The sequence below is a fragment of the Bufo gargarizans genome, chromosome 6, assembly GCF_014858855.1.
Source record: "Bufo gargarizans isolate SCDJY-AF-19 chromosome 6, ASM1485885v1, whole genome shotgun sequence".
In the NCBI taxonomy this organism is placed as follows: Eukaryota; Metazoa; Chordata; class Amphibia; order Anura; family Bufonidae; genus Bufo; species Bufo gargarizans.
Genome location: NC_058085.1, coordinates 17,313,551 through 17,385,639, shown reverse-complemented (window position 1 = coordinate 17,385,639; position 72,089 = coordinate 17,313,551). Strand labels below are relative to the sequence as shown.

The 72,089-nt window shown below is 45.5% G+C and overlaps 1 long non-coding RNA gene across 1 annotated transcript; it reads left to right on the top strand.

The window, feature by feature from the left end:
* Positions 1–24,807: 24,807 nt before the first annotated feature.
* Positions 24,808–46,375, top strand: LOC122940540. The gene is made up of 3 exons (XR_006390365.1): positions 24,808–24,838; positions 26,598–26,692; positions 46,337–46,375. It is a non-coding gene; the product is annotated as an uncharacterized LOC122940540 (long non-coding RNA).
* The last annotated feature ends 25,714 nt before the right edge of the window (positions 46,376–72,089 follow it).

The window sequence follows — 72,089 nt, the reverse complement described above, 5'->3', positions numbered from 1 at the left end:
GGCTCATATAGAAATGACTATTTCCCGGACTCCATAAGAACCTTCTCCATATGTTATATACTGAGAAGGTGTCATGTAGGAGAGGTCCCTCTGAGTGATGGTATTTAGCCAGCTCACACAGAAATTACTATTTCCCAGACTCCAGAAGAACCTTCTCAATCTATTATATACTGAGAAGGTGTCATGTATGAGAGGTCCCTCTGAGTGATGGGATTTAGATGGCTCATATAGAAATGACTATTTGCCAGACTCCAAAAGAACCCTCTCCATCTATTATATACTGAGAAGGTGTCATGTAGGAGAGGTCCCTCTGAGTGATGGGATTTAGCTGGCTCATATAGAAATGACTATTTCCCGGACTCCATAAGAACCTTCTCCATATGTTATATACTGAGATGGTGTCATGTAGGAGAGGTCCCTCTGAGTGATGGGATTTAGCCGGCTCATATAGAAATGACTATTTCCCGGACTCCATAAGAACCTTCTCCATATGTTATATACTGAGAAGGTGTCATGTAGGAGAGGTCCCTCTGAGTGATGGTATTTAGCCGGCTCACACAGAAATTACTATTTCCCAGACTCCAGAAGAACCTTCTCAATCTATTATATACTGAGAAGGTGTCATGTATGAGAGGTCCCTCTGAGTGATGGGATTTAGATGGCTCATACAGAAATGACTATTTGCCAGACTCCAAAAGAACCCTCTCCATCTATTATATACTGAGAAGGTGTCATGTAGGAGAGGTCCCTCTGAGTGATGGGATTTAGCTGGCTCATATAGAAATGACTATTTCCCGGACTCCATAAGAACCTTCTCCATATGTTATATACTGAGATGGTGTCATGTAGGAGAGGTCCCTCTGAGTGATGGGATTTAGCCGGCTCATATAGAAATGACTATTTCCCGGACTCCATAAGAACCTTCTCCATATGTTATATACTGAGAAGGTGTCATGTAGGAGAGGTCCCTCTGAGTGATGGTATTTAGCCGACTCACACAGAAATTACTATTTCCCAGACTCCAGAAGAACCTTCTCCATCTATTATATACTGAGAAGGTGTCATGTATGAGAGGTCCCTCTGAGTGATGGGATTTAGATGGCTCATATAGAAATGACTATTTCCCAGACTCCAAAAGAACCCTCTCCATCTATTATATACTGAGAAGGTGTCATGTAGGAAAGGTCCCTCTGAGTGATGGGATTTAGCCAGCTCACACTGAAATGACTATTTCCCAGACTCCATAAGAACCTTCTCCATCTATTATATACTGAAAAGGTGACATGTAGGAGAGGTCCCTCTGAGTGATGGGATTTAGCCGGCTCATACAGAAATGACTATTTCCCAGACTCCAGAAGAACCTTCTCCATCTATTATGTACTGAGAAGGTGTCATGTTTGAAAGATCCCTCTGAGTGATGGGATTTAGCCAGCTCATATACAAATGACTATTTCCATATCATCACCATGACGGCCTCAAGGAGATTGACCCCTGACCTCTGTAGGGGCAGGAACAGAGAAAGGTTAAAAGGCCCCCTCCACCATCACCAGTGTTTCCTGTCCCTACATAGGCCAGGGCAGAGAAAGGTCTCCCTGTGGTCGCAGAAAGATGAAGAGGAACGTGGAACTTTTATCCATGTGTGAATCTCCTGGTGAGGAGAATGGTGCATCGGCACTTATCTTGGAACCGCTGGGATATGCGGTCCTCCCCTGCTTGCCTGCAGTCTCATACTAACGCTAGGGAGAAGCGGGAGGGTTCGTTCTGGTTAATCTGGGGCCTGCTCCCGAGGTGGCGTCCTCCTCCTGGCCCATCGTGGCTCAAGCAGGTTACGCACCCAGCGCAATAGCGCTTGTGTATTTTTTCACTTCCAGTGCGTCCAGGAAGTGGCGTGGGAGGCGGTCGACGCGTGGCAAGGGTCTCTATACGAATGCCGACTGGCAGAGTGAGGAGCCGTGTGTTGGACTGATGGGAGGTCTGGTTCACAATGTCAGTCCTGGAACCACCATCGCCCAGAGAGCTCAATGCTCCTACTCAACATTCTGCAAGTTCGCAGCAGAGAATAATTTTGTTTAAGCACTCTGTGGGATTCACTACATAGGGGCCTGCTATTGTGCACTGTGGTGTCCTCCCTCGCAGTTATATTTACCCTTCAACATTTTTGGGTCTGTTCTTGCCTCATAGGTTTCCAAACAGGCTCAGAAGAAACCAAAAAAACAGCCAAAATGCATTTCGTGTTTTAAAAAGTTACCCAAAAATAGCTGCAAGCAATGCATTTCCAATATTGTACAGGAAGAATGGGTTTCTCTAATGAATAAGGTCCGCTTTATGATTAAGGAGGAAGTTAGAGCTTCTCTATCCCAGAGGTCGAAGTCTGACCTGGGACTCTTGCCTCCAAAAATATCCCCTGGGGCCTCTTCTGACTCAGAAGATATGGGTGATGGGGTTTCTTCTTCCAGTCTCTGGGAGGAAGAAGACCTCCTTTCTGATGCTGAAACCTTGGAGGGCAATACAAAATTCAATTTTCCTCTATGTTAAAGCAGTAAGAACCAGCATGGGGGTGGAAGACATCCAAAAGCCTCACTCCGTTCAGGAGGAAATGTTTTGGGGACTGAGGTCCAAGAGAGCAAGAGTATTCACGATTAACGAGAATATATGTGATATGGTCCTAGAAGAATGGTCAGAGCCTGAGAGGAGGCTAGGTATTTCCAGAGAATACAAAATCCGTCTATTGTTTGATCCGGTTGAAGCAAAATTATTTGATGAGATTCCCAAGATAGACGTACAGGTCGCCAAAGTAAATAAGAAAACCTCGTTGCCCTTTGAGGACGCTTCCCAATTAAGAGATCCTATGGAAAGGAAAGCGGACAGCCTGTTGCGTAAATCTTGGGAAGCATCTATGTTTAGTATAAAATCCACCATTGCAGCGACCTTGGTAGCGAGATCCATGTTTCTCTGGTTGAATGAATTGGAATCCCATTTGAAAAATAAAACCCCAAGAGAAGAGATAATAAATTCTATACCTCTCCTTAGGTCAGCAACAGTGTTTCTAGCAGACGCTTTGGCCGAATCCATCAGATTTTCAGGCAAGGATGCAGATCTTTCCAATGCAGCTCGGCGTGCCCTTTGGATGAAATCTTGGTCTGGGGACAAAACATAAAAAATGAAATTATGCTCCCTTCCTTTTTCGGGGAATATGTCTTTGGGCCGGTCCTAGACACAATCTTGGAGAAGGCCTCCGATAAAAAGAAGGGCTTTGCTGAAGATAGACCTTATAGGAGGAAAGCTCCCTTTCTTTCCTTTCAGAGCCAGGACAGATCCTACAAAGGGAAAGTAAAATCAGGCCATTGGAGTTACCCCAAAGGGGGCAGAGGCAGGAGGTTTCTCCTTAATCCCCAGAATAAACCCTCTGCAAAGCAATGACGCCAAAGTGGGGGGAAGACTGAAAGATTTCCTTGCGGCCTGGGAAAAGGTAACATCAAACCCTTAGGCCCAGGGAATAGTTTGTGCGGGCTGCAAAATAGAATTTTCTTCAGTTCCCCCATAAAGATTTTTAGTATCAAATCTGGGATCAGTAAAAGTGCAACGTGGCATTTGGGAAAACATCAAAGTCCTCATATATCTTGGAGTTGTAAGTCAAGTCCCTATCTATTCCAGCCTCTTTCTAATAAAAAAGAAAGATGGGACGTGCCGGAGCATCATAAACGTAAAATTCCTAAACAAATACATAACCTACAGGAAATTCAGAATGGACTCCCTAAGATCCCTGATTCCCTTGATAAAGAAGAACGTATGGATGTGTACAGTGGACTTAAAAGATGCGTATTACCACATCCCAATCCACCACAACTCTCAGAAGTTTTTAAGATCTGCCGTAAAAGACCAACTCGGCAGCATCGGCCACTTCCAATTTATTGCTCTTCCGTTTGGGATTTCCTCGGCTCCCAGAATATTCACCAAACTAATGATCAAAATGGTGGCATTCTTAAGGCACAAAAATCTGAATGTAATCCCTTATTTAGATGATTTTTTACTAATGGGAGATACAGCACATCAAGACACCTTTCTAGATACCCTGAAAGAACTGGGTTGGATTATAAATCCTCAAAAATCTTGTCTTCATCCAGCAACCAGAGTTCGATTCCTGGGAGTCATACTAGACTCTGGGTCTCAAGTGACCTTCCTAGCCACAGACAAGTTTCAATCTCTGAAGGAGAAAGTCAAGTCCTTCCAGCAAAAGAAAATCTGCTCCCTGAGAGAAGCTATGAGACTACTAGGTACTCTAACGGCATGCATCAGCATGCATCCCAAGTCTCTGGACTTTAGAGTTCACATCCCAAGCCAGGTAAAGTAATCTTTAAACTGGTGGATGACAGACAACAATCTCTCTTGGGGGGTGGGGGTGTCCTGGAGGAAATCGCCTCACATACAGATCAAAACCGATGCCTTTCAGTCAGGCTCAAAAATTGGAGACTCCTATTACCAGGGTTCATGGCGTCTTTCAGTAAGCAGCCAATCATCAAAATTCAGGGAGCTGAGTGCGGTATGGCAGGCATTACAGGCAGCAGAGGAGTCTCTCCAAGACCAACACCTAAGGATATTGTCAGACAACACAATGACGGTAGCCTACCTCTCACACCAGGGAGAAACAAAGTAACAAAAACTTCTATCGATTTCAAACAAAATATTTCACTGGGGAGAGGAAAATGTGAGATCCATATCTGCAACTGACCTCAAGGAGGCGGATTATCTCAGTCGTCATACAGTGGACCAGACAGAATGGTCCCTGAATTGGGAAGTCTTCCAGATGATACTAGTCAGATAGGGGACTCCAGACATAGATCTTTTCGCGTCAAAGGACAACAAAAAAGTAAACAGATTTTGTTCTCTGGATCCCAGGGGCAATCCCTGGATAGTAGATGTCTTTGCCACAACATGGAACTGGAATCTATGTTATGCTTTTCCCCCAATACCAATGATCCCCAGAGTATTTTAGAAGATCCTGGAGGAAAATCCAACCATCATCCTTATAACTCCATTCTGGCCAAAAAGGAGTTGGTTCTCCTCCCTTAAAAATCTCTCAGCCTCCAGTCCTTGGCCTCTCCCTCTCCGGAAAGACCTTCTACATCAAGGTCCCATCCTTCATCCCAACCCAAAATTTCGGAAATTCACTGCTTGGATACTGAGTCCGAGGTACTGAGGCATCAGGGTCTTTCGGATAGGGTAATTTCTACTCTTAAGGCAAGTAGAAAAAGGTATCATCAGCCATATATTTAAAGATCTGGAGAAATAGACCTTCCGCAACAGAAGGGGGAATTGGGGTGAGCTTTATAATACTCTATACAAAGATTACTGGTTAGCAGAGCGACAGGTTAGGCTTGTGACAGCCAAGGTCAAATAACATACCTGACTCACTCATTTAATTATCCAGGGACACTTAGGCAGGTGGTGCCTTTCTCTTTACTAGAGGAACAGTTTGGCTTCAGAACTAACTCATAGTTCCGCTTGCCCCTTTCTCCCTTTCCTCTCTCCCTCCTTACCCACTCTCCTTCCCCTCTTCCTTATATATTATATTACTTTGAGTTTGCGCAGAGTTTACAATTGTTTCTTCTTACGAATATCAGTAGTATAGTAGACTATAACTTGATATAGTTTCCTGTATGTCATAGGCTTAATGTTTGCCTCCACTTACCTTGTATCATCGATTTGTTTGCTACCACAAAATGCGTAGCGCTATTTAAGGGCATGCTTATGCTTACTGTGTTAGGGATCCTGCGTGATCCTGCAATAATGATCATTTTATGCCTATAGCCTTGTTCTGTAATTTCCACATTTTGAAAACCAATAAAATCGGAGTAAACATAAAGATCTGGAGGAGGTTCTGTTCTTGGTCGGGAGAATCTTCTCCAAATTTAGCTAGACCGAAGAATCAGCTAATCTTAGACTTTATTTCAGCAGGGTCTAGAATTGGGTCTTTGACCAACTACTCTTAAGGTACAAGTGTCAGCTCTGAGTTGCTTCTTTGATGCGGACTTCAAAACCCATAGATGGATCAGAAGATTCATGAGAGCGTCATCAACACTACGAACTACTCTAAGATCCCATGTACCTTCTTGGAACCTCAATACCGTTCTAAAAGGCTTAACTATGAGTCCATTCGAGCCACTAGAAAAATGTCAGCTGAAATTCCTATCCTTTAAAAAAGCCTTTTTGATTGCCATCACATCTGCAAGGCGACTCTGGAAGATTCAAGCAATCTCAAATAGGGAACCTTACCTTTAAAGTTCTGGAGGATAGGATAGTGCTCAGGTTAGACCCAGGTTTTCTGCCCAAAGTGGTATCCAATTTCCTCAGAGACCAAGAGATCATCCTTCCATCCTTTTGCAACAATCCGAAAAATTGTGGAGAGGAGCTCTTTTACACTTTAGACGTCAGACATACTGTTCTGGGATATTTGGAAGTCACAAAAAGCTTCAGATTATCAGATAGTCTTCTGGTTCAATTTTCAGGGAAGAACAAAGGAAGGGGGTTGTCCAGATCTTCCATCGCTAGATGGATTAAGTGCACAATTTCCTATTGCTATGCCTCTTAGGGTTTTCCTCCCTGTCCAGCAAATTTGAAAGCCCACTCGACTAGAGCCATGTCCTCCTCAAGCTGAGAGAACTGGGGCTTCCTTGGTTGATATTTGCAGGGCCGCTACCTGGTCAAATGTACATACCTTTTGTAAAGCATTTTATTTAGATTTTTCTCATTCTGACGATCTGTCTTTTGGACGTAAGGTCCTTCAGGCAGTACCCCCCCCCCCCTTCCTTAATATTGTACATTTTAATATCCCCTTGTGGCCGTTATTCCCTACCATTCTTGTATTCTATTATTGTTGATGGGGGTATGATGTAATACCCGATAATGATATATTATGTCCTTTAGCTTTTCCTCCACGTTTTTTCACTCTGATAATTTTGGAAAGCACTGGTGATGATGTGGAGGGGGGGGGGGGGGGGGGGCTTTCAACCTTTCTCTGTTCCTGCCCCTACAGAGGTCAATTTCCTTGTGGCCATCATGGTGATCTCATGATAACCGAATTACCGGTAAGTCTAATATGCATTTAAAAGGGGTTCTTGGGGCTTTTAATATTGATGACCTATCCTCAAGATAGGTCATCAGTATCGGATTGGCGGAGATTTGACATCAACCCCACAGGTCAGCTGTATGAGGTTAAGGCACGCGCTGTCTCCTGTCCTGCTCGTCGGTGTCATGTCTATGGCAAGACGGAAGAGAGACGGGAAACGGCAGGCACACACAACGTGTGCCTGTTTTCTTTTCATACAGCTGATCGAATGGGGATGTCAGAGTACCCCCCCAATCTGATATTAATTACCTCCGCTCACCTATGATCTCGATGCACTGCTGGATCCTATAGTTCTCTCGTGTGCCTACACACTTACTTGCGCGTGTGTAGTAGGGATATGGGAACGCCAATTTCTGCTGTTTCAATGCCCAGAATGGTATGAAGGATGAGTTTATTTCTCTCAATAGGTTGGTGCCGCAATTGGACCAGACGCATTTCCAAACTGTACGTTTTGTTCCTCAGTGGTTGCAATAGTATAAAAATTAGGGACCATTCGCTCCTTATCCGGAGCTGTGCTGATATCAGAACCTGGGCCGGACCGTGTCAGGCTGTTTGACTAGAATACTACAAATTCACAATGCACACCCTGCGGTTTTTTCAGTTGTTCTATATACCAACAAATTAAACATACAGATGATCTAGATTATAAAATCCAATATATAGAAAATACAAATAGAGACACATGTAGTGTAAAAGGTCTAATGTGATCTTCATTCCGGGGTGTTAGTTCGCTCTGCATTTCTGTCTTAATTTTATTCTATATGTTTTTTTATTCCCAGTTTTATGACTTATTGATCAACTTATGTTTTGTATTTTATATATACACTCACCTAAAGAATTATTAGGAACACCATACTAATACGGTGTTGGACCCCCTTTTGCCTTCAGAACTGCCCTAATTCTACGTGGCATTGATTCAACAAGGTGCTGATAGCATTCTTTAGAAATGTTGGCCCATATTGATAGGATAGCATCTTGCAGTTGATGGAGATTTGAGGGATGCACATCCAGGGCACGAAGCTCCCGTTCCACCACATCCCATTATGCTCTATTGGGTTGAGATCTGGTGACTGTGGGGGCCATTTTAGTACAGTGAACTCATTGTCATGTTCAAGAAACCAATTTGAAATGATTCGAGCTTTGTAACATGGTGCATTATCCTGCTGGAAGGAGCCATCAGAGTATGGGTACATGGTGGTCATGAAGGAATGGACATGGTCAGAAATAATGCTCAGGTAGCCCGTGGCATTTAAACGATGGCCAATTGGCACTAAGGGGCCTAAAGTGTGCCCAGAAAACATCCCCCACACCATTACACCACCACCACCAGCCTGCACAGTGGTAACAAGGCATGATGGATACATGTTCTCATTCTGTTTACGCCAAATTCGAACTCTACCATTTGAATGTCTCAACAGAAATCGAGACTCATCAGACCAGGCAACATTTTTCCAGTCTTCAACAGTCCAATTTTGGTGAACTCGTGCAAATTGTAGCCTCTTTTTCCTATTTGTAGTGGAGATGAGTGGTACCCGGTGGGGTCTTCTGCTGTTGTAGCCCACCTTTCTTTCCCATTCTAACATTCAGTTTGGAGTTCAGGAGATTGTCTTGACCAGGACCACAGCCCTACATGCATTGAAGCAACTGCCATGTGATTGGTTGACTAGATAATCGCATTAATGAGAAATAGAACAGGTGCTCCTAATAATTCTTTAGGTGAGTGTATATTGGATTTTATAACATACAGTCCTGATCAAAAGTTTAAGACCACTTGAAAAATGCCAAAAAATCCTATTTAGCATGGCTGGATTTTAACAAGGTTCCAAGTAGAGCTTCAACATGCAACAAGAAGAAATGGGCGTTAGACAAAACATTTTTTGAACATTCAATTTAATGAAAACAACAAATAAACTGAAAAGTTTAGGACCACACCTCCCAAAAAAAAACTAAACCCCCCTAAAACAGAAAACCAACTTCCAAACATAAACTCAGTAATGAGTAGCTCCGCCGTTATTGTTTATCACTTCCAAAATTTGTTTCGGCATGCTTGATGCAAGCGTTTCCATGAGGTGAGTAAGAACATTTCTCCAAGTGGTGAAGACGGCCGCACGAAGGCCATCTACTGTCTGGAACTGTTGTCCATTTTTGTAAACTTCCCTTGCCATCCATCCCTAAAGGTTCTCAATTGGATTAAGATCAGGGGAACATGCAGAATGGGCCAAAAGAGTGATGTTATTCTCCTGGAAGAAGTCCCTTGTCCTGCGGGCATTGTGTACTGTAGCGTTGTCCTGTTGAAAAACCCAGTCGTTACCACACAGACGAGGGCCCTCAGTCATGAGGAATGCTCTCTGCAACATCTGGACATAGCCAGCGGCCGTTTGATGCCCCTGCACTTCCTGAAGCTCCATTGTTCCACTGAAGGAAAAATCACCCCAGACCATTATGGCGCCCGCTCCACTGTGGCGCGTAGAAAACATCTCAGGTGGGATCTGCTTGTCATTCCAGTAATGTTGGAAACCATCAGGACCATCAAGGTTAAACTTTTTTTCTCATCAGAGAATAAAACTTTCTTCCACCTTTTGAATGTCCCATGTTTGGTGCTCTCTTGCAAAGTCCAAACGAGCAGTTCTGTGGCGTTCAAGGAGACGAGGTCTTTGAAGACGTTTTTTGTTTTTCAAGCCCTTCAGTCTCAGATGCCATCTGATGGTTATGGGGCTGCAGTCAGCACCAGTAAGGGCCTTCATTTGGGTCGAGGATCGTCCAGTGTCTTGATGGACAGCCAATTGGATTCTCTGGCTCAGTGCTGATAAAAATTTTTTGGGTCTTCCACTTTACTTTTTTTTTTCATAACCCTTAGGATCATTTAAGAATTTAAGAAATTCCAAATGACTGTCTTACTGCGTCCCACCTCAGCAGCGATGACGCGCTGTGATAAACCCTGCTTATGCAGTTCAACAACCCGACCACCAAAAAGGGAGAGTTTTTTTGCCTTTGCCATCACAACGTGTGACTACCTGACAGAAAATGACAATGAATCCACATTTTTGCACAGATTTGGCCTTTTAACCCTTTCAGGACCAAGCCATTTTTCACCTTAAGGACCAGGCTATTTTTTGCAAATCTGACCAGTGTCAGTTTATGTGTGAATAACTTTAAAACACTTTTACTTATCCAGGCCGTTCTGAGATAGTTTTTTCATCCCATATTGTACTTCATGACACTGGTAAAATGAAGTAAAAAAAAATATTTTTTTTGCACAAAGAAATACCTAATTTACCCAAAATTAGAAAAAATTTGCAAATTTCAAAGTTTCAGTTTCTCTACTCCTGTAATACATAGTAATACCCCCAAAAATATGTCTACTTCATGTTTGGATCATTTTGGGAATTACATTTTATTTTTGGGGGACGTTACTGTCACAACCAGACAGCTGAGAAGCTCTGACAGAGGCCTTTCAGAACCTCCTCCTTGAGTTTCTGTGTTGTGGTATTCAGCTCCTCCTCTTGTTAGCCTCTCTCAGCTGTCATGTGTTGGACTGATTGTTTCCCTTTAAATTCTTCCCCAGAAGGCTTTTCTGGGTGGCTTATACTACTTCCTGGAGTGTGTGTGCGCTCGCTGACTCTGTCCTCCTGTTTGCTTCAAAGCTAAATGTTGTACCTTTATCTGTTATTTTCTGTTTGCTGGATCCCAGGTGACCCTGACTCCCTCCGTATCTTGTGTAGGGAGCTGGTGGTCGTGTCCCCTCACTATTGTAGGGTGCTCAGGGCTTTATAGTCAAGGTTCGTGGATATGCAAACCTCCACCATTCGGATCTTTGCATAGGCTGAGCAGCCAGGGAAAGTGCCAGGTCTTCTGCAGGGGTCTCCCTTGGTTCCTTAGTTTTGGGATCCAGCGAGTCGTTTATACATGTTGCTTTGCCTTGTTTCCTGTACACCGTCCGTGACATTATAAGCCACCATAACCGTCTCAAGCATGGATCCGGTTTCACTTTTGGCTGAACGCTTCCAGGGTCTTTCATTGGAGGTAGCTGATCTCCGTAAGACTTTTTCTCAGCTTCAAGTGACCGGTTCAGCTTGCGTTCATGGAGTTTGTTCTGAGCCTAAGATCTCGCTCCCGGATACGTTCTCCGGGGGTAGTGAGAATTTTGTGCGTTTTAGAGAGGCTTGCAAACTCCATTTTCGCCTTCTTCCCCACTCCTCTGGTGATGAGGAACGGAGGGTGGGGATCATTATATCGCTGCTCAGAGGTAACGCTCAGTCCTGGGCCTTTTCGCTGCCGGAGGGGGCACGGCCTCTCCGTTCAGTGGATGAATTATTTTTAGCCCTGGGTCAGATATATGATGATCCGGATCGTATTGCTCTGGCTGAGTCTAAACTACGTCTATTATGCCAGGGTAAACAATCCGCAGAAATATACTGCTCAGAATTTCGGAGATGGGCAGTTGATACTGGTTGGAATGATGCTGCGCTCCGAAGTCAATTTTGCCATGGTCTTTCAGAGGGATTGAAAGATGCATTTGCCTTTCATGAGAGGCCTATTTCTTTGGACTCTGCTATGTCTCAGGCCGTTCGTATTGACAGGCGTCTTAGAGAGAGGGGAGAGATGTCCCCTTCCTGTCATACTCAGTCCCAGGACAGTGCAGCGGTCTCGTTCTGTGCGCAGGGGTCTCAGTCGCCGTCAGCCCCTTCTGAGCAGGAGCCCATGCAGCTGGGGTTGATTGCTTCTGACAATAGAAGATTCAGCCCGCATGGGAGGGTTTGTTTTTGTTGTGGAGGTATAAATCATTTGGCAAATATTTGTCCCTCTAGGAGAATCAGGCAGTTTTCTGGGAGTAATAAAGAAACAAACAGGAAAAAATCTTTTAAAAATGTTCCGTCTGTTACTATTGGCAGGGTTGAGGCGGAAATTGAAGGTTTTCCATTTGCTTGTAGTTCCCGTTTTGTCCTGCCGCTAGAGAGCAAGAACATTTTTTGTGAGATTTTTGTGGATAGTGGAGCAGCGGTTAATCTCATTGATAATCATTTTGCGATAACTCATGGTTTCCAGGTGCGCACTTTGGGAAAGGATATTCCTGTTTTTGCTATCGATTCCGCTCCACTTTCTCAAAAATCATTAAAGGGCATAGTTCACAATATCCGTTTAATTGTGAGTGATGCTCATGTTGAGGATGTGTCATGTTTCGTCCTTAGCGGTTTACTCACCCCTCTGGTGTTGGGGCTGCCCTCACTAAGCATAACCCCACCATTGATTGGCAAGCGAGGCAAATAAATGGTTGGAGTGACTTTTGCAGAGAGAATTGCCTCTTGACATCTGTTTCTGTGGTTGCTACTAAGACTGTACCATCTTTTCTCTCTGAATTTTCGGATGTCTTCTCTGAGAGTGGAGTTCAGGATTTGCCCCCGCACAGGGAGTACGATTGCCCTATTAATCTCATCCCAGACGCCAAGCTGCCTAAATCTCGTTTATACAATCTTTCCCAACCTGAGAGGATCGCTATGCGTGCTTATATCTCTGAGAGTCTGAGAAAGGGACACATACGACCCTCGAAGTCACCTGTTGCCGCTGGTTTTTTCTTTGTTAAGAAAAAAGATGGTTCTTTAAGACCTTGTCTGGATTTCAGGGAGCTGAACAATATCACAATTCGTGACCCTTATTCGCTTCCTCTGATCCCGGACCTATTTAACCAGGTTGTTGGGGCTAAAGTCTTTTCCAAATTAGATTTAAGAGGGGCATACAACCTGGTCAGGGTCAGAGAAGGGGACGAATGGAAGACGGCCTTCAATACCCCTGAGGGCCATTTTGAAAACTTGGTTATGCCTTTTGGTTTGATGAATGCCCCAGCCGTTTTTCAGCTTTTCGTGAACAGCATTTTTTATCATTTGATGGGAAAATTTGTATTGGTGTATTTGGATGACATTTTGATTTTTTCTCCCGATTTCAAAACCCATAAGGAACATTTACATCAGGTCTTGCTCATCCTGCGGGAGAATAAATTATATGCGAAACTGGAAAAATGTGTGTTTGCGGTTCCAGAAATTCAATTTCTGGGGTTTCTTCTCTCCGCTTCTGGTTTTCGCATGGACCCCGAGAAGGTCCGCGCTGTGCTTGAGTGGGAGCTTCCTGAGAATCAAAAGGCGCTGATGCGTTTTTTGGGCTTTGCCAATTATTACAGGAAGTTCATTTTGAATTATTCTTCTATTGTTAAACCACTCACTGATATGACCAGAAAGGGGGTAGATTTTTCTTCTTGGTCAGTAGAGGCGCGTAAGGCTTTTTCTGATTATCAAGGAGAGTTTTGCTTCCGCTCCCATCTTGGTGCAACCTGATGTTTCTTTACTCTTCATAGTTGAGGTTGATGCTTCTGAGGTGGGTGTGGGGGCGGTCTTGTCTCAGGGTTCCTCTCCTGCCAATTGGCGACCGTGTGCCTTTTTCTCAAGAAAACTCTCCTCCGCAGAGAGAAATTACGATGTGGGAGATAGGGAATTGTTGGCCATCAAGTTGGCTTTTGAGGAATGGCGCCATTGGCTAGAGGGAGCCAGACACCCTATTACCGTATTTACTGACCATAAAAATCTGGCCTACTTGGAGTCAGCCAAGCGTCTGAACCCGAGACAGGCCAGATGGTCGTTGTTCTTTTCTAGGTTTAATTTTGTTGTCACGTTCCGCCCTGGAGTTAAGAATGTGAAGGCAGATGCCCTGTCACGTTGTTTTCCGGGAGGCGGGAATTTTGAAGACCCGGGTCCCATTTTGGCTGAAGGTGTGGTGGTCTCTGCTCTTTTTCCTGAATTGGAGGCAGAGGTGCAGGCAGCCCAGTCAGAGGCTCCTGATCTTTGTCCTCCTGGGAGGTTGTTTGTGCCTCTCGCTTTAAGACACAAGATTTTTAAAGAACACCACGATACGGTCCTTGCTGGGCACCCGGGGGTAAGAGCCACACTGGATCTCATCGCTCGGAGATTCTGGTGGCCTGCGCTTCGTAAGTCGGTTGAGGGTTTTGTGGCAGCCTGCGAGACTTGCGCTCGTGCCAAAGTCCCTCATTCACGGCCATCAGGTCCTCTCCTTCCCTTACCCATTCCTTCCCGTCCTTGGACACATCTGTCCATGGACTTCATAACGGACCTGCCTCGTTCCTCGGGGAAGACTGTGATTCTGGTGGTGGTGGACCGTTTTAGCAAAATGGTGCATTTCATCCCTTTTCCTGGTTTGCCCAATGCTAAGACGCTGGCGCAGGCATTTGTTAATCACATTGTCAAATTGCACGGTATTCCTTCAGACATAGTCTCTGATAGGGGCACGCAGTTTGTTTCCAGATTCTGGAAGGCTTTCTGTTCTCGCTTGGGGGTTCGGTTGTCATTCTCTTCTGCTTTCCACCCGCAGTCGAATGGCCAGACAGAGCGCGTCAATCAGAATCTGGAGACATATCTGCGTTGTTTTGTGGCGGAGAATCAAGAGGATTGGTGTTCTTTTTTGTCCCTTGCTGAGTTTGCTTTAAATAACCGTAGTCAGGAGTCCTCTGATAAGTCACCATTTTTTGGTGCATATGGGTTTCATCCACAGTTTGGGACTTTCTCGGGAGAGGGGTCTTCTGGTTTACCTGATGAGGACAGATTCTCCTCGTCTTTGTCATCTATTTGGCAAAAGATTCAAGATAATCTAAAGAGCATGAGTGAGAGATATAAGCGTGTGGCTGATAAGAGACGTGTGCTTGGTCCGGACCTGAATGTTGGTGATCTGGTGTGGTTGTCTACCAAGAATATCAAATTGAAGGTTCCCTCCTGGAAGTTGGGTCCTAGGTTTATTGGGCCTTACAAAATCCTGTCTGTCATCAATCCTGTTGCATACCGTCTTGATCTTCCTCAGACTTGGAAGATCCATAATGTTTTTCATAAGTCCTTATTGAAACCTTATGTTCAACCCATTGTACCCTCACCTTTGCCTCCTCCTCCGATTATGGTTGATGGGAATCTTGAATTTCAGGTCTCTAGGATTGTGGATTCTCGTCTTGTCCGCGGTTCTCTTCAGTACCTTGTTCACTGGGAGGGGTATGGTCCTGAGGAGAGGATGTGGGTCCCAGTGACTGTCATGGTCTTACCTTCTCACTGTTCTCCTTCGTTTGACATGTGCTGGCGGCCATCTTGGTTTCTGGGTTTCTTGTAGCCTCCCACCCTGCGGCTCCTCCTTCCCACTGGGAGGAGCTGGATGCCTAGCTCATATATATAGAAGGTCGGTGGCTTCAGTTCCTTGCTTGGTCCTCCTGTGTGCACATGCTTCAAAGACTGCTGCTGCTTCTGGTTCCTGATCCTGGCCTCGTCTGACTACCCCGTTGGTTCCCGATCCTGGCTTCGTCTGACTACCCCGTTGGTTCCTGATCCTGGCTACGTCTGACTACCCTCCTGGTTCCTGACCTCCGTCTACGCAAGACCCTGCTTCAGTTTAGCCATCCGTTTGGACTTTAGCTACGGCTTGATTTTCAATAAAGCCTTCTTATTCCACCTATCTCTGTTGTACGTCTGGTTCATGGTTCCATGACATTAGGACCAAGCCATGAATTCTGACGGTACAGGGCCATCCTCGCTACCTACGCTGGTTGCCAGACTTGATCAGCAGGATCACCTGTTGGGTCGGTTCGCTGTGGCGTTACAAACCCTGCTTGAACGCACGGCTCATTTAGCTTCCGTTGCCGATGGGTCGGTTGTCGCTCCTGGGCCCGCTCCTACTGCCGCTCCGGTTGTTGCGCCAGAGTCTACCCCGACACCTGTTGCTGCACCTGCGGTGTTTCGGGGTATGACCGGTTCTGCCCCCCTTCCACAGCGCTTTGGGGGAGAGCCAACTCAGTGCCGAGGTTTCCTTAACCAGGTGGCCATTTATTTCGAGTTGCTGCCACATGCCTTTCCTACTGAGAGATCAAAGGTGGGCTTCTTGATCTCGCTGCTCTCGGACAAGGCCTTGGCCTGGGCCAGCCCTTTATGGGAGAACAACAATCCGGTGGTTGCCGAGTTTTCCGGTTTTGTTGCTTCTCTTCGGAAGGTATTCGATGTGCCGGCTCGTGCTGCCTCTGCTGCGAAGCTCCTTATGTCCATCAGACAGGGTTCACGATCCGTAGCTGAATACGCCATTGAGTTTCGTACCCTGGCAGCAGAGGTGGGCTGGAATAATGAGGCTCTGGTCGCTGCTTTCTCTCATGGTCTCTCGGATGCCTTGAAGGATGAGATTGCAGCCAAGGACCTACCAGTGGAGCTCGAGTCCCTTATTTCTTTCCTGATTTTGATTGACACCAGACTCAGGGAGAGACCTTCCTTTAAGGAGAGCCTGCGGAGGCCTTCTAACAGATTGGCGCCTACGTTTGCTGTCCCACCCGTACCTCCCTCTCCTCCCACGCCTCCTGGGGATGACTGGTCTGGGGGTCAACCCATGCAGCTGGGGGTTGCTCGCCTGTCCGAGGGGGAGAGGGTACTCTGGAGACGCGAGGGCCGATGCATGTACTGTGGTCTCGGTGGGCATTTTCGGTTGGCATGCCCGAACCGTCCGGGAAACGCTCGCACCTGAGATCCTGTCGGGGGCAGATCTTGGGTGGAGTCTCCTCGTCCCCGGTTTCCCGTGTTGACAAACCACTGATTACTGTTGTCCTCTCCTGGGTCGGGGGCTCGGTGACGACCCAGGCGTTGGTGGACTCTGGTGCTGGTGGCTTGTTCATTGATAGTGTGTTCGCCGCCGCCAATTCCATTCCTCTGCAGCCTCGAGGTTCCCCACTGGCTCTTGAGGCGATAGACGGCAGACCCCTTCTGCCGCCACACGTGACTCAGGAGACCCTTCCAGTGGGGATGGCCATTGGTGCCGTTCACAGAGAGTCGGTCTGTCTCCAGGTTATTTCGTCTCCACACTACTCGGTGGTCTTGGGGTACCCCTGGCTCCAGAAGCATAATCCGACTTTCGATTGGAGATCGGCCGAGATCCTCTCGTGGTCACCGCAGTGTGGGGCTAGTTGCATCCATGGGCCTGTCAAGTTGCTGTGTACTTCCTCGGACATCTCTGTTGCCTCCTGAATACGAGGAGTACCGGGATGTATTCGATAAGGTGCGTGCGGTTGCCCTACCTCCGCACCGCCCATACGATTGTGCCATAGAGTTACAATCTGGTGCCGTTCCTCCTCGTGGCAAAGTCTATCCACTGTCGGTAGCGGAGAATGAGGTCATGGAGGAGTACGTGAGGGAGGCGCTTTCACGCGGACACATTCGCAAATCCTCGTCCCCGGCAGGGGCTGGATTTTTCTTTGTGAAAAAGAAGGGCGGTGAGTTGAGGCCTTGCATCGACTACAGGGGTCTCAATCGCATCACGATCAAGAACGCTTACCCGATACCCTTGATTTCCGAGCTGTTCGATCGCCTCAAAGGGGCCACGGTCTTTACCAAACTCGACCTGAGGGCGGCATATAACCTGGTAAGGATCAAGGCGGGCGATGAGTGGAAGACCGCGTTTAACACCAGGACCGGTCATTATGAATCCTTGGTTATGCCCTTTGGGTTGTGCAATGCGCCCGCAGTCTTCCAGGAATTCATCAACGATGTTTTCCGTGACCTGTTGCAGCAGTGTGTGGTGGTCTATTTGGATGACATCTTGGTATATTCTGCATCCATGGAGGCCCACATTCTGGATGTCAGACGAGTGTTGCAACGCTTACGAGAGAACAAGCTGTTCGGTAAGCTTGAGAAATGCGAATTTCACCGATCCCAGGTAACCTTCTTAGGTTACATCATTTCCGCTGAGGGGTTCTCCATGGATCCTGAGAAGGTTTCGGCTGTCTTACAGTGGCCCCAGCCCAGTGGGCTTCGTGCCCTGCAGCGCTTTTTGGGCTTCGCCAATTATTATCGGAAGTTCATCAGGGACTTTTCCATGCTAGCCAAGCCTCTCACGGATCTGACCAGGAAGGGCAGTAATCCTCAGGTCTGGCCGCTCGAGGCCATCCGAGCTTTTGAGGCTCTAAAGTCCGCCTTTGTGTCGGCTCCGATTCTGTCGCATCCCAACCCTGGGTTGCCTTTTGTCCTCGAGGTGGACGCGTCTGAGACGGGAGTAGGCGCCCTCCTGTCTCAGCGTAGAACACCAGAGGGTCCTCTGCTTCCTTGTGGGTTTTACTCCCGGAAACTGTCTTCCGCGGAGTGCAACTATCAGATTGGTGACAGGGAGTTATTGGTCATCGTGCAGGCCCTTAAAGAATGGAGGCACTTGCTCGAGGGCTCGGTGGTTCCGGTTCTCATCCTGACGGACCACAAGAATCTGACCTACCTCTCTGAGGCCAAGAGATTGACACCACGTCAGGCCAGATGGGCTCTGTTCTTGTCACGTTTTAATTACGTGGTCTCCTACCTACCCGGCTCCAAGAACATCAGAGCGGATGCCTTATCACGGCAGTACTCCGAGCTGTCCGGGGAGGAGTCGATTCCGACTACGGTCATACCCCCGAATCAGATCCTGGCTGCTATTCGCACCAGCCTGACCTCTCCTCTGGGTGAGCAGATTTTGGCGGCTCAATCTGGTGCTCCCTCTGGGAGACCCAACGGCAGATGTTTTGTGCCTGAGGAGTTGCGCACTCGGTTGTTGCGAACCTACCATAACTCCAAGGCCGCGGGGCACCCTGGAAAGAATCAGCTGTCCTGGGCGGTTTCACGTCTGTTCTGGTGGCCTTCTCTACGTTCCGACATCGCCGCATATGTAGCGGCATGCTCCGTTTGTGCCCAGAGTAAGTCCCCTCGGCACCTTCCGTTGGGCCTTTTGCAACCCATAGCCACCGGGGAGCGTCCATGGTCACACCTGGGGATGGATTTCATTGTGGACCTTCCTGCATCCCGAGGCCATACGGTCATTCTCATGATTGTGGATCGGTTTTCCAAAATGTGCCACTGTGTTCCTCTCAAGAAGTTACCCTCTGCACAAGAGTTGGCCTCGATTTTTGCCAGGGAGGTCTTCCGGTTGCACGGTTTGCCCAAGGAGATTGTGTCGGATCGGGGGAGTCAGTTTGTGTCCAGGTTCTGGCGCGCCTTTTGCTCCCAGTTGGGGATTCATCTCTCTTTCTCCTCGGCCTACCACCCTCAGTCCAATGGGGCCGCAGAACGATCCAATCAGGCCTTGGAGCAATTCCTTCGTTGCTATGTCTCCGATCACCAAGACAATTGGGTTGACCTCCTGCCTTGGGCTGAGTTTGCCAGGAACACGGCGGTGAACTCTTCCTCTGGGACGTCTCCCTTCATGGCCAATTATGGGTTCCAACCTGCCGTGTTACCGGAGGTATTCTCTCCCCAGGATACTCCGGCTGTGGAGGATCACCTTTCCGTCCTACGTACTTCTTGGGTACAGATCCAGAGGTCCCTTGAGGTCTCTGCGCAACGCCAGAGACTCCAGGCTAATCGCAGACGAGCGCCCGCTCCTTCCTACCAGGTCGGAGACCGTGTATGGTTGTCCACCCGCAACCTCAACCTTCGAGTGCCCACTCCCAAGCTGGCGCCTCGCTTTGTTGGTCCCTTCCGAGTGCTTCACAGGGTAAACCCGGTAGCCTATGCCCTTGCGCTTCCTCCTGGCATGCGGATCTCCAACGTGTTTCATGTCTCCCTGTTGAAGCCATTGGTGTGTAATCGTTTCACTTCCTCGGTTCCTCGGCCCCGTCCGGTCCAAGTGGGCAATCGTGAGGAATATGAGGTGAGCAATATCCTGGACTCACGCCTGGTCCGCGGTCGGTTGCAGTTTTTGGTCCATTGGCGTGGTTATGGTCCAGAGGAGCGTTCCTGGGTTCCCTCCACAGATGTCCATGCTCCTGCGTTGCTCCGAGCCTTCCACGCACGCTTCCCTCTGAAACCGTTCCTTACTCCGCGGAGGAGGGGCCCTTGAGGGGGAGGTACTGTCATGGTCTTACCTTCTCACTGTTCTCCTTCGTTTGACATGTGCTGGCGGCCATCTTGGTTTCTGGGTTTCTTGTAGCCTCCCACCCTGCGGCTCCTCCTTCCCACTGGGAGGAGCTGGATGCCTAGCTCATATATATAGAAGGTCGGTGGCTTCAGTTCCTTGCTTGGTCCTCCTGTGTGCACATGCTTCAAAGACTGCTGCTGCTTCTGGTTCCTGATCCTGGCCTCGTCTGACTACCCCGTTGGTTCCCGATCCTGGCTTCGTCTGACTACCCCGTTGGTTCCTGATCCTGGCTACGTCTGACTACCCTCCTGGTTCCTGACCTCCGTCTACGCAAGACCCTGCTTCAGTTTAGCCATCCGTTTGGACTTTAGCTACGGCTTGATTTTCAATAAAGCCTTCTTATTCCACCTATCTCTGTTGTACGTCTGGTTCATGGTTCCATGACAGTGACGGACATTAAAGCCTCTCGTCTCATCAGGGCTTTCCATAGGTCCCATCCTGAGAAGGTGGGTTCTGAGTGTCCGGAGTCCACTCGTAGAGGGAGGGGCACTGTCACAACCAGACAGCTGAGAAGCTCTGACAGAGGCCTTTCAGAACCTCCTCCTTGAGTTTCTGTGTTGTGGTATTCAGCTCCTCCTCTTGTTAGCCTCTCTCAGCTGTCATGTGTTGGACTGATTGTTTCCCTTTAAATTCTTCCCCAGAAGGCTTTTCTGGGCGGCTTATACTACTTCCTGGAGTGTGTGTGCGCTTGCTGACTCTGTCCTCCTGTTTGCTTCAAAGCTAAGTGTTGTACCTTTATCTGTTATTTTCTGTTTGCTGGATCCCAGGTGACCCTGACTCCCTCCGTATCTTGTGTAGGGAGCCGGTGGTCGTGTCCCCTCACTATTGTAGGGTGCTCAGGGCTTTACAGTCAAGGTTCGTGGATATGCAAACCTCCACCATTCGGATCTTTGCATAGGCTGAGCAGCCAGGGAAAGTGCCAGGTCTTCTGCAGGGGTCTCCCTTGGTTCCTTAGTTTTGGGATCCAGCGAGTCGTTTATACATGTTGCTTTGCCTTGTTTCCTGTACACCGTCCGTGACAGTTACAAGGCTTAGAAGTTTAGAAGCATTTTTCGGAAAATTTCCAAAACCCATTTTTTAAGGACCAGTTCAGGTCTGAAGTCACTTTGTGAGGCTTACATAATTGAAACCACCCAAAAATGACCCCATTCTATAAACTACATCCCTCAAGGTATTCAAAACTGATTTTACAAACTTCGTTAACCCTTTAGGTGTTGCACAAGAGTTATTGGCAAATAGGGATGAAATTTGAGAATTTCATTTTTTTGCCTAATTTTCCATTTTAACCCATTTTTTCCACTAACAAAGCAAGGGTTAACAGCCAAACAAGACTGTATCTTTATTGTCCTGATTCTGCCGTTTACAGAAACACCCCATATGTGGCCGTAAACTACTGTACGGCCACACAGCGGGGCGTAGAGTGAAAGGTGCGCTGTATGGTTTTTGGAAGCCAGATTTTGCTGGACAGTTTTTTTGACACCATGTCCCATTTGAAGCCCCCTGATGCATCCCTAGAGTAGAAACTCTATACAAGTGACCCCATCTAAGAAACTACACCCCTCAAGGTATTCAAAACTGATTTTACAAACTTTGTTAACCCTTTAGGTGTTGCACAAGATTTAATGGAAAATAGAGATACAATTTCAAAATTTCACTTTTTTGGCAGATTTTCCATTTTAATATTTTTTTTCCAAGTAACAAACCAAGGGTTAACAGCCAAACAAAACTCATTATTTATGGCTCTGATTCTGTAGTTTACAGAAATACCCCATATGAGGTTGTAAACTGCTGTACGAGCACACGGCAGGGCGCAGAAAGAAAAGGTGCGCCATATGGTTTCTGGAAGGCAGATTTTGCTGGACTGGTTTTTAGACACCATGTCCCACTTGAAGCCCCCTGATGCACCCCTAGAGTAGAAACTCCATAAAAGTGACCCCATCTAAGAAACTACACCCCTCAAGGTATTCAAAACTGATTTTACAAACGTTGTTAACCCTTTAGGTGTTCCACAAGAGTTATTGGCAAATAGAGATGAAATTTCAGAATTTCAATTTTTGGGCAAATTTTCCATTTTACTATTTTTTTTTTCCAGTTACAAAGCAAAGTTTAACAGCCAAACAAAACTCATTATTTATGGCCCTGATTCTGTAGTTTACAGAAACACCCCATATGTGGTCGCAAACTGCTGTACGGGCACACGGCAGGGTGCAGAAGGAAAGGGATGCCATATGGTTTTTGGAAGGCAGATTTTGCTAGACAGTTTTTTTTGGGCACTATGTCCCATTTGAAGCCCCCCTGATGCACCCCTAGGTTAGAAACTCCAAAAGAGTGCTTTGTTACGGGAAAAAATGGATTAAAATGGAAAGTTTTGGCACTGTTTTTATTTTTTATTATTTGCAACGTTCATCTGACAGGTACGATCATGTGCTATTGTTATAGAGCAGGCTCCTACGGATGTGGCAATACCTAATATGTCTACCTTTTTTTTATTTATCTAGGTTTTACACAATAATATCATTTTTGAAACAAAAAAAATTCATGTTTTAGTGTCTCTATAGTCTGAGAGCCATAGTTTTTTTAGTTTTTAGGCGATTGTCTCAGGTTGGGTATCATTTTTGCGGGATGAGATGACGGTTGGTACTATTTTGGGGTGCATATGACTTTTTTTGATCACTTTTATTATCTTTTTTGGGAAGTAAGGTGGGCAAAATTTCTACTTCCTCATAGTTTTTATTTTTTTATTTTTATGGCGTTCACCGTGCGGGGAAAGTAACATGATTGTTTTATAGATCAGGTCATTACGGACGCGGCGATACCTAATATGTGTAGTGTATTTTATTTTTTTAATTTTTATTCAGTGATAAATGTTTTTTTTTTTTATCTTTTACCCAGACCCACTTGGTTCTTGAAGATCCAGTGGGTCTGATGTCTGTATAATTCAGTACAGTACAATATACTATACAGTACTGTACTGTATTTTACTTACAGTTTGCCTGAACAGATCTATGCCTTCAGCATCCTGAGAAGGCATCCTGTTGCCATGGGAACCTTCCCCGTCTGTCACAACTGCGCTGGGCTGTCTGGGGGCTCTCTCCCTCTCCCATCGGGGGGGCTGCAAAGGCACAGCAGCCCCCCGATCGGAGAGGGAGGGAGCTCCCTGCGCTGTTAACCTTTTCCATACAGCGGTCCGTACGGACTGCTGTATGGAAAGGGTTAAACGGCTGACATCGCATCAATGATGTCAGCCGTTTATACCAGGGTGCCAGCAATGTGCTGGCACCCTGGTATACCCACTAGAAACCAACGATTATTGAAGGGGAGGCGGACGGGGGATCGCGATCCCGCCTGCCGCACCGCCCGCCTCCCGCACCGCCCGCAACCCTCCCCTTGCACCACCCTTTACATAATACCATTCAGGGGTGCAGGGGGGGGTAAAAAAAACTTTATTTTGGGAATTTAAAAGTTTCTGATCCCCGCGGTCAGGGACCGCAGGGATCAGAAACTACATAAAGCGCTAAAAAACCGCAGGTCTAAATTGACCTGCGGTTTGAAGCGATCGCCGATACGGGGGGGTCACAGGACCCCCCTCGGCATTGACCCTGGGTGCCTGGCTGTGTGTAACAGCCGGCACTCATCGCTGTCACCATGTCTGCAGACATGGTGACAGTTTAATGCCATGACGTTTATACTCGGCATGGAGCACTAAGTAGCAGTGCTCCATGACGAGTATACACGTCATAGGTCGGGAAGGGGTTAAAGGCATGTGGTCCTAAACTTTTGATCAGCTGAAAAACAGCCTGTTTCAGTTTATTCGTTGTTTTTATTAAATTGAATGCTCAAAAAATGTTTTCTCACTCTCATTTCTTCTTGTTGCATGTTGAAGCTCTACTTGGAACCTTGTTAAGATTTTTTTGCCATTTTTCAAGTGGTCTTAAACTTTTGATCAGGACTGTATGAAACTGCTTTGATCGATCCATATAAAAAGAGAGAACACAACTTCTACACTTTATTATCTCCTCCGATGTCTTCTCTTATCTCCAGTTATTGTATTTTACATGAGATTTTGTAGGATTTGACATCGTCTCATCTTCTTTCCATTCAGGTTCCTACAATATAGAATCCGCTCAGTGGAGATCTTCTATATAAGATCCTTCTCCTGATTGACCCATCAAGGATGCATGGGGACAAGATGGCGGAGAGTATAATAAATCTCACCCTAGAGATCCTCTTCCGGCTTACTGGAGAGGTGAGAGATTCTGATGATGTCACATTACATCATCTTATCTATGTTACTAACAGATGGACATGACTGGAGAGGTGAGGGACTCTGGAGATGTATGGAGTGATATTTATTACTATGTCTCTCCATAACCAGAACTACACAGTAGTGAAGAAGACCTCTAGTGAGCGCTGTCAGGCCCCTGTGTCTGAAGGATGGGGAAGAACCCTGAGCCCAATCATGGAGCCTCCACCTCACCCCCTGATACATGAGGAAATCAATAGAGAGAAGATCCTAGAACTCGCCAACAAGATGATTGAGCTGCTGACTGGAGAGGTGACACTGCTGGGAATGCTGGGACATTATACAGGAGCGCTATGAAGGGATCTGGTTGATGACTGTATCATTGTGTTGTCAGGTTCCTATAAGGTGTCAGGATGTCACCGTCTATTTCTCCATGGAGGAGTGGGAGTATTTAGAAGGACACAAAGATCTGTACAAGGACGTCATGATGGAGGATCACCGGCCTCTCACATCACCAGGTAATAGACATGACTAAATACACACGTCCTCTCATTATCTGTATGTAAGGAATGAATTCAGTCACTGGATGTGTTTCCTACTGTTGGAAATTGTCCACAACAACACAAAACTGCTTGAAGCAATTCCTTCTTCAAAAGATTCTTTAGTTTAAAGGGAACCTGTCACCGGGATTTTGTGTATAGAGCTGAGGACATGGGTTGCTAGATGGCCGCTAGCACATCTGGAATACCCAGTCCCCATAGCTCTGTGTGCTTTTATTGAGTAAAAAAACGATTTGATACATATGCAAATTAACCTGAGATGAGTCCTGTCCCTGAGATGAGTCAGGCACAGGACTTATCTCAGGTTAATTTGCATATGTATCAAATCTTTTTTTTTCACATAATAAAAGCACACAGAGCTATGGGGACTGGGTATTGCAGATGTGCTAGCGGCCATATAGCAACCCATGTCCTCAGCTCTATACACAAAATCACGGTGACAGTTTCCCTTTAAGCCTCATTCACACATCACTGTTTTGTCAATGATTTCCATCAGTGATTGTGAGCCAAAACCAGGATTTGAGCCTCCACAGACATAAGGTATAGGGGAAAATCTGTACCTGTTCTGTGTTTAGAGTCTCACCTGGTTTTGGCTTAAAATTTCTTTAAAATGAATGTCAAATTTAGGCAAATTATGGCATAAGAGGTAAATGGAAGTGAATTACAGCCGTGGTAAAAGGCAGCGCTCTGGATACTGTCCTTTATACCTCAGAGAACAAAGGAATAATTAATATGTTAATTCCAGTTTTCCGCAGTGTGTCGCTGTACGTAGACTTCAGTGTTTTACACACAGATTCCATCATTATCATACGTAACCATAGATCTACACAAGTTACACCGACAACAACTTCTAATTGGATAAAAGTTCCTGGGGCCTTCCATTAATCCTCTCCAATTCAAGTACCAATCTCCATTGTTCTTTCCAAAGAGCTCCATGGTCGATAAAGCCAAGATCGGCTCTTTCATTTATCACCGGTCCAACACCGAGGATCGATCCTGATCATAAACCTGCAAATGGTTCGTTTTAATAGACAAATACATTTATCTTGGCCAAGGCTTCCACTTCTAGTGCAAATATTATCTACTTTCTAAAGGTCACCATTCCATCATAACATCTTTTAATCGATTACTTAAAGGCCTCTATTTTCTCAGCAAAAGTATTTAGTACTAAAAGTACTCAGTATTTACTTCAAAATGGTTATTAACTCTTTAGGTAAGCTCCTTTTTGAGGTGTACACACAAGGGGGTCCTTTACTGTTCTGAAATAGGCCTAAATTTGACGTATTTTAGGAGCAGATGTCGGTGCAATGGGGGCGGCAGGTCTACAATTGTCGGCATGGAGCGGGTGAGGAAGGGAACGGGCCGGCAGGCCTGTCTCATTTACCATTTTCTAAAACACAGGTCTTAATAAATGTGCCCCAAGATGTATACCTAAGAAACATGGCTGACCATCCGATCTAATCCTGATTCTGCAACACCTACAGTTAAGGAAGAGAAAACAACACCCGAGAGATGTCCCAGTCCTCTTCTTCCACAGGATAATTCAGAAGAACATCACTATGTCCCACAGGATGATCAGGTAGATGGCTATAAGGGCATCATGATGGAGGATCACCGGCCTCTCACATCACCAGGTATTAGACTAAATGACTAAATACACATGTCCTCTCATCTGTATGTAAGGAATGTATTCAGTCACTGGATGTGTTTCCTACAGTTAAGGAAGAGATGAGAACACAGGAGAGATGTCCCAGCCCTCTTCTTCTACAGAATGGTTCAGAAGAACATCACTATGTCCCACAGGATCATCAGGTAGATAGAGATAAGGTCTCATGAAATGTCCCCTATGACCTGTAGAAGGCTGTGAAGATCTTGTCTTCAGTCTAGTTTTATCCACCAGTATTATATGATTTATCCTTGTATAATGAGAAAGATGGCAGGATTACAGCTGACCATAGACATTACATGTTGTCTGGATCTTCTCACTATTTTCTGCCTGTATAGACTTTTAAGATGGCCTTCTCTGTCAACTGCTGCAGATCTTTTGTGGTTGCACAAGAGTGGCACAACAGTTTTCTGAGAGGTCTTAGGCCGGGGTCATGCAATACTACAAATGGTCAACCAAAGTTGTGCTCAGATTGTCAGCTTGAACATAAACATCAGGAGATACAGTGCTGCCCATAATTATTCATACCCCTGGCAAATTTTTACTTAAAGTTACTTTTATTCAACCAGCAAGTAATTTTTTGACAGGAAATGACATAGGTGTCTTCCAAAAGATAATAAGACGATGTATCAGAGGTCGAAGTCCGCACATATCCAGACCAGGCTCATCTTAATTTTCTTTATTCAATAGGGCTCAACGCGTTTCGGGGTGTACATAAAAAAAAAACTTCCTCAGGAGTAAAAGATGAATCTTTTGCTCCTGAGGAAGGGTGTTTTTATGTACACCCCGAAACGCGTTGAGCCCTATTGAATAAAGAAAATGAAGATGAGCCTGGTCTGGATGTGTGCGGACTTCGACCTCTGATATATCATAAACGAACCTGGCCGGGGGATACTGTCTCAGGTATTGTAATAGAAACATAGAAACATAGAATGTGTCGGCAGATAAGAACCATTTGGCCCATCTAGTCTGCCCAATATATCTGAATCCTATGAATAGTCCCTGGCCCTATCTTATATGAAGGATAGCCTTATGCCTATCCCATGCATGCTTAAACTCCTTCACTGTATTTGCAGCTACCACTTCTGCAGGAAGGCTATTCCATGCATCCACTACTCTCTCAGTAAAGTAATACTTCCTTATATTACTTTTAAACCTTTGCCCCTCTAATTTAAAACTGTGTCCTCTTGTGGTAGTTTTTCTTCTTTTAAATATGCTCTCCTCCTTTACCGAGTTGATTCCCTTTATGTATTTAAAAGTTTCTATCATATCCCCTCTGTCTCTTCTTTCTTCCAAGCTATACATATTAAGGTCTTACCTGTTTGAAATTCCCCCAGTGAAGTGAGTAAGAATCAATTAGTTTCACATTGCATGTCCATTCAAGAATTGGCGTGATTTCTTTAAGTGACCTTGGCCAGGGGGTACTGTCCTAGGCAAATGCATGCCGGTTTGACAGCCCCTCAGTGAAGTGAGTAGGAATGCTCACAGTTTTGATGCTTTTTATAATGCAAATTTGCGAAATTTTACAGATTTTTTTATTATTAATGTTTGTGGGGATTAGGCGCTTTCTTGTGTAATTTCAAATTAATTAAGAAGGTCAAGACCATTATAGACCAAAAATCTTACACGTATTTTTTCCTGTGACTCCTTTGTCTTAGCCATGACTGTCCACAAACCAACTGCAGAGAGCTGCTGTTTTTCACCTGTTGAGTTGATTAAAACAGCTGTTCGCAATTAATAAGGGTAATTAGGATGCTTTAGAACAGCTTGGACTATTTGGAATGGTAATGAACGTTTGATTTTCCCACAGACTGTGACAGTTTGTGAAGGGTATGAATAATTTTAGACTGGACACTTTTTGCTCAAATGTAAATAAAAGCTGAGAAATGTTTTTTTCCCCACAATAATGCCTCTTGTACATTGTCTTATTATCTTTTGGGAGACAACTCTGTCATTTTCCATCAAAAAATTAGTTGCTGGTTGAATAAGAGTAACTTTAAGTGAAAATTTGCCAGGGATATGAATAATTATGGGCAGCACTGTAAATGCATCATTATCTTCAAAGGTTTTGTAGTCTAGGGTGCAGTCTCCTGGTGTCTCCTTAATGTCAGAATGGTAGTACCAAGATGATACCACGGATTCTATTCTAGCACATGTAGATGCAAGTCATCCTTCTTACTTGCATAGAGTATAATATACTGTCAGGTCCATAAATATTGGGACATTGACACAATTCTAACATTTTTGGCTCTATACACCACCACAATAGATTTGAAATGAAACGAACAAGATGTGCTTTAACTGCAGACTGTCAGCTTTAATTTGAGGGTATTTACATCCAAATCAGGTGAACGGTGAAGGAATTACAACAGTTTGCATATGTGCCTCCTACTTGTTAAAGGTCCAAAAGTATAGTTGAGCGAACACCTGGATGTTCGGGTTCGAGAAGTTCGGCCGAACTTCCTGGAAATGTTCGGGTTCGGGATCCGAACCCGACCCGAACTTCGTCCCGAACCCGAACCCCATTGAAGTCAATGGGGACCCGAACTTTTCGGCACTAAAAAGGCTGTAAAACAGCCCAGGAAAGAGCTAGAAGGCTGCAAAAGGCAGCAACATGTAGGTAAATCCCCTGCAAACAAATGAGATAGGGAAATGAATAAAAATAAAAATAAAATAAATAAAAATTAACCAATATCAATTGGAGAGAGGTCCCATAGCAGAGAATCTGGCTTCACGTCACCCACCACTGTAACAGTCCATTGTCAGATATTTAGTCCCAGGCACCCAGGCAGAGGAGAGAGGTCCCTTAACAGAGAATCTGGCTTCATGTCAGCAGAGAATCAGTCTGCATGTCATAGCAGAGAATCAGGCTTCACGTCAGCCACCACTGTAACAGTCCATTGTCATATATTTAGGTCCAGGCACCCAGGCAGAGGAGAGAGGTCCCGTAACAGAGAATCTGGCTTCATGTCAGCAGAGAATCAGTCTGCATGTCATAGCAGAGAATCAGGCTTCACGTAAGCCACTACTGTAACAGTCCATTGTCATATATTTAGGCCCAGGCACCCAGGCAGAGGAGAGAGGTCCCGTAACAGAGAATCTGGCTTCATGTCAGCAGAGAATCAGTCTGCATGTCATAGCAGAGAATCAGGCTTCACGTCAGCCACCACTGTAACAGTCCATTGTCATATATTTAGGCCCAGGCAGAGGAGAGAGGTCCCGTAACAGAGAATCTGGCTTCATGTCAGCAGAGAATCAGTCTGCATGTCATAGCAGAGAATCAGGCTTCACGTCAGCCACCACTGTAACAGTCCATTGTCATATATTTAGGCCCACGCACCCAGACAGAGGAGAGAGGACCCGTAACAGAGAATCTGGCTTCATGTCAGCAGAGAATCAGTCTGCATGTCATAGCAGAGAATCAGGCTTCACGTCACCCAACATTGGAACAGTCCATTGGCATATATTTAGGCCCCGGCACCCAGACAGAGGAGAGGTTCATTCAACTTTGGGTTGCCTCGCAATATAATGGTAAAATAAAAATAAAAATAGGATTGAATGAGGAAGTGCCCTGGAGTACAATAATATATGGTTAAGGGGAGGTAGTTAATGTCTAATCTGCACAAGGGATGGACAGGTCCTGTGGGATCCATGCCTGGTTCATTTTTATGAACGTCAGCTTGTCCACATTGGCTGTAGACAGGCGGCTGCGTTTGTCTGTAATGACGCCCCCTGCCGTGCTGAATACACGTTCAGACAAAACGCTGGCTGCCGGGCTGGCCAGCACCTCCAAGGCATAAAAGGCTAGCTCTGGCCATGTGGACAATTTAGAGACCCAGAAGTTGAATGGGGCCGAACCATCAGTCAGTACGTGGAGGGGTGTGCACACGTACTGTTCCACCATGTTAGTGAAATGTTGCCTCCTGCTAACACGTTGCGTATTAGGTGATGGTGCAGTTAGCTGTGGCGTGTTGACAAAACTTTTCCACATCTCTGCCATGCTAACCCTGCCCTCAGAGGAGCTGGCCGTGACATAGCTGCCTTGGCGACCTCTTGCTCCTCCTCTGCCTTGGCTTTGGGCTTTCACTTGTTCCCCTGTGACATTTGGGAATGCTCTCAGTAGCGCGTCTACCAACGTGCGCTTGTACTCGCGCATCTTCCTATCACGCTCCAGTGCAGGATGTAAGGTGGGCACATTGTCTTTGTACCGTGGATCCAGCAGGGTGGCAACCCAGTAGTCCGCACACGTTAAAATGTGGGCAACTCTGCTGTCGTTGCGCAGGCACTGCAGCATGTAGTCGCTCATGTGTGCCAGGCTGCCCAGGGGTAAGGACAAGCTGTCCTCTGTGGGAGGCGTATCGTCATCGTCCTGCGTTTCCCCCCAGCCACGCACCAGTGATGGGCCCGAGCTGCGTTGGGTGCCACCCCGCTGTGACCATGCTTCATCCTCATCCTCCTCCACCTCCTCCTCATCCTCGTCCTCCAGTAGTGGGCCCTGGCTGGCCACATTTGTACCTGGCCTCTGCTGTTGCAAAAAACCTCTCTCTGAGTCACTTCGAAGAGACTGGCCTGAAAGTGCTAAAAATGACCCCTCTTCCTCCTTCTCCTCCTCCTGGGCCACCTCCTCTTCCATCATCGCCCTAAGTGTTTTCTCAAGGAGACATAGAAGTGGTATTGTAACGCTGATAACGGCGTCATCGCCACTGGCCATGTTGGTGGAGTGCTCGAAACAGCGCAACAGGGCACACAGGTCTCGCATGGAGGCCCAGTCATTGGTGGTGAAGTGGTGCTGTTCCGCAGTGCGACTGACCCGTGCGTGCTGCAGCTGAAACTCCACTATGGCCTGCTGCTGCTCGCACAGTCTGTCCAGCATGTGCAAGGTGGAGTTCCACCTGGTGGACACGTTGCATATGAGGCGGTGAGCGGGAAGGCCGAAGTTACGCTGTAGCGCAGACAGGCGAGCAGCAGCAGGATGTGAACGCCGGAAGCGCGAACAGACGGCCCGCACTTTATGCAGCAGCTCTGACATGTCGGGGTAGTTGTGAATGAACTTCTGCACCACCAAATTCAGCACATGCGCCAAGCAAGGGATGTGCGTCAAACCGGCTAGTCCCAGAGCTGCAACGAGATTTCGCCCATTATCGCACACCACCAGGCCGGGCTTGAGGCTCACCGGCAGCAACCACTTGTCGGTCTGTTGTTCTATACCCCGCCAAAACTCCTGTGCGGTGTGGGGCCTGTCCCCCAAACATATGAGTTTCAGAATGGCCTGCTGACGTTTACCCCGGGCTGTGCTGAAGTTGGTGGTGAAGGTGTGTGGCTGACTGGATGAGCAGGTGGAAGAAGAGGAGGAGGAAGCTGAGTAGGAGGAGGTGGCAACAGGAGGCAAAGAATGTTGCCCTGCGATCCTTGGCGGCGGAAGGACGTGCGCCAAACAGCTCTCCGCCTGGGGCCCAGCTGCCACTACATTTACCCAGTGTCCAGTTAGGAAGATATAGCGTCCCTGGCCATGCTTACTGGTCCACGTATCTGTGGTTAGGTGGACCTTGCCACAGATGGCGTTGCGCAGTGCACACTTGATTTTATCGGATACTTGGTTGTGCAGGGAAGGCACGGCTCTCTTGGAGAAGTAGTGCCGGCTGGGAACAACATACTGTGGGACAGCAAGCGACATGAGCTGTTTGAAGCTGTCTGTGTCCACCAGCCTAAATGACAGCATTTCATAGGCCAGTAGTTTAGAAATCCTGGCATTCAGGGCCAGGGATCGAGGGTGGCTAGGTGGGAACTTACCCTTTCTCTCAAATGTTTGTGAGATGGAGAGCTGAACGCTGCCGTGTGACATGGTTGAGATGCTTGGTGACAGAGGTGGTGGTGGTACATCCCCTGTTTGCTGGGCGGCAGGTGCCAACGTTCCTCCAGAGGCGGAGGAAGAGGCCGAGGCGGCAGCAGCAGAAGAGGCCGAGGCGGCAGCAGCAGAAGAGATAGCAGGGGGAGCCTGAGTGACTTCCTTGTTTTTAAGGTGTTTACTCCACTGCAGTTCATGCTTTGCATGCAGGTGCCTGGTCATGCAGGTTGTGCTAAGGTTCAGAACGTTAATGCCTCGCTTCAGGCTCTGATAGCACAGCGTGCAAACCACTCGGGTCTTGTCGTCAGCACATTGTTTGAAGAAGTGCCATGCCAGGGAACTCCTTGAAGCTGCCTTTGGGGTGCTCGGTCCCAGATGGCGGCGGTCAGTAGCAGGCGGAGTCTCTTGGCGGCGGGTGTTCTGCTTTTGCCCACTGCTCCCTCTTTTGCTACGCTGTTGGCTCGGTCTCACCACTGCCTCTTCCTCCGAACTGTGAAAGTCAGTGGCACGACCTTCATTCCATGTGGGGTCTAGGACCTCATCGTCCCCTGCATCGTCTTCCACCCAGTCTTGATCCCTGACCTCCTGTTCAGTCTGCACACTGCAGAAAGACGCAGCAGTTGGCACCTGTGTTTCGTCATCGTCAGAGACATGCTGAGGTGGTATTCCCATGTCCTCATCATCAGGAAACATAAGTGGTTGTGCGTCAGTGCATTCTATGTCTTCCACCGCTGGGGAAGGGCTAGGTGGATGCCCTTGGGAAACCCTGCCAGCGGAGTCTTCAAACAGCATAAGAGACTGCTGCATAACTTGAGGCTCAGACAGTTTCCCTGGTATGCATGGGGGTGATGTGACAGACTGATGGGCTTGGTTTTCAGGCGCCATCTGTGCGCTTTCTGCAGAAGACTGGGTGGGAGATAATGTGAACGTGCTGGATCCACTGTCGGCCACCCAATTGACTAATGCCTGTACCTGCTCAGGCCTTACCATCCTTAGAACGGCATTGGGCCCCACCAAATATCGCTGTAAATTATGGCGGCTACTGGGACCTGAGTTAGTTGGTACACTAGGACGTGTGGCTGTGGCAGAACAGCCACGTCCTCTCCCAGCACCAGAGGGTCCACTAACACCACCACGACCATGTCCGCGTCCGCGTCCTTTACTAGATGTTTTCCTCATTGTTATCGTTCACCACAACAAAAATATTATTTGGCCCAATGTATTGTATTCAAATTCAGGCCTTTTTTTACAGACACCTAACACTATCTGGCTATCTATTTAGGTACCGTATTACACTAATACAGGCACAGCAGTAACCACAGATTTAGCTGAATATAAATTTGAGGCCTATTATTTAGGCGCTGGGTGACAGGTATACGTTTACAGACAGAATTAGACTGGGATATGCACAGTAGCGTGTGTGTGAAGTTATTGAGAATGACCCTATCTGCACCTTGAATCTAATATACCCTTTTAGGGATAAATTTAAAGTAGGCCTGATACAGCAGAAACCACTAATTTAGAGAATTGCTAAATTGGGAATTGTATTTCAACCCAGAACAAAAACTGTGCCTTGACGGACACTAAATAACTTGACCAGCTACAGCAATAATGACAGATTTGGATGAATATAAATTTGAGGCCTATTATTTAGGCGCTGGGTGACAGGTATACGTTTATGGACAGAATTAGACTGGGATATGCACAGTAGCGTGTGTGTCAAGTTATTGAGAATGACCCTATCAGCACCTTGATTCTGATATACCCTTTTAGGGATGTATTTAAAGTAGGCCTGATACAGCAGAAACCACTAATTTAGAGAATTGCTAAATTGGGAATTGTATTTCAACCCAGAACAAAAACTGTGCTTTGACGGACACTAAATAACTTGACCAGCCACAGCAATAACCACAGATTTAGCTGACTATAAATTTGAGGCCTATTATTTAGGTGACAGGTATACGTTTACAGTCAGAATTAGACTGGGATATGGCCAAAAAATAACCACACTATTGATGGTTAAATGCACTTGGTGTGACAGCTTGACCCTGATGTAGGATATAGCCAAAAAACAACCACACTATTGAGGGTTAAATGCACTTGGTGACAGCTTGCCCCTGATGTAGTATATGGCCAAAAAATAACCACACTATTGATGGTTAAATGCACTTGGTGTGACAGCTTGACCCTGATGTAGGATATAGCCAAAAAACAACCACACTATTGAGGGTTAAATGCACTTGGTGACAGCTTGCCCCTGATGTAGTATATGGCCAAAAAATAACCACACTATTGATGGTTAAATGCACTTGGTGTGACAGCTTACCATGATGTAGGATATAGCCAAAAAACAACCACACTATTGAGGGTTAAATGTACTTGGTGGTAGCTTGTGCTGGCGCACCACAAGACACGAAATGGCCGCCGATCACCCCAGAAAAAAGTGAATGAAAAACGCTCTGGGCAGCCTAAAAACAGTGAGCAATTGAATAGCAGCAGTTCAATCATCCACAGCTGCAGATCGATCAATGAATGAAGTCTTTTGGAGGAGTTAATCACTGCCTAATCTCGCCCTAACGTCGCAGCTGCAACCTTTTCCTATACTGATCAGAGCAGAGTGACGGGCGGCGCTACGTGACTCCAGCTTAAATAGAGGCTGGGTCACATGCTGCACTGGCCAATCACAGCCATGCCAATAGTAGGCATGGCTGTGACGGCCTCTTGGGGCAAGTAGTATGACGCTTGTTGATTGGCTGCTTTGCAGCCTTTCAAAAAGCGCCATGAAAGCGCCGAACACCGAACCCGAACCCGGACTTTTACTAAAATGTCCAGGTTCGGGTCTGTGTCACGGACACCCCAAAATTCGGTACGAACCCGAACTATACAGTTCGGGTTCGCTCATCCCTATCCAAAAGTAATGGGACATACTAATAATCATAAATCAAACTTTCTCTTTTTAATACTTGGTTGCAAATCCTTTGCAGTCAATTACAGCCTGAAGTCTGGAACGCATAGACATCACCAGATGCTGGGTTTCATCCCTGGTGATGCTCTGCCAGGCCTCTACTGCAACTGTCTTCAGTTCCTGCTTGTTCTTGGGGCATTTTCCCTTCAGTTTTGTCTTCAGCAAGTGAAATGCATGCTCAATCGGATTCAGGTCAGGTGATTGACTTGGCCATTGCATAACATTCCACTTCTTTCCCTTAAAAAACTCTTTGGTTGCTTTTGCATTATGCTTTGGGTCATTGTCCATCTGCACTGTTAAGCGCCGTCCAATGAATTTTGAAGCATTTGGCTGAATATGAGCAGATAATATTGCCCAAAATAGAATTCAGAATTCATCCTGCTACTTTTGTCAGCAGTCACATTATCAATACATACAAGAGAACCAGTTCCATTGGCAGCCATACATTCCCACGCCATGACACTACCACCACCATGCTTCACTGATGAGGTGGCATGCTTAGGATCATGAGCAGTTCCTTTCCTTCTCCATATTCTTCTCTTCCCATCACTCTGGTACAAGTTGATCTTGGTCTCATCTGTCCATAGCATGTTGTTTCAGAACTGTGAAGGCTTTTTTAGATGTCGTTTGGCAAACTCTAATCTGGCCTTCCTGTTTTTGAGGCTCACCAATGGTTTACATCTTGTGGTGAACCCTCTGTATTCACTCTGGTGAAGTCTTCTCTTGATTGTTGACTTTGACACACATACACCTACCTCCTGGAGAGTGTTCTTGATCTGGCCATCTGTTGTGAAGGGTGTTTTCTTCACCAGGGAAAGAATTCTTCGGTCATCGATACAGGTGTTTTCCGTGGCTTTCCGGGTCTTTTGGTGTTGCTGAGCTAATCGGTGCGTTCCTTCTTTTTAATAATGTTCCAAACAGTTGTTTTGGCCACGCCTAATGTTTTTGCTATCTTTCTGATGGATTTGTTTTGTTTTTTGCTTCACTGATAGTGACAGCTCTTTGGATCTTATCTTGAGAGTTAACAGCAACAGATTCCAAATGCAAATAGCATACTTGAAATGAACTCTGGACCTTTTATCTGCTCATTGTAATTGGGATAATGAGGGAATAGCACACACCTGGTAATGGAACAGCTAAGAAGCCAATTGTCCTATTACTTTTGGTCCCTTAACTTGTGGGAGGCACATATGCAAACTGTTGTAATTCCTACACCGTTCACCTGATTTGGATGTAAATACCCTCAAATTAAAGCTGACAGTCTGCAGTTAAAGCACATCTTGTTCATTTCATTTCAAATCCATTGTGGTGGTGTATAGAGCCAAAAATTTTACAATTGTGTCGATGTTCCAATATTTATGGACCTGACTGTAATTCTCAGGGGCATAGCTAAAGGCTCATGTGCCCTGGTGCAAGAGTTCAGCTTGGACTCCCCCCCCTTCCCTCAGTGCTTTGTGGCCAGGGGCAGGGAAGCACATAGCCTGCCCCAAGCCAAATTCTTGACCTTACCCCTTCTCTCCAGCTAGAGATGTAACTTGACTTGCATGAACTTTGTATAGTAAATGTCTTCTTATGTGGCACAAGGGTCTTTGGGACCCCTCAGGCTCCTAGGCCCAGTAGCGACTGCACCCCTTACAGCAGGGGTGGGGAACCTTTTTGCTGCCAAGGGCCATTTGGATATTTATAACATCGTTCGGGGGCCATACACAATTCTTAACTTAGTAATTTGACAGCTATATTTAGTCAAACATATAAGTGACTTAGGATACTTTCACACATGCGTTGTGAGGATCCGGCAGGAAGTTTTGTCGCTGGAACTGCCTGCCGGATTTGGAAATTCGTGCGCAAACGGATACCATTTGTAGACGGACCCGGATGCGGATCCGTCTCACAAATGCATGGCAATGCCGGATCCATCTCTCCGGTTGTCATGCGGAAAAACAGATCCAGTATTTATTTTTTCACATTTTTAAAGGTCTGCGCATGTGCAGACCGCAAAACCGGATCCGTTTTTCCGGAACACTTGGGGCTGTATCTGGCATTAATGCCAGATCTGGCATTTGGTCTTTCCAAATGCAACATCTCTCAAGTGCAACTCTTAAGTGCACAGACTGAATTATACCATAATTGGACCAGAAGGGGACCACAGATAATTATAGACATAGCTAAAGCAAAAAATGTTTCAATTCTTCATCTTACTCTTCCCACTTTTCCACAACCTCCTGAAATACCCCCACATCCATTCACCCAGCAAGGAACTATTCATCTCTTCCTCCATCTTACCTTCTCATCTGACAGCTTGCACAAACCTGTTTGGCAACATAAAACACTTCCTTCCCAAACACACACAGATACCTCCTGCCCTCCTATTCTCACCTACTAACACTTTCTCTGCTTCTCTTTATTGCTGGTGATATCTCTCCAAATCCAGGCCCCCATCAACAAATCCCCACTATCACCTCCATGTCCCACTACAAATTTCCTTCTACAAATTACTGCAAACCCTTAAACCTAATAACCATTCCTGTGACCCCTGCTCCTTTGGTTCCTCTTGCAGGAGCATTATGGAATGCACACTCTGTCTGTAACAAACTGTCATACATTCATGAACTTTTCATCTCTCAAAACCTTTCCTTTCTGGGTCTCACAGAAACATGGCTGACACCCTCTGACACCTCCTCCCCTGCTGCACTCTCTTATAGTGGATTTCAATTCACTCACACACCCCGCCCCGGCTGCAAACATGGTGGAGGAGTTGGTTATTTCCTATCAGACACCTGCTCCTACAGCCCAACTCCACTGCCACCCTCCATTACGTTCACCTCATTTGAAGTACACTCTGTTCGCATCTACTCACCCTCCAACCTTCAAGTAGCCGTCATTTACCGCCAACCCCCTGCACAGCCACCATCTTTCTTGACCACTTTAACACCTGGCTACTACACTTTCTTTCTGCCGACATCCCCACTCTCATCATTGGTGACTTCAACATCCCTATTGACACCTTGACACCTGCCACTCAGCCGCCTCTAAACTCCTGTCCCTCTCTTCCTCCTTCGTCCTATAACAGTGGTCTTTAGCTCCCACCCACAGAGATGGTCACACTCTGGATCTTATCTTTACCCGCCTCTGCTCCCTATCTAACCTTTTTAATTCGCCTCTCCCCCTATCCGACCACAACCTACTCACCTTCTCCTCATTGGTCTCTTCTGCTGCCCCCCCCCCCGGTCCACACACTAGCACCCCCCCGCAGGAACCTTAAACATCTCGACTTTCGCTTTCTTTCTGACTCTCTTCTCCCAATCTCCACTATCTGTTCCCTCCAAGACCCAGATGCTCCTACCACCCTATATAACACCACAATAAGTATAGCTCTGGACACTGTTGCCCCCCTCACACACAACAAAACCTGAAAAATTAACAGACAACCCTGGCACACCAACCTGACTAAAAAACTCAGACAAGCTTCCAGGGCTGCTGAGCGGCAATGGAAAAAATCCCATTCTAAAGATCATTTTGCCGCATACAAGCAATCCCTCCTCATATTCAAATCCTCACTCGCTGATGCAAAACAGGCCTACTTCTCATCTCTCATATCTTCCCTGGCCCACAGCCCTAAACAACTTTTTAGCACTTTTTAGCACTTTTAACTCCCGTCTCCTCTCTTCTCAGCTGAGGACTTTGCCAAATACTTCAAACAAAAGATAGTCAACATCAGAGAAAGCTTCAGTGCACAGTGCCCACAGACCCTCTACACAACTGCTCGGTCCTCTTCTCCCAAAACCCGCTTCTTCACCATTACAGAAGAAAAACTCTCCACTCTGCTCTCCAGATCACATCTCACCACCTGTGCACTTGACCCAATCCCATCCCACCTCATCCCTAACCTCACCAGTGTTTATCCCAGCCCTAACTCATCTCTTCAACCTATCACTAACCTCTGGTGTCTTCCCCTCTGCTTTTAAACATGCTACCATTACACCCATCCGCAAAAAGCCTTCATTTGACCCATCTTCTTTGTCCAGTTATCGCCCCATATCACTTCTTCCGTATGCCTCAAAGCTACTTGAACAACATGTCCATTCTGAACTGTCCTCTCACCTCTCCTCCTGCTCCCTCTTTGACCGCCTACAATCTGACTTCCGACCCCACCACTCGACTGAGACTGCCATTACCAAAGTCACCAATGACCTACTGACAGCCAAAACCAAGAAACAATACTCTGTCCTCCTTGACCTGTCCTCTGCCTTCGACACTGTTGACCACTCCCTTCTGTTGCAAACTCTCTCATCTCTTGGCATCACTGACCTGGCCCTCTCCTGGACCACATCATACCTCACAGACTGGACGTTTAGCGTCTCCCACTCCCGCACCACCTCCTCATCTCATTCCCTCTCTGTTGGTGTCCCGCAAGGCTCTGTCCTAGGACCCCTGCTCTTCTCTATCTATGAGCTGTCCCAGGCCTAAAGTGTAGAGTCCCATGGCTTTCAGTATCACTCCTACGCTGAAGACACACAAATCTACCTCTCTGGTCCAGACACCACCACCTTACTATCAAGAATCCCACAATGTCTATCTTCTATATCATCCTTCTTCGCCTTTCGCTTTCTTAAACTTAACATGGATGAAACAGAATTCATAATCTTTCCCCCATCTTGCTCAACCCCCCAACAGACTTATCTATCATGATCAATGGCTGCACACTCTCCCCGGTCAGCCAAGTCCGCTGCCTTGGAGTGACCTTGGATTCTGCCCTCTCCTTCAGACCACACATCCAAGCCCTTTCCACCACCTGCCGCCTCCAACTCAAAAACATCTCCCGCATCCATGCTTTCCTTAACTTTGAATCTGCAAAAATGCTTGTACATGCCCTCATCATCTCCCGCCTAGACTACTGCAACACTCTCCTCTGTGGCCTTCCATCTAGCACTCTCGCACCCCTCCAATCTATCCTCAACTCAGCTGTCCGACTAATCCACCTCTCACCCTATTACTCCTCTGCCTCTCCCCTCTGCCAATCCCTTCACTGGCTCCCCATTGCCCAGCGAATTCACTTGAAAGTACTAACAAATACATACAAGGCCGTCCATAACCTGTCCCCTCCCTACATCTCTGAGCTACTTTCCTGATACAAACCCACACGCACTCTGAGATCCTCACAAGACCTCCTTCTCTCCCCTCCTCTTATCGCCTCTTCTCACAATCGACTCCAAGATTTCTCCCATGCATCGCCCATACTCTGGAACTCGCTACCCTAACATATCAGACTCTCACCTACAGTGGAATCCTTCAAAAGAAACCTGAATACTCACCTCGTCAGACAAGCCTACAACCAGTGACCCTGCTGCCTCTATACCGCCATGACCAACTTTACCCGCACCTATTGTGTCCTTCTCCCATACCATGTAGATTGTAAGCCCTCATGGGCAGGGCCCTCTCTCCCTCTGTACCAGTTTGTAACTCGTCTTGTTAATGCTTAGTGCAATTGTCTGTATTATGTATGTATACCTCTTCTCATATGTACAGCGCTATGGAATGAATGGCGCTTTAATAATAAACAAAAATAATAATTTCAATGGAAAATAATGCCGGCAAGTGTTCTGGAATTTTGGCCGGAGAAAATACTGCAGATGCTGCAGTATTTTCTCTGTCCAAAAAACGTACAGTGACTGAATGGAAGACATCCTGATGCATACTGAATGGATATCTCTCCAATCAGAGTGCATTAGGATAAAACTGAAGCGTTTTTTTTTACGGTATTGAGCCCCTAGGACGCAACTCAATACTGGAAAACTTTAACGGGGTAAGTTAAAGAAATTGACCTTCAATAAAAAATCTGGAGCGCTGTATTTTTGCAGCACAATATGGCGCCTGCGCTATATATTACAAATATTACAGGCGCCATTTTGACCACATATAGCAGTCTAATTTTTAAGTTGAGAATATTATATATTTAGTTCTTTACTTGGCATTAATGGCAACCAAGCTAAACTTAGAGGGCTCCAGAGAGGGGTTCACCCAGCTTTCCGTCTCCCTGCCACTGCCCTTGCCTCTTTCTTCACAAGTGTCCCTGCCTTTGTCCGTTTCTCAGCCTCAGATCTGCCCCCCATCTCCATCAGCCTCAAATCACACTCCTATCAGACCCCCCAGCCTACATGAACCTCAGATCAGACCCTCATCAGACCCCCCAGCCTCAGATCAGACCCCCTAGCCTTAGTTTAGACCACATCAGACCTCCCAACCGCAGATCAGCCCCTTATCAGAACCCACAGCCTCAGATCAGACCCCCAATAGGCCCCCAGCCTCAGATCAGACCCCTATCAGACCCCCAGCCTCAGATCAGACCCCTGTCAGACCCCCAGCCTCAGATCAGACCACAATCAGACCTCAGATCAGACATTTAAAACAAAAATAATTTGCCTCTCCAGCTCCGGACGGTGCTGCCACTTGGCGGATTCACTTACCCTCCCTGGTCTACTTCCCGACATGCTGTACTGTGACCTGACAGCGCACAGCGTCAGGTCATAGTGCGCATCTACATGCACTACGTCATGACACTTTACGTGTCAGGACACAGCGTGGGGCCAGAAGAAGACCAGGGAAAGTGAGTACAGCTAGCAATGTGCTGTTCTCACCTTCCTGTGCCTCACCTGTTCTGGCAACAATTTTCTAGCTGTTCAGATGCATCCATACATTCTGAACCTTTGATTATGGATACCTGGTCATGTGATCTCTAGTCTGACCTCCAGTCTGAGGCTTGCTGTCTCTCTCCTGTGTGGCCGACATCCTGTGATCTACAAGATTACAGCATCATTTATCAGATCCCTCTGGAGAGCTCCCTCCCCACCAGCTGCTCCTCCTTGTCTTCTGTATGTCCCTAAACATATCATGGTGCTGAAGATATCATCTCTACATTATCCATTACACTAGAGTCTAAACCTTTGCTCTTCTAGTGTAATGGATAATGTAGAGATGAGATCTTCAGCAGCACGATATGTTTAGGGACATACAGAAGACAAGTAGGAGTAGCTGGTGGGGAGAGATCTTTGTTTTTGTATGGCAGACTAATTTTTGCTAAATTCTTATTGAATCCAATTAGTTTAGAATTAATTTGCTCATCTTTACTCTGAAGGTATTAATTTCAGGGACTCATTGTCCAAACTTTAGACAACGAGTCCCTGAAATTAATACGTAATTGGTCTGCCATACAAAAACAAAGCTTATGCGATTTAGTTTCAGATGAATCACTTGAAAACCGTGCCCAGTGCATTTAATGTCAGTATTAGCAGGGAAAACCATGAAGAAGGTAGAGGACTGTGGATAACATGACACTGGGAGGACGTGGGGAGGAAGCAGAGTCTGACAAAGAACGATTATAGACACGAGTCAATAACGTAGTGTGATAGGAACACTAAAGAGGGGGAATTCCTCTAGGAAAAGTATTAAGGGAGTGAGGGGATGCTCAAACTGTGCTTAAAGTGGTTGTGCCACCTCACTTGTTCAGCTTGTCTGGCAACCTGCTCTGCGCATCATTTTCTCATTTCCTGCCTCCAAGGCTGGACCCCCACCCCGGCTTTTCGTGACATCACATCTGCTTTTCAGCCATGTATGCTTACTTCCGATGCTTGTCTGATTAGGGAAGTGGGCTATTATTCAGACAGCCTGAGCCCACCCAGCCTTAGAGGCGGAAACCAGGTTTATTTGGTCTCCTTGCTAAGAAGGTGTGGTGGCTCAGTTGGTAGAGTGCAAGGGTTTATTTATTGGATTCTACAGTGTAGCCAGGCATTTTATTTTATTTTTATATTCTTTTTTAGCCCATTTGGAATATTTTTCCAGCTCCCCACTACATTGTGTGCAATTTTAAATGGTTGAATTGGACAGCGCAACTTTTCCTACAAAAAGCAAGCCCTCTTAAGGCTATATGAATGGAAAAATAAACCCTCAAAGGGTTAAACACGTTACATTATAACACAAACATGTTACAGCAACAACACCAATTTTATATCCATATTATTAAACACATAGTTCAAAGACATTTTACAATAAACGCTGCATTGTTATATTGTGTTAGTGGACATATTAGTACAGGGGTAGGCAACCTCCGACACTCCAGATGTTGTAAAACTACAACTCCCAGCATGCATACTTCCTCTGCTCTTCTCAGAACTCTCACAGAAATGAATGGCGCATGCTGGGAATTGTAGTTTTGCCACAGCTGGAGTGCTGGAGGTTGCTGACCGCTGTATTAGTACATCAGACTGTGTGTTTCAAAGACATTTTAGTACACAGTTTTCATTGATTTACCACTGATATCAAACGCATAGTTCTAAGACATTTCACTCCATTCTTCCCAAAGTAAATTGTCAATACCAGTGTGGAGTGTGTTTGTAGAAGTGGAGAGACATTTAATTGTGCCACTGTCTTTAAATTACAAAAAACACACTTGCCATTTTGCTTGTACTGTTAAATAATCTGTCTGAGAAATGAAAGAGTGCAAAACAAAAGACCCATGATTCGTCCTCCCAGAGTCAGAATGTATGTAGTACCAACAGTATCAGTACCTGCCAGCAGTAGTAGTAGTTGGCCACAGTTCTCCCTGACTCCTAATAATATTGAGGACACAGAGGATGGAATTGTGGACTGGGTGGCTCAGCGTTTAGAATACCATGAGGAGTATATTCATAGCTGTGCATAGCTGTGTTTGTGGTGGTAGAAGTAGTGCCACCTGTAGCTGCACTGGTGGTGGTAGGGGCAGTGGTAGCAGCAGTGGAACTCAGGGCAAGTATAAAGCAGGTATCTGGAGAATGCTAGGAAGCCCATAATGACATATCACAGTTTTCATGGTGGGGATGTTGAGGACTATTACAATGATTGTGTGTTGGAAAGGATCTGGGAGCTAGATCAGGGAGATGAGAAGAAGGTAACATCAGAGGAAGAGGATGGTGGCAGTGGCAGCAATACAGAGTGAAGGCAACATAGAGTTAGAACCTCCCAAAACCTGCCAGGACCAGATCTGCTTCTAGAATTGTCAGCTTGGGAACGGGTGATGCTGATGATACTGGGGTGGCAGGCAGAAAACGGGCTAGACCTAAAACAAGCTCGGCTGCAGCTAGCTCTGTGTGGAGTGTGCAAGTATCTCCTGTCTGGCAGTTTTTTTTCCATGGTGCTGGAAAACAAAAGCAATGCCCTGTGCAAGATCTGTCAGATTATAATAAGCTATGAGAGAGACAGAGGTGTCTGCCAGCTACCACAGCAAGAGTGTCCTCCTTCTCCCAGTCTCCATTGTGGCAGCCAGGCGGCATCCACGTGCAGTACTGTGTCCAAGTCATCATCAGTTACTGCTTCTCCTGCTCAGACTATGCCTCCTCCTATTCTGTCCCACCATCAGCCATTAATAATGGAATGTGTGGCCAAGAAACAACTCTGCTTGCACAAGTTGCTGGTGGTGCAGTCTCTGTGGTACCACTTTGTGGATTCTGTTGCCTTTAGGGGGATAATGGCATGTGCTCAGCCTCACTAGATGGTATCTAAAGTAGCTGGCATTTTTTCAAAAAAAGGGCATCCATGCTTTGTACTATCAAGTGGCAAGTGTCCTTGCAATTCTAGCTGTGCAGCAAGGTGCACACAATGAACACCTGGAGCAACGGTTATGGACTGGAACAGTTCATGCCTTTCACAGCCCATTAGATCAATGTTTTTTGCAGTGAGGCAGCACTGTAGCAAGAAGGCCAGGTCCTATTGACACCTGCACGTTTGTTCCGACACCAGGCACTTATCGGCCTCCTCCATGGATATCCTCCTGTCCCAAACAGAAGCAGGGCAGAACATTGCTCCCATTCCCCCTTCTTCCTATCATGTGAAGCGTTGCCATGCCATTTTAGAGCTGATCTCTCTGGGTGATAGTAGCCACATAGCCAAATACTTTCTAAAGTGCATCAAGCAGCAAACAACCGCGCTGGCTGTCTCCTCACCTAACTCCAACTGGGCAAGGTGGTCAGAGATAACTGCAGGAACATTGTGGCTGCTTTGTGTTTGGGAGAAATAACACATGCGCCCTGAATGATGCATACGATAAATCTAGCCGTGCAGCGCTTGTTGAAAAAAAGTACAGTGGCTTTTGGAAGGTACTAATAGTAATAGTAATAGTAATCATATTATGTATTCGTAATTGGTTCTCACGTCTCCTGTCCCTTTTACTATAAGCAGTGATAGGCAGGGTGTTCTAGTGGTGATAATCAGTTCTCACCTCTCTTATCCTTATACTATAAGCAGTGATAAGCAGAGAGTTCTAGTGGTGATAGATAATCAGTTCTCACCTCTCCTGTGGTCTCTCCTGTCCCTTATACTAGGTACAGTATCTTCATGCCTGCAGTCATCCAAAAACTGGTAGACAGAACAGGAAGACAGCATTAAAGGGTTTGTTCAGGAATAAGTAACTTTTCACATGTGCCCGCAGCCTCTACTATGGAAAGAGTTATACCTGTTACCCTCAGCTCTGGTTATGTGTGCCTGGTCCTGTGTGTCCATCTTCCAGTAAATGTTTGCTCCCTCGCCGGCACAGGCAAGGTCACCTGCTTTACTGCAGCCAATGACTGGCTTTAGTGGTGATGTGTTTCTTGTGGACATGTTATCCCTGAATCCAGTCATTGGCTGCAGCAGAGCAGATGATTATGCCCATTCCGAGGAGGTAAACAAGCCACGGACTGAAAGAACTTTGGCTTACCGGCTTCACAGCCCTGGCTTGGCCAGCAAGGACAACAGGTGCAATGTTAGGGATGGAATATAAGGGCTCCTCTCCCTGCATTGCAAACTGGTTGGAATAATGAAATAATCAGATTGGATTTATACAGGAGACCTGCAAATATTTGGGTCAGATAACTCCTGCTGTCCGGTCATTTTTGGTAGTCTTTTTAGGTCATATAAAACCTTCCACACGACTTCTCCAACCGTCTGAGTACTTCTACAATATTTCTTTCACAGCTTGTGAATCTGGGTGAAGATCTGAACAATATTAATCCTACAGAGACAGATGTGAGGGGTGATGAGCAGAGTACAGAGGACATTCCTACAGATAACCGCCCAGGTGAGTAGTGACCACTAAGTAAAGCAGAGAGGCCCCTAAGATTCTACTGATACAAATAAAATATATTGTGCAATGTGGGAATAATGATATTGCAATTATTATTATTATTGATGAGTATATATGAAAGTATAAAGGAACAAAAATAAATATCACATACGGAGAGACTTGAACACAATATCAATTACTAATAATCACTACTAATAATAAAGTTACTCCCAATACTATTTGGTAACTAAGGCTACTTTCACACCAGCGTTTCGGTGTCCGCCTGTGAGATCTGTTTCAAGGTTCTCACAAGCGGCCCCAAACGGATCAGTTTAGCCCCAATGCATTCTGATTAGATGCGGATCCATTCAGAATGCATCAGTTTGGCTCCGTTCCGCCTCCATTCCGCTCTGGAAGTGGACACCAAAACGCTGCTTTGACGTTGACACAATATGGTGCAATTGCAAACTGAAGGATAGAATGTCCTACCAGGATATTTAACTGCGGGGGCAGATCTCCTGGGTACTGCTCAGAGAGGTAATAGAATGTGAAAACGAAGGGGAGCAGTGACAGTGTTAAAACTTAACTTTTACTAGATGCATTCCCCCAATTGGGGAATAAGAAACCCCTTACAAACACAAATAACAAGAAGACAGACAAGACCCCTTTTTGAGGGGGTTTATACGACGGTAGGGTGCAACATAGGTGGTGCTGCACACCAAAATAGGTTTCGTCCCTTCCCAAGAAGCCTGTGGAGGTTATCACACAGACCTTTGGTGGAGGGACCGAGTAATCCCTATTGTCTGCCTCCAATGATGGAAACAGACACAATAAAATGGAAAATTCTTACCAATTTATTTTGGGTCTCGCATAGCAACCACATATAAGTGGGTTTAAGGCAGGAGGAGGTCACATGTGGCAGGTAGGTCCTTCATCCGGTATTCAGGTAAACGGAGAAGGGCATCAGGGAGATCCAATTGGTCCGGTATCAGAGTGGTATCAGGAAAGAGACTCACCCTAGTACCTCCCTGCTTGGCCTGACCTAGCCCTAGTGACCTAACACGGGGTCCGTGCCCCGCAAGGGGTGGCCCCGTCCGGAACCTAACCCTGGTAAAACAAGCCCTAGGTAACCCTATCGGCGGGTGACTAGGGGAAAAGTTGTTTGACTCAAGGCAGGTAGAATTGTAAGTGTAAATGAGTAGTAAATATCATACATATGTAAGGATACTGGAGACTGGGACGCACATGTGTAACTGCACGTATCCAATGATATGTCAACGTGTCCCGACGCGTTTCCTTAATATAACATATCCAAATTTATAGTATCTAAATGTATCCACTGTTATAGTGAACTAAGACCCCAAAAATCATCAGGGGACACGGGGCTTAGTGAAATGGCTCCTGTCAGTCAGATAGTTGCCACTGTAATAGATATCCCAGTGTAGCAAGAATATGGGGGGTAATAGATTAAGAGATACCCTCCAGAGTAGAGACTGAGGACCAAGTGAGGCATGTGGAAAACCTATAGGGACACATGGAGAGAGGTAGAATGAGTACAGTACTCAATCCAAAGTGTCCCTGCTGCCCACCTCTTATCTGTTTACAGTATGTACTTACATTGCTGCTGGAACGGTCGCACAGATGTCCAGGATCAGCGGCCCACAGGTTCAGTGTGCCGTCTCATGAGGTGTATGCCTGGCTAATGCGCCTTGGCGCGCTGTATTTGAGAGCGGAAGGGGGAGGGCGCTGGTCCGTGCGCATGCGCCGCATGACGTCAGACCCCCGTGACATAGCCCGATCACGTGACGGGGTCAAACGGGGGTGTGGGGTGTCAATACACGGCGCATGCGCTATCGGACAGCGCGCTGTCGGAGAGGACTAGGTGCAGGGGAGGAGGCTTTGACGTAGGTCCCTGCAGGTCCGTCCGATGGGCGCCACTCAGTGGAGGGGGGAGTGGAAAGATTCCCAGACCGCCCCAATGAGATGCGTCCCAGCAGTGTAAACTGCCGATGAAGGGGGGGGGGTGGAGCTACACTAGGGGAGTATATGTCCCAGCCCTCGTAGCTGCAACACTTGTATCCCAGCAGTGTAAACTGCCGGTGAAGGGGGGTGGAGCCACACTAGGGGAGTATATGTCCCAGCCCTCGTAGCTACAACACTTGTATCCCTAAAATGGGGAAAGATTAACCCCTTATTGGATGGACAGAGTAGGACATTTTGGCGGGTCAAGGAACTAACCAGCCTAGAAGGGGGAAATGGAGAGAGGCAGACAACCTGTAAATAGGATGATGGGAGGAGTGATGTAAGGAAAATGGGATTGGGAGAGGACTTAATAGGTGGCGATAGGGATATTATACCAGTAGTCGGATAAACTACACAGGGGATGCTACCGATGGGAGGAGAGTTCAAATATAGCAGCCAAAATGTAGTTGTTCATTTAGGTCGTGAGGGTGGGGCGTATTCAGTTTAAAGATCCACCAGCATTCTCGCTGGAGGATCCGCCTATCCCAATCACCCCCTCTGACTGGTTTGTTGATTCTTTCAATTCCCATGAATTTAATAGCTGATGAGCGGCCGCCATGTGATGAAAGTACATGCCTGGCTATCGGTGTTTCCCTCCCATTGCGGATGTCCCCCAGATGTTGGCTCATCCGTTTGCGGAATTCCCTCCGGGTTTTGCCCACATAGCGTAAACCGCATTCGCAGCTAAGAAGGTATACCACCCCTACGCTGCGGCAGTTGATGAATTGCTTAATCATGTGGGTTTTATCCGGTGGGCTCCCCGCAAAGGACTTGCCTTTTATCAACCAGTTGCAAAAGCTACAATGGCCACACTTGTAACAGCCTGCAGTGTCACTGTCCAGCCACGTCTTTTGATTTACCGTGGGACTGAAATGGCTGTGTACCAATCTGTCCCTCAGATTGGTGCCTCTTCTGAAGGTGACCGAGGGGTATGGGCTCAGGACTTCGGCTAGGTCGGGATCCATCAAAAGGGTCTCCCAGTTGCGGCCAAGGATCCCCTTTACTTGGGTTGCGGCAGAGTCGAAAGTGCCTATTATCCTAATGGTTTTCTTAGTGTCACAGTTAGACTGTGTGGTGGGACATAACAGGGTGGTCCTACTGCGTCCCAATGCCTTCTGATATGCCTGTCTCAAGATTCTATCTGGGTAACCACGTTCACGGAACCTGGTTCTCATGATGGACGCCTGTTGTTTGAACTCACTTAATTCAGAACAGTTGCGTCTGAGGCGGATATACTGTCCGAAGGGAATTCCCCGTTTGAGTGGGACAGGGTGACAACTATCCCATCTCAAAAGTGAGTTGGTGGCTGTGGGTTTGCGGTAAATGGTAGTCCTTAAACCGCCCACATCGTTCCTTGAGATTGTGATGTCTAGGAAGGGAAGGTCGTCCCTCATGATAGATGAAGTAAATTTAAGCCCGATAGGGTTGGTATTCAACTCTTGGACAAAGTCATTAAACTGCCCCTTGGTCCCACCCCATAAGATGAATATGTCATCTATGTAGCGGGACCAAAGGGCAATGTGTTCTGTGAATTCACTCGGTGTGTCCCCAAAGACCAGTGTCTCCTCCCACCAGCCCAGGAGCAGATTAGCATATGATGGCGCACAAGAACTGCCCATCGCCGTGCCCCTGAGCTGGTGGTACATCCGGCCATCAAATAGAAAGAAATTCCTAGTAAGGATGAATTGCAGAAGTTCCAGGACGAAGTCACTGTGTGCCGTGTGTTGGCAACCTCTTGCTCTTAAAAAATGCGCGACTGCCCCCAGTCCCTTGCCATGGGGGATTGAGGAGTATAGTGCCTCGACGTCAATTGACGCCAAGAACCACTCAGGTTCAATGCAGATGTGTTCAAGTTTAGTTAACAGGTCCCCAGTGTCCCTTATGTAAGAGGGCAGTGCTTGCACAAATGGGCTAAGGAGACGGTCAATGTAGATGCCCGCATTTTGTGACAAGCTGCCCACCCCTGACACGATGGGGCGTCCCCTCATGGGTATTGTGTCCTTATGGACTTTGGGAAGACAATAAAATGTAGCTGTCACCGGATGGGGGGGGTACAAGAATTCAAACTCATCTCCACTGATAAGTCCAGTGCTTTTCGCGCTAGGCGAGTATTGCACATAGTTCTCCCTGGTAGTTCAACGTGGGATTATTCTGCAAGGTTTCGTAGCCCTCTATGTCACTCAGAATGGCAAGACACATAGATTTATATACTATGGTGTCCATAAGGACAATATTGCCTCCCTTGTCAGATGGCTTTATAACTATGTTCTTGTCACCCTCGAGTGACTTGATGATGTCAATTTCTTCTTTACTGCAGTTAAACCGAGTGGCAGTTGACTCCAGAGAGCACAGTTCGGCTACGGTTTGTTTAATAAAGACATCGATACAGGAAACTTCGCCTAGCGGGGGCATTCTTGTGCTCTTCCTCTTGAGGTTTGTGAAGGGACCTCTCCCCTCCACATTGGCGGGCATGGCGTCCAAACTGTATAACAAATGGACATCTTCAAGGATCTCCACCGGGATGCCCAGATCTCGACTCTCCTTGTGGTCCTTGAGTCTAAAGTGCTTATGCCACTTGAGTTTCCGGGCAAACAGGTGGAGATCCTTGACCCACCGAAAGACGTCATACCTGTGTGTGGGAACAAAAGAGAGCCCCTTTCTTAAAAGGTTAGTCTCTCTACTAGTCAAGGGGCGGGAGGACAGGTTGATAACCAGTTTATCATCCACAGGTTCTATGAATATTGTAGTGTGGGGTTCTGGTTGCGCAGCGGGTACCGAGTGCCTTGCTCTAAAAAAGAAGAAGAAGAAGAGGAACAGGGCTGCGTGGAGGAGGGTGGTTGAGTGGGAAGAGGACATTGTGGCTGATTGGCGAATTGTCCCGTGTTGTATCTACCACCTCCCCGCTTCCTACCTCTATAACCCCCTCTACCGCGGCCTCTGTTTCTAGGGTACCTCTCCCTGTCAGAATCCGAAACCTCTGTATCCGTGGAGGATAAATCGGTTTTTTGGGATGTGTCAGGGTTCGTGAGAAACAGGTAAACCTTGTTATCCCTAAAGTCCTGGAGATCCCTAGTAAACTGCTTATGTTTTCTCTCCTTTAGGTGGTACTGGTAGCGCTCAATAGTATTTTGCAATTGGTTCTCCTTAATGCTGAAATCTGTGTCTGAGTGAAATTTCTTGACTACTTCAATTTGTTCAGCTAAAGTTTTGTCCAGCCGTGCAAGTATGACCCTTTCCTCCTCTACAAGAAGTTGCATGAACTTCAGGGAACTGCTAGTTGCCTCCTTTTCCCATTTAGCCAGGAGTGTGGGATTTCTAATTCGGTTCGCTGGTGCGAGGGAGATACGGAGGCCCCGGGGCACTATCCCCTGTTTTATATACTGTTCGAGCCCCTGTAGCTCCCACCAAGAACTAATATGCTCCTTATAAACGCGGGTAAGCTCTGAGAAAGCCCCGTTGAGTGTGGGGGTGTACTTCTTCTGAGAGAAGGATTGGTCTGAGAATATTGTCTTGGCCTCAGCTAACCATGTCTCCCTATCCAGGCCGGCTGTAAGGAAACCCGCCATGTCCCTATGAATGAAAATTAAAGGATAGAATGTCCTACCAGGATATTTAACTGCGGGGGCAGATCTCCTGGGTACTGCTCAGAGAGGTAATAGAATGTGAAAACGAAGGGGAGCAGTGACAGTGTTAAAACTTAACTTTTACTAGATGCATTCCCCCAATTGGGGAATAAGAAACCCCTTACAAACACAAATAACAAGAAGACAGACAAGACCCCTTTTTGAGGGGGTTTATACGACGGTAGGGTGCAACATAGGTGGTGCTGCACACCAAAATAGGTTTCGTCCCTTCCCAAGAAGCCTGTGGAGGTTATCACACAGACCTTTGGTGGAGGGACCGAGTAATCCCTATTGTCTGCCTCCAATGATGGAAACAGACACAATAAAATGGAAAATTCTTACCAATTTATTTTGGGTCTCGCATAGCAACCACATATAAGTGGGTTTAAGGCAGGAGGAGGTCACATGTGGCAGGTAGGTCCTTCATCCGGTATTCAGGTAAACGGAGAAGGGCATCAGGGAGATCCAATTGGTCCGGTATCAGTTTGCAATTGCAAACTGATCCATCCCCCATTGACTTTCAAAGTAAAGGCGGGATGGATCCGTCTGACTAACAATTAGACTTAGACTTTTTTTTTTTACATAGAATGCAGACGGATCTGTTCTGAATGGATACCATAGTTTGCATTTATAGGTGCGGATCCGTCTGTGCAGATACCAGACGAATCCGCACCTAACGCACGGGTGAAAGTAGCCTAAACCACAAATTCCTATCCCCCTACAGTACAGTGTAGTTACTATACAGAGGTCTTCTCATGTCTCTCCAGTCCCTGTCTCTGGCCCCTCCAGGTTTCCTCTTCTGTAGCACTCCTTCTCTATTCTGCCTCTTCACTTCTTCCTTCCTTCCTATTTGTCTAGAATATGGCTTGGACACATCCTTTTGGTTGTCCCTTATGGTTTTCTAGCTATTTTCAGGTAACTCTTGAAGACTGATAGAAGCAGCTGGAATGTCGGGATTTTCCAGCATTTTCCTGCCTCACTAGCCATGTACCACCTACTGGACAATTGTCAGCCATTCTTTAGATAATTGACAACTACAGAACCTTTGATATGCTAATAGACCATTGTCCACATGAGAGCTGCGGCCCTGCTCTAACAGCCCAGACTGGCAGGAGTACTGATCCGGGCTGTTTAACACTTTACATGCTTTGGGCAATGGCGCCTGCCGCATGTAAAGTGCTGGCTAAGGGAACGTACTCCCTCTGTCTCCCAACGGCACCCTGTAAATGCGATTGCGGGGTGCCGATGTGTGTGAAGGCGGGCTGGGGTCTTGTGTAGTCCCCAAACCAGGCTTGAGTAATTTCTTCTCTGGCGCAGCCTGCTGGTCAATGTCAGACTAGCACTGACATTAAAATGCAATGCACTATAGGGATAATGCATTGCATTTTAAAATCAATCAAAACGCTTTCTGTTATAGTCCCCTTGTGAGACTATTAAGTGGGGGAAAAAAAGTAAAAAAACAAAACCAAAACATTTTTTCAATGAAAAAAATTACGCTTTTTTCCATTTGAAAATACGCTTTTCAATGAAAATATTGCAAAAAAAAATAATAATCTCCCCCATATGTTTGGTATTGCCGCATCCGTAACAACCTGGACTACATACATATCACATAAATTATTCCCTATGGTGAATGCCAAAAAATAAAAAATGAGACAGAATTGCTAATTTATTCTTAATTACCACCGAAAAAACGTGATAACAAGCGATCAAAAAGAACTATGTGCCCCAAAATAATACCAATAAAAAATACAAGCCATCCTGCAAAAATCAAGCCCTCACACAGCTCCATATATATAAAAAAAAATAAGTTATAGCTCTTGGAATGCGACGATGAAAAAAGGAAGAAAAACGCTTGGTCAGTGAGGCCCAAAACAGACTGGTCACTAAGGAGTTAATGATTGTCCGAGGAATGTTCTGCCATGCTGAATGCATTTACACCAACAGATTATCTGACAGATTTTATGAGCAATCATTGGTCAGATGGCCGTTGGTATCTGGTGGGGACCGTCCATCGCCCTTTTGTATCAGTATAAATGGTGTCAGCGTGCAGTATAATAAATCTTCTACATTAAATACCAAGTAATACTGGATCACATATTATTTAACATTCCCTAATTGACTCTTCTGATTGATTCATCAGAATTACACATGAAATTAATTTCAAGAAATAGTTAATCTGTAGTGACAGATTTTTCATTATCATTGGATGGTGTTTATATATGAATCGCAGGCACTTAATATTAATTCCACGAAAAAAAAGGAACATTTTATGGAGCGTGCCATCCAGTTTGTTTACTTGAGAGTGACAGGACTGTGCTTCCTACTGTCCATTCCACTCTCCTCCCTCCGAGTCCAGCTGCTGTATCTGTCATCCATTATAGCCCAGGTCTCATTCCCCGGCCTGCACTCTCCCCAGCAGCAGGTGTGATACAGTGATGTCATTGTACCTGCTGGGCTGAGAGGGAGAGCGCACAGACCAGAGATAATACCCCGGCCTGTGCGCTCTCCTCAGCTCAGCAGGAGAGATGACGTCATCACATCACATCATGTCTGCTGCTGGGAGGAGCATGATGTGCTCGATATTACTTTATTAATTTTATTCATAGTACAGAAGCCCTACTACTATAAGGGGGACACTAAGAGGGCATAACTACTGTAGAAGGGGACACAAATGGGGCATAACTATTGTGTGGAGGCACTAAAGTGAAGCATTATAGTAAAGGCTTAAATGGATGGATTGGCACACTCTCTCAATCACAACACAAGGGTGCTCCCCCTAAAAAAGATATCCCCAATCTTTCAGAATGATTAAATGAGAAATTAAATAGCGTGAGGGGCACACCTGCAACTGGAAATCACATGGAGGGCCAGTCAATACGTAAGTGTAACAATAATTTTATTAACACCACACTATGTATAAAAATATTAAATGAGGATCCTCAATTTTCACATGAATGAATACATAGATGTTTAAAATGCATAGAAATTATAAATATCTGTGCAACGATTTAAAATGGACTAGATGGTACAAACTTGTTGTATTTCAAATACACAGAGATGGAGGCGCACTGCCTCTATTCGAAGTTCTAGCTATGGTCAGTGGTTATATCCAATCCTGACCATAAATGTCTTCACAGCTTGTATAGCTTACTTTGCTGTTAAACCACACTGTGTAACTGGTGTATGGTCTAGTATTGCCGCACCTGTGTGGCCGGTAAATATATTTGCATGAACAGTCTTTATAGTATGGTTTCTTCTCAGCACATGTCCCTGAAACTGCTGTTAAACCGTACTTAATATAACCTCGTTACTCACTGTTCTAATGTGGTACAGTCCCCGATCCTCCGTGCTTAGCGTGGCGTCCCACGTGTTGCAGCATAGGTGGTCTGGGTTCCGGTCCGTTCTTTTCAACTGACGAGTGGATTGTTGGGACAGGATAAGCAGTGATTGAGACGCCGGGGTCAAACGTATTCGGGACCCGATGTATATTTCGGCGTTGTGTAGTGTCTTTAATTCAAGGCACTTCACCGCTTCACCGCTTGTGTTGCTTTCTGTCCGATGTGTGGATAAGCGCTTCCGGAAGTTCTGTGATGGTGCGCAGGTAAATCGGCTGCGGCTTTTTTCCTTTAGTTGAGACTTAATACCAGACGCGTTTCGGAGTTGGCAGTGACTCCTTCCTCAGTGGTCAAGTCTCGTATGTTGTATGAAGGTTTATATAGGGCTCACATACAACATACGAGACTTGACCACTGAGGAAGGAGTCACTGCCAACTCTGAAACGCGTCTGGTATTAAGTCTCAACTAAAGGAAAAAAGCCGCAGCCGATTTACCTGCGCACCATCACAGAACTTCCGGAAGCGCTTATCCACACATCGGACAGAAAGCAACACAAGCGGTGAAGCGGTGAAGTGCCTTGAATTAAAGACACTACACAACGCCGAAATATACATCGGGTCCCGAATACGTTTGACCCCGACGTCTCAATCACTGCTTATCCTGTCCCAACAATCCACTCGTCAGTTGAAAAGAATGGACCGGAACCCAGACCACCTATGCTGCAACACGTGGGACGCCACGCTAAGCACGGAGGATCGGGGACTGTACCACATTAGAACAGTGAGTAACGAGGTTATATTAAGTACGGTTTAACAGCAGTTTCAGGGACATGTGCTGTGAAGAAACCATACTATAAAGACTGTTCATGCAAATATATTTACCGGCCACACAGGTGCGGCAATACTAGACCATACACCAGTTACACAGTGTGGTTTAACAGCAAAGTAAGCTATACAAGCTGTGAAGACATTTATGGTCAGGATTGGATATAACCACTGACCATAGCTAGAACTTCGAATAGAGGCAGTGCGCCTCCATCTCTGTGTATTTGAAATACAACAAGTTTGTACCATCTAGTCCATTTTAAATCGTTGCACAGATATTTATAATTTCTATGCATTTTAAACATCTATGTATTCATTCATGTGAAAATTGAGGATCCTCATTTTATATTTTTATACATAGTGTGGTGTTAATAAAATTATTGTTACACTTACGTATTGACTGGCCCTCCATGTGATTTCCAGTTGCAGGTGTGCCCCTCACGCTATTTAATTTCTCATTATAGTAAAGGGCATAACTACTGTGTGGGGACACTAAGGGGCATAACTACCGTTTGGAGACATCAAGGCGGCATTCTCCTGAGGGCACTTAACAGGAATTCTGCTGTGAAAGGGACTCTTAGGGAAAGATTATTGTTTGGGGAACTAAGGGGGCATTCAACGCCTCTTGTCTGGCGCTAGAAAATGTTTTATTTATATGTATTTAAAATGAGGTTTGCAGGGAAGTTGCTCAAGGTGGGGGCCAACCTGGCCTAGTTATGCCCCTCGGTCTAGTATTAGATTGTGATCTTTTTGGCCACCCCTGTTTTAGAAAGTTAATTCTTGTATTTTGTGCCATACCTTTCTGTGGATTTTCTTTATACTGAAATGTAATAAAATTTAAATAGAATATTTTGCTATATAATTCATCATTAATAAAATGTATTTTGTTCTTGGCAGATGACTGTACCAGGAACTTAGAGAAACATCCAATATCTTCAGATTTTGAAGTAGATGCTCATGGTATCATACAAGAAATATATGAAGATCATGCCAATTTCCAAGATATATCTTCATCCAATCACAGCAAAAATGTATTATTTGATCCTTTTAAACAGGTCCAATTTTCTAATTCCTCACAGACTGTAACACAGAATAAAAGTCACAGAAAAGGTGTTAAACATCAAACAGCTCATGTAAGAGGGAAGCCTTTTTCATGCTCAGAATGTGGGAAATGTTTTAGATTTAAATCTAAGATTGTTACACATCAGAGAAGTCACACAGGAGAGAAGCCATTTTCATGTTCGGAATGTGGGAAATGTTTTAACAGGAAATCAAATCTTGTTACACATCAGAGAAGTCACACAGGGGAGAAGCCATTTTCATGCTCAGAATGTGAGAAATGTTTTAAGCATAAATCAGCTCTTGTTACACATCAGAGAATTCACACAGGGGAGAAGCCATTTTCATGTTCAGAATGCGGTGAATGTTTTAAGCAGGAATCACATCTGGTTGTACATCAGAGAATTCACACAGGAGAGAAGCCATTTTCATGCTCAGAATGTGGGAAATGTTTTTATCAGAAATGGGCTCTTGTTGTACATCAGAGAATTCACACAGGGGAGAAGCCATTTTCATGTTCAGAATGTGGGAAATGTTTTAATCGGGAATCACATCTTGTTGTACATCAGAGAATTCACACCGGAGAGAAGCCATTTTCATGTTCAAAATGTGGGAAATGTTTTAACCAGAAATCAGCTCTTGTTACACATCAAAAAACTCACAGAGAGAAGCCATCTCCATGCTTAGCCCTTTAGTGACCTTTCGTATGTGTTTTTATGGTAGTCAGTGTCGCTAACTGACTTTATTCCGTCAGACACTCCTTTTTATAGGGAGATTTGCTTTGAGTTACCAGAGGTGGCTGAGGGCTTGGAGTAATGATTGGGACCGCTGTGAGAGCTCCCTAAACACGTTATTGTCTCTTGTATTGAATGAATACCGGTCATCAAAGGAGAGATCCAGTTAAAAGTTAAAGTTTATACTGCATATATACACTCACCTAAAGAATTATTAGGAACACATGTTCTATTTCTCATTAATGCGATTATCTAGTCAACCAATCACATGGCAGTTGCTTCAATGCATGTAGGGTTGTGGTCCTGTTCAAGACAATCTCCTAAACTCCAAACTGAATGTCAGAATGGGAAAAAAAGGTGGGCTACAACAGCAGAAGACCCCACCGGGTACCACTCATCTCCACTACAAATAGGAAAAAGAGGCTACAATTTGCACAAGCTCGCCAAAATTGGACTGTTGAATACTGGAAAAATGTTGCCTGGTCTGATGAGTCTCGATTTCTGTTGATACATTCAAATGGTAGAGTCCGAATTTGGCGTAAACGGAATGAGAACATGTATCCATCATGCCTTGTTACCACTGTGCAGGCTGGTGGTGGTGGTGGGGTAATGGTGTGGGGGATGTTTTCTGGGCACACTTTAGGCCCCTTAGTGCCAATTGGCCATCGTTTAAATGCCATGGGCTACCTGAGCATTGTTTCTGACCATGTCCATCCCTTCATGACCACCATGTACCCATCCTCTGATGGCTACTTCCAGCAGGATAATGCACCATGTCACAAAGCTCGAATCATTTCAAATTGGTTTCTTGAACATAACCATGAGTTCACTGTGCTAAATTGGCCCCCACAGTCACCAGATCTCAACCCAATAGAGCATCTTTGGGATGTGGTGGAATGGGAGCTTCGTGCCCTGGATGTGCATCCCTCAAATCTCCATCAACTGCAAGATGCTATCCTATCAATATGGGCCAACATTTCTAAAGAATGCTATCAGCACCTTGTTGAATCAATGCCACGTAGAATGAAGGCAGTTCTGAAGGCAAAAGGGGGTCAAACACCGTATTAGTATGGTGTTCCTAATAATTCTTTAGGTGAGTGTATATCCGCTCTAAACAAAAATGTTTGGGGAGAGGGAAAAAAAAACAAAAAAATATAGGGTCTGATATAAAAAGATAACCATCTACCTAACCCAGCCTGGTCTGTTCTACCTTGTATAAGTATTTGTAACATTAAAAACATCAAATATGAGCTTGTCAAGAAACCATCAGCTCTTACTGGGTTTCATTAGTAATGTGCAAGTTCTCCCAACAAGTGACCCAGTTGAGGATTGCCTCAGTACATAGACACCATTACTTGTTCTCTTAAAGGAATATCATCTTAATATGCACACCCTGACCAAAATGTACCTGTAGATAAACCCAACAAGTGATGTCCCCGCCACCCCTGTATTTGTAGAATTCATGTGCTTCACTCATCTCACATGAATTTACCAGTGGGTGAATCCTTGGGTATTTTCTTCTTTGTATGTCCCACCAGCTCTGGATTGTTTAAGTTTTTTAATTGAAGACTTGATATAAAATATACGGCGGAGCTACTCATTACTGAGTTCATGTTTTGGAAGTTGGATTTCTGTTTTGCGGGGGTTTAGTTTTTTTGGGAGGTGTGGTCCTAAACTTTTGATCAGCTGAAAAACAGCCTGTTTCAGTTTATTTGTTGTTTTTATTAAATTGAATGCTCAAAAAATGTTTTGTCTCACTCCCATTTCTTATTGTTGCATGTTGAAGCTCTACTTGGAACCTTGTTAAGATCCAGCCATGCTAAATATGATTTTTTTTGCCATTTTTCAAGTGGTCTTAAACTTTTGATCAGGACTGTTGTTATAGATTTACGTTCCTCATATGTCTACTTCATGTTTGGATCATTTTATGAATGCCATTTTATTTTTTTCAGCCTTAGAAGTTTGGAAGCAAATCTTGAAATTTTTCAGAAAATTTCCAAAACCCACTTTTTAAGGACCAGTTCGGGTCTGAAGTCACTTTGTGAGGCTTACATAATAGAAACCACCCATAAATGGACCCATTTTAGAAACTAAACCCTTCAAGGTATTCAAAACGGATTTTGCAAACTTTGTTAACCCTTTAGGTGTTCCACAAGAATTCATGGAAAATGGAGATAAAATTTCTGAATTTCACTTTTTTTTTCATTTTCCATTTTAATAAAAAAAAAATACACTAACAAAGCAAGGGTTAACAGCCAAACAAAACTCAATATTTATTACCCTGATTATGTAGTTTACAGAAACACCCCATATGTGATCGTAAACTGCTGTACGGGCACACGGCAGGGCGCAGAAGGAAAGGAGTGCCATATGGTTTTTGGAAGGCAGATTTTGCTGGGATAATTTTAAGCTGCCATGTCACATTTGAAGATCCCCTGATGCACCCCTAGAGTAGAAACTCAAAAAAAGACCGCATCCGTACTTGCTTGCGGATGCTTGCGATTTTCACGCAACCCCATTCATTTCTATGGGGCCTGCGTTACGTGAAAAACGCACAAAATAGAGCATGCTGCGATTTTCACGCAACGCACAAGTGATGCGTGAAAATCACCGCTCATGTGAACAGCCCCATAGAAATGAATGGGTTGGGATTAGTGCGGGTGCAATGCGTTCAACTCACGCATCGCATCCACGCTGAATACTCGCCCGTGTGAAAGGGGCCTTAATGACAGCAATGAAATGCAGTGGAAAGGTTTTTTTGGGATTAAGTTAATTTTCATGGCAAAGAAAGACTATGCAATTCATCTGATCACTCTTCATAACATTGTGGAGTATATGCAAATTGCTATTATAAAAACTTAAGCAGCAACTTTTCCCATTTCCAATATTTATGTAATTCTAAAAACTTTTGGCAACGACTGTACAAGTCTCTCCGTATGTGAGATTTATGTTTGTTCCTTTATACTTTCATATATACTTATCAATAATAATTATTATAATATCATTATTCCCACATTATTCCCATATCAATTTTTTATTTTTTATTTGTAGAAGCAGAATCTTAGAGACCTCTCTGCTTTACTTAGTGGTCACTACTCACCTGGGGGGTTATCTGTAGGAATGTCCTCTGTACTCTGCTCATCACCCCTCACATACGTCTCTGTAGGATTAATATTGTTCAGATCTTCACCCGGATTCACAAGCTGTGAAATAAATATTGTAGAAGTCATCAGACGGTTGGAGAAGTCATGTGGAAGGTTTTATAGGACCTGAAAAGACGACCAAAAATGACCGAACAGCAGAAGTTATCTGACCCAAATATCTGCAGGTCTCCTGTATAAATCCAATCTGATTGCTTCATTATTCCAACCAGTTTGCAATGCAGTGAGAGTAACCATTATATTCCATCCCTAACATTACATTGTGTGTATATAACATTACATTGTTTGTGCACCTGTTTCCCTTGCTGGCCGCCCCAGGGCTGTGAAGTCGGTAAGCCAAAGTTCTTTCGATCGGTGGCTTATTTACCTCCTCGGAATGGGCATAATCATCTGCTCTGCTGCAGCCAATAAATTGATTCAGGGATAACATGTCCACAAGAGACACATCACCACTAAAGCCAGTCGCCATTGGCTGCAGTAAAGCAGGTGACCATGCCTGTGTTGGCGGGGAAGCAAACACATTTACTGGAAGATGGACACGCAGGTGCCGGCACATATAACCGGAGCTAAGGGTAGCAGGTACATATGACTCTTTCCATAGTAGAGGCTGCGGGCACATGTGAAAAGTTACTGATTCTTGAACAAACCCTTTAACGCTGTCTTCCTGTTCTATCTAGAAGTTTTGGGATGACTGCAGGCATGAAGATACTGTACCTAGTATAAGGGACAGGGGACAACTGATTAACCCCCTAGAACACCCTGCTTATCACTGGTTATAGTATAAGGACATGAGAGAACACAGGAGCGGTGAGAACTGACTATCTATCATCACTAGAAAACTCTGCTTATTACAGATTATAGTATAAGGACAAGGGAGAACACAGGAGAGGTGAGAACTGATTATCATCACTAGAAAACTCTGCTTATTACAGATTATAGTATAAGGACAGGGGAGAACACAGGAGAGGTGAGAACTGATTATCTATCACCATTTGAACACCCTGCTTATTACAGATTATAGTATAAGGACAGGGGAGAAAACAGAAGAAGCAAGAACGGATTATTATCACTACTTGTGATGAGCGAAAAGAAAATTCGATTTGGTTGCTTGGTCGTGTTTTTCCCCAAAATTTGCTTTCTTACATATTAATTAGTCACAAAAGTGCATTAAATCAGGTATATCCCAGCCTGCAATTAGATTTTAGGGAGAATGTATCCTGCTGTACATCACTGTGAATTGCAGAAACATGCATGGCTAGTAGGGTTGAGCGAACCCGAACTGCAAAGTTCGGGTTCGTACCGAACTTTGCGAGTTCGGTTACCCGGATCCGAACCCGGAATTTTTCACTAAAGTCCAGGTTTAGGTGATTTTATTATTTTCCGTTATAACATGGTTATAATGGAAAATAATAGCATTCTTAAGACAGAATGCTAAATAAAATGGGCATTGAGGGGTTAACCCCCTCAAATAAACTCACCTCATCCACTTGTTTGCACAGCCGGTATCCTCTTGTATCTAATTCTTTATGCAGGACCTGCAAAAGGACCTTCGATTACGTAATCGCGCTCGCCTCGTGGTGAGAGCGGTGACGTCACCGCAGGTTCTGCTGAATGAAGATAGAAAAACCTTCTAAAAGGACCTTCAATGAAGGTCCTTTTAGAATGGGTGATTGTCTTAGGTAGGGGCTCATTTTTTGCAGGATTAGGTGACGGTTAGATTGGCACTATTTTGGTGGGCATACGCCTTTTTTTTAATGCTTGCTTTTGTACTTTTTGTGATGTAAGGTGACAAAAAATGGTTTATTTAGCACAGTTTTAATTTTTTACGGTGTTCATCTGAGGGGGTTAGGTCATGTGATATGGACATGGTGATACCTAATATGTCTTTTTTCCCCCCTATTTTTTACCAATTTTTTTTTACTTTATTTGAGGGAAATTTTTTATTTTTTTTTTTTTTACTTGAAACTTTTAATTTTTGGGGGGGAAAACTTTAGTTTTTCAACTTTTTTTCACTTCATTTTTTGTCCAACTTTGGGACTTCAACTTTTGGGGGTCTGATCCCCTTTACAATGCATTCCAATACTACTGTATTGGAATGCATTGGCTGTATGAGCAATACAGTGTGTATTACTCATACAGCTTCCGGCCTGTGAGATCCGGGGACTGGATCTCACAGGCTCGTCACCGGAAGGCAGCGCAGATGCCTAAGGAAGGCATCGCGCTGCCTTCCATGCCATTGGGTCCCCCCTACAGCCGCACAGGGACCCGATGACACCGCCGCCGCAACCTACGGTCACGGTACCCCCCGCGAATTGACCCAAGGGCGGCAGTGATCGGAATTACACAGGACGTACAGGTGCTTAAGTACAGGGACATCAGGGCATACCTGTTGGCCCTATGTCCCAAACAGGTTAAGGGTTTAAACGCACTGGGCACTGTTATCAAGTGATTCATCTGAAACAAATCGCATAAGCTTTGTTTTTGTATGGCAGACCAATTACGTATTTAAATTTATCTAAAGTTTAGACAATGAGTCCCTGAAATTAATACCTTCAGAGTAAAGATGAGCAAATTGATTCTATCGGATTCAGTAAGAGTTTTGCAAAAATTGGTCTGCCATACAAAATCAAAGATCCCTCCCACCAGCTGCTCTTCTTGCTTTCTGTATGTCCCTAAACATATCATGCTGCTGAAGATCTCATCTCTACATTATCCATTACACTAGAAGAGCAAAGGTTTAGACTCTAGTGTAATGGATAATGTAGAGATGATATCTTCAGCAGCATGATATGTTTAGGGACATAGAGAAGACAAGGAGGAGTAGCTGGTGGGGAGGGAGCTCTCCAGAGGGATCTGATAAATGATGCTGTAATCTTGTAGATCACAGGATGTCGGCCACACAGGAGAGAGACAGCAAGCCTCAGACTGGAGGTCAGACTAGAGATCACATGACCAGGTATCCATAATCAAAGGTTCAAAATGGATGGATGCATCTGAGCAGCTTGAAAATTGTTGGCGAGTTAGAATTATATGCGCTGATGAAAATAACCCTATATAGTTTTCCAATAATCAACTTTCAATATTATCAGTTGCGTAGCTGTACGGCAGGGGTGGGGAACCTCTGGCCCACGGGCCCCTGGCAGATCATATTGTGAAAATGCTAATGACTGCTTCCGTTAGCATGTGGGAGGCACAGGAAGGTGAGAACAGCGCATTGCTAGCAGCACTCTCCTTGCCTGGTTTTATTCCGGCCCCACGCTGTGTCCTGACATGTACAGTGTCAGGAGGTACTGCATGTAGATGCGCACTGTGACCTGACGTTGTGTGCTGTCAGATCACAGTACAGGGCGGCGGAAAGAAGACCAGGGAGGGTAAGTAAATCTGCGCCATTCGAAGCTGGAGAGGAAAGTTCATTTTTTTATTTATTTTTAATGTCTGCTCTGAGGCTGGGAGGCTATTGGGGGTCTGATCTGAGGCTGGGGAGGGTCTGATCTGAGGCTGGGGAGGGTCTGATCTGAGGCTGATGTAGGCTGGGGGGTCTGATAGGAGGGTGATTTGAGGCTGATGGAGGTGAGGGGGAGAGCTGAGGCTGAGAAAGGGACATAGGTAGGGACATTTTCGAAGAAAGAGGCAGGGACAGTGGCAGGGAGAGCGAAAGCTGGGTGAACACCTCTGTGGACCCCTCTGGGTTTAGCTTGGCTGCCAATAATGCCAAATAAATAACTAAATATATAACATTCTCAACTTAAAAATTAGACTGCTATATGTGGTCAATATGGCGCCTGTACTATTTGTAATATATAGCGCAGGTGCCATTTTGTGCTGCAAAAATATAGCGCTCTAGATTTTTTTAATTGAAGCTCAATTTCTGTAATTTACCCCAAGTCACTTTTTGCATGGCCCCCGAACTATGTAACAAATATCCAAATGGCCCTCGGCAGCAAAAAGGTTCCCCAGCCCTGCTGTAAGGGGTGCAGTCGCTACTGGGCCTAGGAGCCTGAGGGGGCCCAAAGACCCTTGTGCCACATAAGAAGACACCGGTACTATAGAAAGTTCATACAGGTCAAGTTACATCTCTGGCTGGAGGGAAGGGGTAAGGTCAAGAATTTGGCATGGGGCAGGGGATGCAGTTTAAATTTACGCCTCAGACAGCACGAAAGCTATGTGTTTCCCTGCCCCTGGCCACAAAGCACTGAGGGAAGGGGGTCCAAGCTGAACTCTTGCACCAGGGCACATGAGCCTTTAGCTATACCCCTGAATATTATATTATACTCTATGCAAGTAAGAAGGAGGACTTGCATCTACATGTGCTCCAGACTAAAAAAAATTGCCTAGGAGCCATTGGCTCCTAAACTGAAAAACCTAGGAGCCAAATAACATTTTTAGTCACCAAATTTAAATACATATAATTATGTTATTAAAAAATTGCCTCATTCACGCATCAGTGTTTTGTCAGTGATTTCCATCAGTGATTGTGAGCCAAAACCATTATTGGAGCCTCCACAGACATAAGGTATAGGGGAAAGATCTGCTCCTGTTCTGTGGTTAGAGCCGCACCTGGTTTTGGCTCAAAGTCACTGATGGAAATCACTGACCGAACCCTGACGTGTAAATGAGGCATTACTGTGTGCAGTGCCCCGCATGTAACTCAGGGCTCAGGATTAGATGGCTCCAGTGAAGGGCCTTCTGGGCTCATTTGGATCAGATCCTCCAGTGTAGAAATATGAATTGATTGCTTACATTTGATTTAATTCTGTTTTGGGCAGATAAACCTTCGTTCACATTGGATTCTACTTTTCAATAGTACCATCCTGGGGTATATATAATTTATTGATCAACTTTTATTAAAGCAGTTCTCTGGGCTTTTAACACTGATGACCTATCATGCTATGTCTATGGCAAAGCAGCAGCGCTCATGAAGAGATACGGGAGGTGGCACTTGCACACTGCGCACGCCGTCTACTCATACAGATGATCGGCGGGGATGCCGGGTATCAGACCCCCGCCCATCTGATATTGAAGACCTATCCTGAAGATAGGTCATCAATATTAAAATCCTAGATAACCCCTTTAACTCTTTCTTTGGGGAATAAAAAAAAAATATAATAATAATAATTTCCACGCCCTACCATCACCTATCTAAACTTCCAGCACCCGTCCTGACCTCCCAGCACTGCTGGGGTCACATAACATTATATTGATTTATGATGCTATGTAACCCTTACAGTTCTGGAATGTATTAGTTGACACTGACATAATGCTATTAGTGCTATCCAATACATTCCAGAACTGTAAGGGTTACATAGCATTATAAATAAACATAATGGTATGTGACCCCGGCAGTGCTGGGAGGTCAGGATGGGTGTTCTCCCTGACACGCGCTGCGAGTTCAATGTGTGGACCTCGCTCATGTGAAAGGGACCTACAAGGGACTATATAATGAAGGGAAGGTAACCCATTGTTTATTGTTTCCTTATGTGTTCAACCATCTGTCTGGGTATACAGCACCTCCTTCTCTTGTCCTTGGGTCAGCCCTTCTGTGTCCTCCTGCACTGTATCCAACCATATATCTGTGTATACAGCACCTCCTTCTTCTCTTGTCCTTGGTCCAGCCCTTCTGTGTCTTCCTGCCCTGTGTCCAACCATCTGTCTGTGTATACAGCACCTCCTTCTTCTCTTGTCCTTGGTTCAGCCCTTCTGTGTCCTCCTGCACTGTGTCCAACCATCTGTCTGTGTATACAGCACCTCCTTCTTCTCTTGTCCTTGGTTCACCCTTCTGTGTCCTCCTGCACTGTCCAACCATCTGTCTGTGTATACAGCACCTCCTTCTTCTCTTGTCCTTGGTTCAGCCCTTCTGTGTGTGGTCCCTGTGGTGCTGCTTGGTCCCTCCTTTACAGCAGCCTGCTGCATGATCTGCGGTGAGGGCCTGTCTCCGGTGACCCGGCCTCCGCGTTTTCTGAAGGTAGAGCAGCGTGGTCTCCGCAAGAAGGAGGCAAGAAAGTGTGCCGTGAAGGGAGGAAGCCGGGGGAGGGGGTACAGCACAGGGGCCTCCTGATGATGTACCAGTTACGGTGTGCAGTCAGACTACTCAACTTACTATGTGGATGCCGAAGTGTTTAGAAAGGCACAGTATTGTACTTGTGTACTCACGAGCTCCCGTTCCTCGCTGGATAGTGGGCTGGATGGCAGGGGATTGGCTCTTCTAACAGAAGTCTCACAGTAGTTATGCCCTCTCTGTGCCCCTTTCACAGTTGTAATGCCTGCTCTGTGCCCCCTTCACAGTTGTGATGCCCTATTTGTGCCCCCTTCACAGTAATAATACCCTATTTGTGCCCCCTTCACAGTAATAATGCCCTATTTGTGCCCCCTTAACAGTAATAATCCCCTATTTGTGCCCCCTTAACAGTAATAATGCCCTATTTGTGCCCCCTTCACAGTAATAATGCCCATTGTGCCCCCTTAATAGAAGTAATGCCCACTGTATTAGTAATGCCCGCTGTGGCCCCTCCATAGTAGAAATGCCAATTGTGCCCCCTTCAAAGTAATGCCAATTGTGCCGTCTTAATAGTAGTAATGCCCACTGTGCTAGTAATGACCTCTGTGCCCCCTCCATAGTAGAAATCCACGCTGTGCCCTCTTCAAAGTAATAATGCCCTTTGTGCCCCCTTCATTGTAGTAATGCCCTCTGGCTGTGTGCCCACACCATAGTAGAAATGCCCATTGTGCCCCCTTCACATTAGTAATGCTCTCTGTACCCCTCCATAGTAGTAATGCTCTCAGTGCTCCCTCCATAGAAATAAAGTCCTTTGTGCCCCCTCTGTATTAAAAAAACAAGCAAAAATAACCCCACAGTAACTACTCAGTCCTGTCTTCCGTGCAGGCACAGATCACTCTGCAGCGCTGTGTGGGTGGAGCTTATGGAGATTTCTGGGCTGCAGGCTCCACCCACACAGGCCAGCAGCGCGATCTGTGTCTGCAAGCTGAATGGTGGAGTGGGGAGAAGTGTTCCTGCTTCACCATTCAGAGCACCACCGGCCTGAAGGAGGGGGAGGAGCGCTGGTAGTTGAGCGGTGAGGGACAGAACCCAACTCCCTGAGCTCCAGCAATCAGCGCTTCCATCTGTATTGATGGAAACGCTCATTGCTTCTGGCACCCCCCTGAGAGTGGGCACCCCACGCGCCCCCCCTTTCCCACCTTATTCCACCACTGGTGCGTCTGCTGAAGGAAGTATTTTTGGTTTACTTAAAGCTGCAGCACAGTGGTGGGACAAGTCGTTAATGGCGATAAGACTTAAAAGTCTTATCGCCATTTGCAAATTCCTGGTTGCATTGGCGACCATGTTGTGCCACTCTTGTCCGACCACAAAAGATCGGCAGCAGTTGACAGAGGAGGCCATCTTAAAAGTCTATACAGGCAGGAAATAGTGAGAAGATCCAGACAACATGTAACGTCTATGGTCAGCTGTAATCCTGCCATCTCCATCTTTCTCATTATACAAGGATAAAACATATAATACTGGTGGATAAAACAAGACTGAACACAAGATCTTCACAGCCTTCTACAGATCATAGGGGACATTTCATGAGACCTTATCTCCATCTACCTGATCATCTTGTGGGACATTGTGATGTTCTTTTGAACCATTCTGTGGAAGAAGAGGACTGGGACATCTCTCTGGTGTTCTTCTCTCTTCCTTAACTGTAGGAAACACATCCAGTGACTGAATCCATTCCTTACATACAGATAATGAGAGGACGTGTGTACTTAGTCATGTCTATTACCTGGTGATATAAGGGGTCGGTGATCCTCCATCATGATGCCCTTATATCCATCTACCTGATCATCCTGTGGGACATAGTGATGTTCTTCTGAATTATCCTGTGGAAGAAGAGGACTGGGACATCTCCCGGGTGTTGTTCTCTCTTCCTTAACAGTAGGTGTTGCAGAATCAGGATTAGATCGGATGGTCAGCCATGTTGTCTTAGGTATACATCTTGGGGCACATTTATCAAGACCTGTGTTTTAGGCACAGGTCTTAACAAAGCCCTAAGCTGGCGGTGGTTCCGCCGAAGTTATGAAGAGGCGCAGGCCTTTCCATAACTTCAGGGCTTCCAGCACCAGTTCTATATGTAAGACAGCTTCCAAGCTATCTTACATTTAGACAATTTTTTACACCTGAAACATTTGTAGAAAATGGTAAATGAGACAGGCCTGCGGCCTGTTCTCTTCCCCGCTCACTCCACGCCGACAATTGTAGACCCGCTGCCCCCCCATTGCACCGACATCTGCGCCTGAAATACGTCTAATTTAGGCTTATTTCAAAATAGTAAAGGACCCCCTTGTGTTTACACCTTAAAAAGGTGCTTAGCTAAAGAGTTAATCACCATTTTGAAGTGAATACTAAATACTTTTAGTACTGACTACTTTTGCTGAGAAAATAGAGGCCTTTAAGTAATCAAATAAATATGTTATGATGGAATGGTGACCTTTAGAAAATAGATAATATTTGCACTAGAAGTGGAAGCCTTGGCCAAGATAAATGTATTTGTCTATTAAAACTAACCAATTGCATGTTAATGATCAGGAACGATCCTTGGTGTTGGATCGGTGATAAATGAAAGAGCCCATCTTGGCTTTATGGACCATGGGGCTCTTTGGAAAGAACAATGGAGATTGGTATTTGAATTGGAGAGGATTAATGGAAGGCCCCAGGAACAAATTATTTATGCAAGAAAAGATTGTGATGAGGAACATTTATCCAATTAGAAGTTGTTGTCGGTGTAACTTGTGTAGATCTATGGTTACGTATGATAATGATGGAATCTGTGTGTAAAACACTGAAATCTACGTACAGTGACACACTGGGGAAAACTGGAATTACAATATGAATTATTCCTTTGTTCTCTGAGGTATAAAGGACAGTGTCTAGGACTTATAACAGAGCGCTGCCTTTTACCATGGCTGTAATTCACTTCCATTTACCTCTTATGCCATAATCTGCCTACATTTTACATTGACTTCAATGATGTCTTGCTGCTCTTCAGATTTCCATCAGAGAATTTAAGCCAAAACCAGGTGAAACACTAAATACAGAACAGGTACAGATTTTCCCCTATACCGTATGTCTGTGGAGGCTCAAATCCTGGTTTTGGCTCACAATAACTGATGGAAATCACTGACAAAACACTGATGTGTGAATGAGGCTTAAATGAAAGAATCTTCTGAAGACAAAGTTGGAAACACATCAAGTGACTGAACCCATCCCTTACATACAGATAATGAGAGGACGTGTGTATTTAGTCATGTCTATTACCTGGTGGTGTGAGGGGCCGGTGATCCTCCATCATGACGTCCTTGTACTGTCTTTGTGTCCTTCTAAATACTCCCACTCCTCCATGGAAAAATAGACGGTGACATCCTTACACCTTATAGGAACCTGACAACACAATGATATAGTCATCACCCAGATCCTTTCATGCGTTCCTGTATAATGTCCCAGGTTCTGATATCAGCACAGCTCTGGATAAGGAGCGATTGGTCCCTCATTTTTATAATATTTCAACCACTGAGGAACAAAACGTACAGTTTTGAAATGCGTCTGGTGTAACTGCGGTATTAATCCATCAAGTGCAATTGCGGCATCAACCTATTGAGAGGAATAAACTTATCCTTCATACCATTCCGGACACTGAAACAGCAGAAAACCAAATTACTTACCGGTTATTCCCTTTTCATGAATCCTCCATGACGGCATACCATGAGAGATGACCCGCCTCCAACCAGGTAGGGACAGGAAGTATAAATTAGACCCTCCTTCAGCTCTTCCTCAGTATCTTTCTGGACCGACAGCCTAGAGAGTCTTATCCTCACATATAAAGGATTATTATATATCTACAAATAATATTATATATATATTTTTTTTTGCATTCACACCCACACACTCCTTCACCTAATTATTGGCCTATATGTGGTCCTGTATGTACATATTCTTACATATATTTATTCATATACGTACTTTAGGGTGGGAAATCTGTGCCGTCATGGAGGATTCATGAAAATGGAATTACCAGTAAGTAATTTGGTTTTTCCCTTTCATCCTCCATGACGGCATACCATGAGATATAACAGATTAATACTCTTATTAGGGGGGGGGGACTATGGCCTGAAGCACCTTCCTGCCGAAAGCGAGCTCCTGACTAGCTATAGTATCCACTCTATAATGTTTAATTAATGTATAAAGACTTGACCATGTCGCTGCTTTGCATATCTGTTCTAATGAGGCACTTGCCCTCTCTGCCCAGGATGCAGCCACAGATCTTGTGGAATGTGCTGTAAAGAACTTTGGTGGAGGAATATCTGACACTTTATATGATTCCGAAATTGCCATTTTTATCCATCTGGATAAGGAGTTTTTTGTGGCTTTCTGCCCTTTATGTGTTCCACTGAATTGGACAAATAGATAGTCTGTTTTCCTGAATGTTTTTGTAACCTCTAGATCAGGGGTGCACAACGTTTCCTGGTTGGGGGCCACATTGCCATACTGAACCAATGATGAGGGCCGAAATTAAAATTTAAAGATGTATTAACAACTGAAATATTGTACTTATGGCATATTGGACACACATTATATACCATTAATGTCTAGTTACATTTCCAGGACTCCCATCTAATGGGAGAAATACATGAAAAATACAAGTGAGCAGCCACAAGACATAGGCATACATGTCTGTTACCAGATGGTTGGGGGCCGCACAGAATGGTATCAAGGGCCGCATGTGGCCCCCGGGCCGCAGGTTGTGCACCCCTGCTCTAGATAGAGTAATCGTTAATTTCTAACGATAATTTGTTTTCCCTTAGTCCTAACAGCAGCACAGATGGGGTTAACTGCCCCCCGTGGACTGGT